Source organism: Micromys minutus (genome assembly GCF_963924665.1).
Source record: "Micromys minutus genome assembly, chromosome: 32".
NCBI classification, from domain to species: Eukaryota; Metazoa; Chordata; class Mammalia; order Rodentia; family Muridae; genus Micromys; species Micromys minutus.
This window is the reverse complement of record NC_137967.1, coordinates 6,205,943-6,275,176: the sequence shown is the minus strand read 5'-3', so window position 1 is coordinate 6,275,176 and position 69,234 is coordinate 6,205,943. Positions and strand designations below refer to the sequence as shown.

Sequence of the window (69,234 nt, the reverse complement as noted above, 5' to 3'; positions counted from 1 at the left end):
TCATTCTGGGTCAGAGGCATGAGGTAGAAGAACCAAGAAAGCTGTGAGAAGAAGCTACTGAGCAGAGCCACCTATCAGGAGAGTCCAGAGATGTGTTCTGTGGTCACAGGTGATGAGCAGGTATCAAGGTGGGGTCTGAGAGTCAGCCAGCCTCGGAGGTTGACAGATGCAGGACACTGGGGTGAGAATGACACTGGTGTCTAACTAAGAGGATCAAGGCAATTTTGCTATTCAAATGTCTAGAAGATGGGTTGAAAGAAACCCTCCGTATTGCCAGTAACTGAAGAGAGAAAGGGAGGTGAGACGGTGGGCACAGTGGGGGCTAAGGATTTGAGAAACCTTGCAGTTAGTCAGAGCTGGGAAATGGGCCAGTGCTCAGAAATCGCCAGCCATTTCTACCACTGCCCATGCTGCATCTCCAGGGCAGGATTCTCCCCCATTGATCATTAAAATACTTCACAGACAAATCTTATGGAGGTACTTTTCTCAACTGGGGCTTCCTCCTCTCTGATGACTCTAGCTTGTATCAAGTTGACACATAAAATCAGCCAATACAATATCCTAGAGATCTGACTTATATCTCTTCTCGAGCCAGCAGATGATACAGGGATATATTCAAAACATGAACCTGGGTAAAGGCTGAACAACTGGTGAGTGGGAGACCTAGGCTGCTGGGGAGCGGAGGGATCTCTGCGGAGTGTACACGGAAAGTGCACCCCCTGCCTTGCCCTGCCCTGCCCTGTCTGATCCAGCGACCAGGAACAGAAATTTGGAAATTCTGTTTCCACCCGGCGGCGACTTCAGGATGCAGAGCAGAGCCTGGCCCATCTGCCACCTGGAACGGCAGCTCGTAAAGGCTGAACAACTGTGACCTGGAACAGAACTTAGGAACTTCGGTTTCCACCCGGAGGCGACTTCAGGACGCAGAGTGGAGCCTGGCCCATCTGCCACCCGGAACGGCTCGTAAAGGCTGAGCAACTGGTGGGTGGGAGACCTGGGCTGCCAGGGAGCAGAGAGATCTCTGTAACTGATACAACCACTCTGGAAATCAGTCTGGCGATACCTCAGAAAATTGGATATAGTACTACCTGAAGACCCAGCTATTCCACTTCTGGGCATATACCCCAGAGACACTTTAATACACAACAAAGACATATGCACCACAATGTTCATAGCAGCTCTATTTATAATAGCCAGAAGCTGGAAAGAACCCAGATGTCCTTCAGAAGATGAATGGATACAAAAGTTGTGGTACATTTACACAATGGAATACTACTCAGCCACCAGAAACAATGACTTAACCAAATTCTTAAGAAAATGGCTGCATCTAGAGAATATCATCCTGAGTGAGATAACCCAGTCACAAAAGAACAGACATAATATGCAGTCACTGATATTGGGATGCTAACCCCAGAGGCTTGTACTCCCCCAGAAACAACTCACAGACTGTATGAAGTCCAAGAAATAAAGAAAACAAAACAAAAAAAATATTTACAAAACAAGAAGACTTTGACTATTTCCATATTGCGTTTTGTTTTGCATGTACTTTACGCTCATTGTAACTATTAGGTTTTCAATGCATACTGTCAAGCCTTTAAAAAAATCAAGTACTGACTAAAAAATATATTCACATAGTTTTATGTAAAAATTATTTTAATATCTGAAAAAACAGTACTGACAAAAATGTATAATTTTAAGCAAAAAATGTTTAAAATCTGTACATTTATCTTTGTTTTGTAAAATAAAGTCGTTTTAAAAAATAATAATAAAAAAAACAAAACATGAACCTGTGAAGAACATTTCACATTTTAACCCTTAGTATCCCTACTCCAGCATGACTAGCATCCTTAAGATAGGTCTCTCTCTCTCTCTCTCTCTCTCTCTCTCTCTCTCTCTCTCACACACACACACACACACACACACACACACACACACACACACACATACACACACACACACACAGTGGGGGGGGAGAACCATGTGTCTTAGTTAGGTAGGGTTTTATTGGTATGAACAGACACCATGACCAAAGCAACTCATAAGGACAACATTTAATTGGGGCTGGCTTACAGGTTCAGAGGTTCAGTCCATTATCACCAAGGCAGGAACATGGCACCTTGTAGGCAGGCACAGTGCAGGAGGAACTGAGAGTTCTACATCTTCATCTGAAGACTACTAGGAGAAAACTGGCTTCCTCAGACAGCTATGTGAAAGCTCTCTCAGAGCCTACTGCAAGAGTGCTACGCTTCTTTCAGCAAGGCCACATCCACTCCAACAAGGCCACTTTGTGCCCTGGGCCCTCCTACATTAATCAGCACTTAAGCAAATGCTCCATAGACATGCCCACAGATCAATCCAATGGAGAGAATTCCTCAGATTTTCACAGGAGTATGGAGTAACAAGTGAAGCTACCAATGACACTGTGGATGGGGATGTGCATGTCTATAATCCCAGCACTCAGGAGGCTGAGGCAGAAGAGCCCTGAGTTCAAGACCAATCTGAGCCAAATAGTATGTTCCCAGCTGGCTCAGGCTACAAACAAGCAACACCAGATAGATAGATAGATAGATAGATAGATAGATAGATAGATAGATAGATAGATAGATAGACAGACAGACAGACAGATAGGTTGGTTGGTAGGTAGGTGGATAGATAGATGATAGATAGATAGATAGATAGATAGATAGATAGATAGATAATAGGTGGATAGGTGGATAAATAGATAGGTGGGTGGGTGGGTGGATGGATAGATGGATGATACCAGACAAATAGTAGAAATTAGATTTAATGCTGGCAACCAGTCTATGTATATCCTCCCATATACTTTAAGCAATTTCTGAGTTATATATTATCCCTGACACAGTGTGAGCTCTACGCATGCTTTAGTATTTGAGGAGTACTGGTCAGGACGAAATCTGCATACTCAGGGCAGACACATTATTTACTTCTAGTCCATTATTGGTTATATCTCTGGAGGAAAACCCCAGAGACCAATGTGTTTTCCTACTATACTTTGCGCAGACTAATCTAGCAGGCCTGAGAATGGAACGCAGTACAAAGATCAAGTCAGTAAAAACTTCAGCCCAACGAGGACTGGGGAAGACCCTAGGGCTCTACCCGTAGTAGAAGAGCTCTTGGCAGCTGATGGCTCCAAAGGGGGAGTCACTAACCTTTGGAAATGCAACAAAGTTGTCTCTGCTCCAGGAAATGGCCTCATGTATACAGGGCAGCACTAACTGGACTCAATGTGGTTTTTTGTTTTTGTTTGTTTGTTTTTTTTTTTTTTTTTGTGGTTTTTTTTTTTTTTTTTTTTACTTACAAAAGATTATCTTAATTTTTTGTCCCTGCTGACTTCTTTTTTAAATTTTTTTTATTAGATACTTTCTGTATTTACATTGGAAACGTTATCCCCTTCACCCAACCCACTCCCATTCCCCCTCCCCCTCTACTTGTCTTCACAAAGGTGCACTAGCTCTCAATCACCCTCTCCACCTCAGTGCCTTGGCTTCCCCTACATTGGAAAAATGTGTCCTTCCTAGACCAAAGGCCTCTTCTCACATTGATGCCAGACACTGCCATTCTCCGCTGCATATGCAACTGGAGCCATGGGCCTCTCAATACGTGCTCAATGGTTGGTGATCTAGTCCATAGGAGCTGTGGGGGATTTGGTTGGTCGACAATGTTGTTCTTCCCATGAGGCCACAGCACCCTTCAGCTCCTTCATCCCCTCCCCCAGCATTCTCACTGGGGTCCTCATGCTCAGTATGATGGTTAGCTACAAGCGTGCTCAGCTGCATGACTCTGACAGAGCCCCCAAGGAGGCACCCCTATCTGGTTTCTGCCAGCAAGCACCTCCCAGCATTAGGGATGGTGCTTGGGCCCGGTGGCTGCACATGGGGTGGATCCTCAAGTGAGGCAGCCCCTAAACGATCCCCTCTTCAATCCCTGCTCTTCCACTTGAGGAAGAGTCTCTTCCCATAAATGTTTTCTTTTCCCTTCTAAGAAGGAGTAAGGCTTCCACATTTTGGCCTTTCTTTTTTTTTTTTTTCTTTTTTTTTTTTTTTTGAGCTTCATAAGGTCTGTGAATTGTTCTTAGGTATTCAGAGCTTTCTGGGGCTAGTATCCAGTTATCAGTGACTGCATATCATGTGTGTTTTTCTTTTAAAATAAGGACTTGAGAAATGTAACATGACACTATTCATATGACATTATATATATATATATATATATAATGTATATATGTAATAAAATATATATATATACCTACACACACACACACACACACACACACACACATATCCCCTTATCCCTTATAGGGAGCCAATGACAGAATCTAGATACCCAGGAGGAAAGACTTACTTGAAGACAGATCCATCACCAAAGCCCACCCTAGCATGTGTGACAACTCACCAAAGTGAAACCTAGAGTAAACTGTACAACTTGGAGGCAGCTCAACAGATTGGAAGTGTCTCTTCCAAGCCGTTCACCTGGTCTCTGCTTTTTCTGGGGGCCTCAGCTGATATGAGCCTCTTCTAGGCTGCCCAGTTTGTCTGAGAGTATCTCAGAAGTCCTTACTGCTTATATATGCTTGGAGAAGAGATCTAATGAATCTGCTCGATTTCAGGGACGTCCTGAAGCTTTTGAGTAGTATTTCCTGAACTTAACATGCTTTTTAGAGTGGAGTGTTTCATCTCTCCGCCCACCACAGGGCTCCCAGGGGCAGGTGTTGGGCTGGGGGAGCCTTGAGGTGGAGAAGGGCAATCTGAGGAGTTCAGACAGCCAGAGCTGGCTGGGAGTGGGGGGGGGGGCAGTCCCTAAGCCTGCGTCTAGGCCCGGGACAGTCTGGTTCCCAGGCTCTTGGACACCCAGGCACCACTGGATGCACTGGAAGATCTGAGAACAGAGTGGGGGCCTGCGGGCTGGATCTCACCCGGAGTGGTGGGGGGAGGGAGGAGCTCTGGCTGGTCCCACAGCGGGAGTCCCACCGTAGGTTTGGATTTAATGGCGGCCGCACCTGGGAACATAGAAAGGCCTTCTACTGGAGGTTAGACCCTGGCTCTATGAGGACTTCTCTTCAGCTCCCAATGGCAGGTTCAGATAGAAAGAGGCGGTCCGCGGTTTTAAGGTGTTTACTGTCATGCCGGAAAGAGGATGAGTAAAACTGTACCACCACCTTCCCTTCTCAGGGTGGGCCTGAGATTAATTACCTTGTGCAGGGAGGAGTGTCTGGGAAGAAAGGCTAATCGGCTAAGCCTCCAGGCCTTTAGGTACCTCCTTATAATGAAGATCTGTCTTGAGCCTACATGTTCCATCTCACCTATGGAGCAGGGACTTGGGGCGTTACCCTCCATGACTGATGGCCACAAATCTATGGAGCGTTGTGTCTAGTGACAGCGGCCTGGTTACCCGGGAATTTTAGGGAAGCACCTACCGTCCCTTCAAGTCTCTAAGTCTTCAACCTCTCTCGGCCAGTGACCAGGGTGCCTTTCACAGTCTAAAACCCCACAGAGGACGGGGAACACCAGTGGGTATTTAGAGATAAGTAGCGGTTGATAGATATGATCAGTACACATTGTATAAACATATGATTTTTCAAATAACCAAAAATTACTTTTTCAAGTAGTTAAAACATTATTTTTTCCAGGAATGCAGGCAGGAACATCTAATGGTCACTTCCTCCAGGGCATCTACTGTGACTTCCTTCTACCCAGAATAAATGACCACTCCTTCCGGTAAGGTCCTGCCTTGAATGCTAACCCTTGCATCCCCAGACTATGAGCTTTTGAATTTTACAAGTTCTTCATTTATCAAGCCAGACAGCCCTGAGGTCAGACACCTTGTGGAATTCACCATTGCACTTCTTTCCCATGAAGCACTGTGTCTGGCCCATGGATGCACAGAGGCTCACGATAAGTGCATGCAGCAACATGACTCAGAGAGTCGTTTGGGGAAGGAAGCTAGAGAGATGGCTCCGTGCTTAGAAGTTCATAGTGTTCTCCCAGAATTTGGTTCCCAGAACCCATCTTAGGCTCCTCACAACTGCCCGTAACTCCAGCTCCAGAGGATCCAACACTTTTGGCTTCCAAGGGCAGCTACTCTTACATGCACACACACACACACACACACACACACACACACACACACACACAAGTAAAAGTAAAAGTAAGACCAGATAAGATGGCAGCATCTTGGAGAAAATGTAGGTTTCTCTTCTTGCTATGAGCAGATCCCTAGCAGTAGAAACTGAAGGAGGGAACATTTGGCCCACTGTGTCAGAAAAGCAGGGTATGGGAACTGACTGGCTCCTTTCTGTGATGAGAGCATGGGGCAGCTGGCCATAACTCAAGGGGTGGGCAGGAGTCAGGCCAGAGCATTAGTCCTCACAGGTCTCCCGGCATCCATACAGTGACCATCCTCCGTTCAGCTTCACTCCCAAACCAAAGTGCCCATCAGCTTGCAAAGAGGCACCACAATGAGTTGAGATTCAAACACAGGAGCCTGTGGGAAATACTTTAAATTTATTACACACACACACACACACACACTCACACACACACACACACTCACAAACATACACACACACTCACACACACTCACATACACACTCACAAACATACACACACACTCACATACACACACACTCACACACACACACTCACAAACATACACACACACTCACATACACAGATACACACACATACACACACACTCACACACACACACACTCACAAACATACACACACACTCACATACACAGATACACACACATAGACACACACTCACACACACACTCACAAACATATACACACACACTCACATACACAGATACACACACATACACACACACACAAACATACACACACACACTCACATACACAGATACACACACACCCACACACACACACCCACACACACTCACATACACACACACACACACACACACACACGTTACATCCTTTAGGTTGCTTGATTCCTAGTACCATCGTCAGCCCCAGATATGGAAAACCTCATCAATGCATAAATTACAAGTGGGAAATTCAGTTCTCTGGCTGAAGAGGAAGGAAAAATGGGGAACTGTGTTGAAGTCTGTGGGCACTTTTACAATTCAAAGTGCCAGGAGCTCATAAGAGCGTTGAGAAGGGGCAGGACTGAGACCGGCCTATATTTATCTGACTTCCCATGAAGCAAAGAAACAAAAAGCAAAGTGAGAAACATCCAGTTACATTTGAACAGCATACAGACCAAACATTTTCTTCTCTTCCTCCTCCTTTTCTTCTGCTTCTTCTCCCCCCCTCCTCTTCCTCCTCCTCTTCTAAGAGTAAATAAGACTCATAAAGTATTTGGGACATTTTCATACCAAGAAATATGGTGATTATCCATTTGTTTTTTTAAATTTGAACATCGATTTATCCAGGAGGTCTTGCTCTCCTGCACCAACCAAAGCTCTTACTTCTGCTTTCTTAATGACCTAGCACCTAAAGAAAAGCCCCAACCTATATGCACCCACAGCAAGGTCCCCAGGCCAAACACAGCTCTGGCTCCTCCCAACCACTAGAGATGGCTGGGAAGAATCAGTTCCCAATGTCCAAGGGCCAAATGCTCCACAAGACATAGAATATGTAGGTGGATATGGGAGAGGGGGGAGTGGGGAGAAAGGGAGATGCGAGGGGCTCAGAAACTTCCCATTAGCAGCTCGTCTTGCACCAATGCTCAGGGTTCAGCTTCCGCCTACATTTCCCCTTCTCTCTCACCCCAATAAAACACAGACCAGCTGGGGGAAGGAGGCCAACTGTTCAAGTCCAAGATCCTCCTAAGGCCACGATGTCACTGCTGCTGTTTCTGCTGTCCTTGCTGTTGGATGGTGAGTGGGCCCGAGGTCAGAGTGACCCGGATTGAGGCTGGGGCTGGGGCTACAGGTTATGCCTCTGTTTCCTACAGGGTCTCAAGGTCAGCCGGAGACATACTTCCTACAGGTGCAGAAAAACGTGAAGGCCCAGGAGGGTTTGTGCATCTTTGTGCCCTGTTCCTTCTTCTCCCCTGAGAAAAGCTGGATAACCAGTTCCCCGGCTTACGGCTACTGGTTTAAGGCCTTCAGAAAACCGTCGCTTGACTTTCCAGTGGCCACAAATAACGAATTTAAAATGTCAGAAAGGGGAACCCAAGGGCGATTCCAGCTCTGGGGGGATGTCCTCCGAAAGGATTGTTCCTTGCTAATCAAAGATGTTCGTCAGGAAGACTCGACAAGCTATTTCTTCCGGATAGAGAAAGGACGTGAGAAATACAGTTTTAAGGAGGGGTTCAAGCTACAGGTGGAAGGTAAGAGTTGTGGACATAGCCGGGAACCCCTGTCTCTCACTGGGGGCTGGGGGGACGTTCAACTGGAAATAGAGTGTGATGCAAAGGAGACTACCTCTGGGAGGGGCAGCTGGAGTCACAGATTGGCATCCTCTCCCTTAGCCCTGACTCAGAAGCCAGACATCTTCATTCCTGAGATTCTAGAGCCTGGGCAGCCAGTCACCATTGTCTGCTTGTTTTCCGGGACCTTCAAGCAATGCCCAGCTCCTTCTTTCTCCTGGATGGGGGCTGCCGTCTCCTTCCAAGAGACCATACCACACCCCTCCAATTACTCTGTGCTGAGCTTTACCCCAGGACTTCAACACCACGAGACTGAGCTCACATGTCGGCTGGACTTCTATAGGAAAAGCACCGAAAGGACTGTCCAACTAAGAGTGGCCTGTGAGTGTTATAGGATGCTTTGGGCTGTGTAGAGTCCTGGTAGTGGGAGGTGGCGAATTCCCCAACTCCATGCTTGTGGAGGTGTGCTGGGAGTGCCATTCGGTTGGTAGAATACTTGCCGAGCATCCGCAAGGCCCTGGGTTCCATCCCCAGCAGTACATTATGAGAGGTGGTGGCTGCCCATCTGTGTTCCAGCACTTAAGATGGGGAGGCAAGAGAATCAGGAGTTCCAGGTTATCCTTGGCTATGTAGCCTATATACATGCTAGAACCCACAAGACCTTGTGTAGAAGGAGACAAAGAGTTGCTGGGGAGATGACTCGGCTGATAAAGAGCTTGACACACAAGTGTGGGGATTGAACCCTCAGAGCATACATAAAAGCCGGTCAGGCATGGGAGCCCCACTGGTAACCTCATGGCTTTGGCAGACAGAGACAAGTGAGTGATCCCTGAGGCAAGTTAGCGAGCTAGACGGGCTACCCAGTTGACAAGCTCTGAATTCAGTGAAAGACCTTTTGCCTCTGTAAACCATGTGGACAGTGGTTTAGGAAGGCACCCTACACCAATACCTGGCTTCCACACACACTTATGTGCACACATGGGCATCCACACACACACATAGCGTGTTCATTCAAAGGTGAAGTGGAGGAGGGCACACCATCCTGGGTGTGCCTGTACTCTGAGAGGCAACGGTCGCTTCATTTCTGGATAGTCACATGCCTTCTCTGGGACGGTGGTGCTTTTCTTTCCCTGAGGGACTTCTCATGAGGAACAAAGCACTCCCCTCTGAAGTTGTTGGCTCACAATCTTCTCCCAGATGCCCCCAGATCCCTTGATATCAGCATTTTCCGTGACAACGTGTCAGGTACGATGGTCTCCTGGGGTTGTGTAAGGAGGTCCATGTCTATCTTTGTCCCTCTGTCTGTCTGTGTGTATGTCTGTCTGTCTTTGTCTCTATCCCTCTATGTCTGTAACCCTCTCTATCTGTCTCTATGCCCATTCTTTCCCTGTTTCTCTCTCTCTCTCTCTCTCTCTCTCTCTCTCTCTCTCTGTGTGTGTGTGTGTGTGTGTGTGTGTGTGTGTGTGTGTCTGCCTCATCCTCTCTTGTCTGCGTGTGTCTCCTTAGTCCCAGAACTGCACCGGAATCCTTCACATCTGGAAGTTCAGCAAGGCCAGTCTCTACGTCTCCTCTGTACTGCTGACAGCCAGCCCCCTGCTACACTGAGCTGGGTCCTTGAGGACCGAGTCCTTTCTTGGTCCAGCCCTGTGGGATCTAGGACCCTGGCACTGGAGCTGCCCTGGGTGAAAGCTGAGGACTCTGGACACTACACCTGCCAAGCAGAGAACAGGCTGGGTTCCCAACAACGTACCCTGGACCTCTCTGTGCTGTGTGAGTCAGATCCACCAAAAGGCTCCTGGTTCTGAGAAGGGAAAGGGAGTAACATCAGGCTATCACAGTCAGACCACTGTGCAGCTTGTGTTGGAAACCCAGTGAGTGACTGACCCACCTACCCACAGCTGCCATCTCTGGGAGGGATGCTCTGCCCCAGGGAGAAGGCCCTGGCCTGCCTGGAGCCAGTTCCCTGTCTTCATTGCAGATCCCCCAGAGGACCTGAGAGTGACTGTTTCACAAGAAAACCAGACAGGTAGAAAGGATGGGCAGAGGAACCTGGGCATCTGGGTGGGGGATGGGAGGCATCCCAGTTGATGGGCCACCCAACCACTCCACCTTTTCTCCTCTCCAGTGATGGAAATCCTCAGGAACGGCACCTCCCTCCCAGTCCTGGAGGGCCAAAGCCTGTGCCTGGTCTGTGTCACCTCTAGCAATCCCCCATCCACTGTGAGCTGGGCTGGGGTCACACAGACCCTGATCCCAGCCCAGTCTTCAGAGCCTGGGGTGCTGAAGCTGCCTCTAGTCCAGAGAAAACATGAAGGAGAATTCACCTGTGCTGCACAGAACTCACTGGGTGCCCAGCGCATCTCTCTGAGGCTCTCTGTGCACTGTGAGTGGAGAAAGGAACACCGGGGATCTGTGATGAGGGCCGAGCTGCTGACCCTTCTCCTCCTTCCCCACAGATCCACCCCAGATGTCCAGACCCTCCTGCTCCTGGGAGGCGGAGGGTCTGCACTGCAGCTGCTCCTCCAGAGCCTGGCCTGCCCCCTCCCTGCGCTGGCGGGTGGGGGAGGGGCTGCTGGAGGGAAACAGCAGCAATGCCTCCTTCACGGTCGCGTCCAGCTCCACAGGACCGTGGGCCAACAGCTCCCTGAGCCTCCTTCAGGAGCTGGGACCCAGCCTCTGGCTCAGCTGTGAGGCCTGGAACACCCACGGGGCCCAGACCACCTCTGTCCTTCTGCTACCTAGTAAGGGCTCTCTGGGACATAGAGTGGCTATGGAGGAGTTCAGGAAGGGTGAGCCTAGGTGTGTGTGAAGGGAAACACAAGGGAAGGCAAGATTCCTGGCCCAGGATGCAGTCATGTTTTCTAGAGGGATATAGGAAGAAGCTTAGGTGTGGTGTGCGGCAGAAAATGAAGTCCAGATTGCTTGGTAGTGTGTAAGACCACACACACACACATGGGGTACGCTCACTCTTTCAGATAAAGACAGCGCCACAGCATTCTCCAAGGGAGCAGCTCTGGGCTTTGGCATTACAGCCCTCCTTGCCCTCTGCCTCCTCGTGGTCATGTGAGTTGGGAGGAGCTAATAAGGTGGCTGGGATGTGGACCTCCCGGGAGAGGGCAGACGGAACAGTTTATAGCAAGCTGGAGATTATTCCCTCAGCATGAAGACCCTACAGAAGAAAGGAACCCAAGAGGAAACCTCAAGGCCCAAGCTCTCACGGGGCAGCACAGTCCTGGATTACATCAACGTGATCCCCAAGACCAGGTCCCTGGTGAGTTGCCAGATGTGCTCTCAAACTAACATCCCCTGCTAATTCCACACACTTCCCTATCCCTGATAATTCCGCACACGTTCCTTCCCTAACCCTCCTACTCCAGTGCTTTAGAGACACGAAGGGGAAAAAAATCTAAGACTAAATCCAAATCCTGGGTCCCTCTAAGTCTTCACATCTTCTGTTTTAAAGTCAGGGGAACCCTCTGGTATTATTGTCACCACCAAGGACATGACATGACTACCTATGCATGACTACTTGATCTGTAGTTCCTGTGCTGGGAATAGAACCCAGAACCATGTGCATGCCCAATACACTTATCCCCTCACTGTGGATTCTAGGCAGGTACTCTACCACTGAGCCACACGTCCAGCCCCTCTTTGGTAGATGCCAGACAAGTGCCGTACCACTGAGCTACATCTTCAGCCCTAAAGAATAATTATTAATGCCCTTCTGAAGCAGTACACCCTACTGATTAAATACAGGACTAAACTCCTCTATGCCTCAACTATAATGTTGGGCTAATAGTGGGATAATGTAATATGTTAAATAATAATACAATATTATATTGTTGTTTAATAATTACATAATAACGTACAATATACTGCATATTTTTATATTGCATCTGTAAAATGTTCAGAGGGGTTTATGGCCCTAGTTGAGAGCTCAGTAAACACTAGTTACAACCATGAGAGCCCATCTATCTGATGATGACTCAAACAAACCTGTCTGCCAGCTTCTTCCTCGCACTCTACACCTTTATCCAACCCTCCAGGCAACATCTACACCCAGACACCAGTGGGCATTTCTTACTCGAGCCTGTTTAGCAACATCTGACCAGCCTGGCCCTTTGTGGTCCCCTTGCTCCCATTGTGCTCTCCGTGCTCCCCATAGTGCTCCCCGTCCATTCATCTCTTTCTCAGCAAACAGTAAAGCCTTCCCCAAGCAAGCTAAAGCCTCAGCAGGATCTTTCGGTCCTGTTTCCCACAATTCTCTTCAAACTACACCCGAATCGCTTCACCCTCGTCTTCCCTCAACTCTGCAGCTTGTGCCCCATTTCTCAGCTGGACATCCCATCTGCTTTCCTTATTACCTCCTCCGATTCTGCTCTTGCCTTTTCCCACTCCCTATCTCCACACGTTAACATCCTGTAGCAACCACACGAGCACACCTTTCCTTTGGAATACTACTCAGTCAGCAAAAGGAACGAAGCCTTGATGCATGCATAGGGCGATTAACTTGAGTCTTAGGGAGACGCAGACGGAAAGTGTTTTTTGAATGTTCCCTACGACGTGATTCCGTTTATTCACTGACCAAGTCACAGAATCACAGAGACAAGGCTGCAAATGTAGCTCGGGTCAGAAGAGTTCTTCTCCAGCATGCACAAACCCCCAGCCCAGAACAAGAGTGAGCATGGTGGTGTACGGCAAGTGCTCGGAAAGTGGAGGCAGGAGGATGTACTTATCCACAGAGGGAGCAACCTTGAGGTCACGCAGATTCCTGCGCATGCCCAGCTCAGGAGTATGACTCCGAGCATGCCCAGTTAAGGCACATGCGCCTGAGTATGTCTAGCTAAGGAGCATGTGACCTGCTCCGTTTAAGGTCACAGGCAAGAAAGGAAACATGGCAGAAATACCTTTGGGAGTTAAATAGGAGTCTTCCTCAGCATCCTTGTGTGAATATTGTATCACAATTAAGGCGTGAACAGTGGGAAATTGGCGTAGAGGCACGGGGACCTTGTACAGGGTACAGAACGCGGTGCTCCTTCTGTGACATTTTATTTTTCAGAGATGCTCTCATGTAGCCCAGGCTGGCCTCAAGTTCTCTTCGTAACTAAGGATTTTCCTGTCTAGCCAAGGACAGCCTTGAATGTCTGATCTTCCTCTTCCCTCCCCCCCCCCCCAGGTGCTGACGTTATTAGAAGCATGTGCCACGGTGCTTGGTTTAGGTGGTGCTGGGCATGGGGTCCAGGGCTTTGTGCACACTAGGCAAGCACTCCGCCCTGGGCTAAATCCTTGACCCTATTCTTGACGGGTTTTGTAACAACGCTCTGATCGTTCCAAAACACAAAGCTGAGGAAAGCGATAGACCAAAGCACCTCAGTCCCCCACTTAACCCCCCGCAGTGATCGCCTCTTTGGATTTCCAGCACCATTTCGGGGACTTCTTAGTGGGTGTGTCCATTTGTCTTAACACGACTAACTGTGTAGCCGCATAGAGCACCCTGGACTTTTCATTTCGAATTTTAATCTTTATTTAGTATTGTCTATCCGTAGCATTATTGGGAGCTGTGCTTGCATGCCACCGTGAGCATTCCGGAGGTCAGACGACATCCTTTCAGGAGTTAAATGTCTTTCGATTTTAGGTGTCAGGGATAAAACTCAAGTCTTCAAGCTCGTACCATAAGCACCTTTACCCACCAAGCCATCTGTCTGGGCCCTATCTTGTTCATTCGTTCACTCATTCATTCATTCATTCATCCTAGTAATTCACTTTACCCCCCACTCCCTGCCCCACTCCTGGTCACCCTTTCCCACAATCCTTCCCTTATGTCAAATTCATCCCCTTCTCTTCTGAGCAGGTGGGGGGGTCTTTCTTAAGCACACAACTCCAGACTTTTTTTTTTTTTTTTTTTTTTTTTTTACATTAGTTATACTCACTGCTTCCTTCCTTGGGAGAGTTTTTCCCTGAAACTGCCTGGCTCCTTGCTTCACCGGATGCTGTCTTGCTAGATAACCACCCCATCATAAACGCCCAGAGTGACCTGTTCATTTGTTGTGCACCTTAGCATTTGTGTATAATAATTGTGCGTATTGATGGGTACTAGGTACCACCCTCCTCACACAGCACACTGATCAAACTGGGGTAATTCACAGATGCTCTCTAGCTCAGAATTCAGTGTTTGGTGAGACCCTTTAATCGATAGCTACGACCTTTCTTTTTATTTTGTTAAAGTTCTGTTGAGACGAGTCTCACTGTGTGCTTTGGCTAGCCTAGAACTCACTACGTAAAACAGGCTGGCCTCAAATTCAGACACACCTGGCCCTGGATGCTGGCATTATTGTGGGTGCAGTTCTTGTAGAGGCCAGAAGAGGGCTCAGGTTCCCCGAAGTTAGGTGGATCAGGATCTGCTGGGAGAGGCTTCTGTGAATGCGGGTCCTCTGGGAGTGCATCAAGCGCTCTGAATTGCTGAGCCACGTCTCCGCCGACTCCTGCTTTGCTTTCTTCACGGCGCTCATCGCTTGCCTTCATTAGATGTTTGCTCATGTGCTGTCTGTTTGTTGATTCCTGTTGACTCTAAAGCGAGAGCCCCAGTTCCCACGCCAGCGGCTGGTACATGCCAGGTGCACAACTGTGTGCTGAGTAAATGATGGAGCATGTTGGCTATCCCCTCAGGCTCGGAATTGGAAAGCGGAACCACACGCCCCTTCTGGGATCTCGCCCCTGGACACTCACCCCCCTAAACCAAAAAAGAAGCAGAAGGACCCACATTTTACAACCCCTGGTTGCCTAGACCCCACAACATCCTCTCAGACCCCTGAAAATAACCCAGAAGAGCTCCACTATGCTACCATCGACTTCTCCCGCCTCAGACTGCAGGACACCCAGAATCCCCAAGACGCCTGTTCCGATTACGCAGAAGTCAGAATCCACTGAGGGTGTCCTGGAAAGAGGACCTCCAAAAGCAAGCAGATTCTCTCCTTAAAAATAGTCTGGGAGTAGGAGGTGTTAAATGTGCTTGCCAGCAAGCTTGGTGAACCCTCAGATCGAGCCCCAGGATCCTCGTGGTGGAAGGAACCTCCCACAAACTGTCCTTTGACGCCCTACGTGTGCATTGTGGTTCACGCCCATGCACACACACACATGTAAGTTAATAAACAGATGAACGAAACAAGTTTTTTTTTAAAGATGGCAGCTCCTGTGTGGGTATGTTTTAAGTGTGTCTCTCAGAGGCTTGTGTGCTGGGGGTGTAGCCCTCTCTGTGGCAGGGGGAGAGGTGATGTGTGCTCTTTCAGGGGCGGAACATGGTAGAAAGCGTTAGGTCTTGGGGCACTGCAAAACCCTTGGAAGGTACTGGTGCTGGTTTCACAGAGTGGACCAGTTCCCAAGCAAGGAGGCTGCAAGTGTGGTTTCCACGCTCTCTTCATCTTTCTATGTCTTATCCGTCTCTCATGCTCTCCCTCCAAGATGCCATTTGTCATGTGGTGGTGGCACACAGCCTTCATCAAAGCCTATGGAAGATTTCAAAGTCCCACTCAACAGTTGCCTTCAGTGAGAAAAAAAGCCCACCCAATCCAGTCTCCAATGAAGAAGAGGCAAACGGTCGGCCATCTTAGATACTGAAGTGACAAATACATTGATCTACTTAGAGCCTCTTTCTTCTTGTCTTGGTGTCTTAGTTGGGGTTCCTGTTGCTGCAAAAAAAAAAAAAAAAAAAAAAACACTAGGACCAAACATCATGTTGTAGAAAAAGGGGTTTATTTGTCTTACCTTTCCATATCTCTGTTCATCATCAAAGGGAATCGGAACAGGAACTCAAAACAACACAGGAACCTGGAGGCAGGAACTGATGTGGAGGCCACGGAAGGGTGCCACTGGCTTGCTTTTCATGGTGTGCCTTGCCTGGTTTCTTATAGAACCCAGGATCACTTGCCCAGGGCTGACCCTCTCCCATCAATAACTACTTAAGAAAATGTTATGTAGCCGAATCCAATGGAGGCATTTTCCCAATTAAGTTATCTGTCCATCCAGATAGCTCTAGTCTGTGTGTCAAGGTGACATAGGTCTAGCAAGCATACTCAGTTTTCCATTGCCGCAACAAGACACCATGACAAAGACAACTTATGAAAGAAAGCATTTAATTTGGAGGCTCGTAGCTCCAGAGAGTTAAGGGCAGGCAGGCATGCTGCTTAAAAATAAATAATAAATAAATAAATAAATGTATGTTGAGAGCTATATCCTGATCTACAAGCACAAAGCAGAGAAAGAGAGCTAACTGGGAATGCTGTGGACCTCTGAAACCTCAAGCCCAACCTCAGCGATACAGTTCCTCCAAGGCCACGTTCAGTGAGCTCTGGCTTTGACTGAGAGACCCTATGTCTTAGTTACTTTTCCATTGCCAAGAAACATGAAGCACAGAGCTTAGTCGGAATGGTGTGCACTTTCAAGCCTGCCCCCCAGTGATATACCTCCTCCAACAGCACCGTCTGCAACAAGACCACATTGCTTAATTCTTCCCAGATAGTTCCATCAACTTGGGACCAAATATTCAAACATATGAGCCTATGTGGACCATTTTTGTTCAAGCCACCACACTGACTCACTAAATAAGGTAGAAGAGTGTTGGAGACTATTCCTGACATCACCTCTTATACACACACACATACACACACACACACACACACACACACACTTGCAAACATACACATAATATGGGTATGGGGAGATCCTAGAGTGGGTAAGCATGACAAGATGTCCCCTAATATTCTGCTTCAACTCTGAACCTGCCCTTGAATGTTTCTTTGGCCTTGGAGCTTATATGTCTGTGTTACTAAAGCCACAGACTTGGGCAGAGGTCAGTTATTTCAAAATACATGTGTTAAGGTCATGACTTCTGCAATAACAGCTTAGGACTTGAAGGAGAGGTGTAATTACCCAGAACTCTCAGGGACCAGCAGTGTGTTAATGGGTGAGAGTGGAGAAGAAAACCAGACTGGGAGTCAGGAGATCCAGCTTGAACTTGAGGGATGGCGCACGTGGTTCCTCTTCAACCAGCCTATCAGGGGCCAATACCTTCAAGACATGTAAGTGCAAGACAGCTTTATTTTGCTATTGGCTGATCCTGGCTTGTGTTAAAACTCTTTCCTGGGCTGACATGGGTTAGAAGGTTAGGATTCTTCCCACCAGGCCCAGAGGCCTGAGTTCAATCCTCAGGACCCACCTGTTGGAAGGACAAAGCTGATCCCAAGTTGTCCTCTGACCTTCGGACACAAAATATAATTTTAAAAAAGACTCTATTTCCATCACCTCTTGTGAAGTCTTTTACTCGGCAGTGCTTTGTGTTGAGTTTCTTTCTGGTGGATTGTTTGTCTCTCTGTGTACAGAGTGCCACCATGCCTGGCTGGTGTTTTGGTGAGAGTGTGTGTACATGCATATAGTCTGGCCTCAAGATACATAAGTAGCAAAAGATATCTGATAACTTATTTTTCTGCCAGTGACTTGAGCCAATTCAAGACAGATTAGATTAGATTAGATTAGATTAGATTAGATTAGATTGGATTGGATTGGATTGGATTGGATTGGATTAGATTAGAATAGATTGGATTAGAATAGATTAGATTAGATTAGATTAGATTAGATTAGATTAGATTAGATTGGATTGGATTGGTTTGGATTGGATTGGATTGGAATAGAATAGAATAGAATAGAATAGAATGGAATAGAATAGAATAGAATAGAATAGAATAGAATGGATTAGATGAGATGAGATGTATATTGGGAACTGCCCTCAGGTGAGTTCACTGGCCCCAAGGACTGAGGCCAGGGACATTCACCACAGGGATGGGAGCAAGAAGAAGAAAGAGAGAGGTGGGGGAGAAGAGAGAGAGGAGAGGAGAGAGAGAGAGAGAAGAAAGAGAAGATAAAGGAGAGAAAGGAGGAGAGAAGAGAGAGGAGAGGGGAGAGGATGAAAGAAGAGTGGAGAGAGGGGAGATGGGTGGGGGGAGAGTGGAGAGAAGAGGGGAGAGGAAGGGAGGGGAGGGAAGGGAAGGGAAGAGAAGAGAAGGAGAAGAAACAGAAGGAGAGTGAGGAGGAAAAAATGTCTGGATTGTATACTGAAGAGCCTCTGGGGAAGGGCAGCCTAGCCCCCTGGCTGGAAAGTTTATGATCAAGGGTAGGGTATACTAGGTAGGGACCGAAGGATGCTGGGAAAACCTAGAGACTAGGTCTGCTTTGGCATGTGAGACATTCACCTCAGTCCCTTGTCCTGGGGGCTCAAGCCAAACATTACTCTGGTCCTCTGGTTCTCCCTCCCAAATGGTGGTTCACAGGCATGTGCCACCACATCTGGTGTACGAGGTGCTTTACTGGCCGAGCCACATCCCAAACCCAGTCAGTTCTGATTTTTTTTAAGACTCAGCCCGGATTTAGGGGCAAAGGCTTCTACTGCCAAGCTGATGGATGACTGGAATTCTATTCCCGGGACCCAAATGAAGGGAGGGAAGAATTAACTGAAATATGATGAAAAGAATAAGTAATAAGGCTTAGCCCACCGGTCCTAAATCAAAAGTTTAAGCCCAACTCAGATTCCGGTTGCTCTCTCCCATCCAGCACTAGTTCACCATGACCCTTGACCCCAGAAGGAGCAGACCAGTTGATTCTGAGAGTACTTTTCATTTATCCCATCCCCATCCTTAGTCTTGTTCTGCAAACTCTTCGGGCTACAATGGCCACTTATGGGACTAGCGATTCTTGATCTAAATGACCACAACTGTAGCCTTTCTTGGGCTTTCCTTGGAGCAAAAGTAGCAAGACATGGTTGGCTACAGCTCAATTTTTTTCAACTTTTCTGTCTTCGGGAGAGCTGTAAATAAAGATTTATTCACTTATTTTGTGGATATGAGTGTTTTGCCTGCATATCTGTAAGTTTGCTATGTGCATGTCTGATGCCTGGGGTAGTCAGAAGAAAGCACCAGATCCCAGAAACTGGAGTTACAAGTGGTTGTGAGCTGCCACGTGGGTGCCAGGAACTGAACCCAGGTTTTCTGGAAGAGCAGCCAGTGCTCTTGAACTTGATCCATCTCATCGGTCCCTCAATAGGGATATTTCAATTTAGGCTAAATCACTAGAATTAAGAGACTCCGAGGGAAAGGTAAAATACCCGAGAGTCTCAAAAGAGGGATTTCGGATTCTTTTGACTCTTGAAGAGAGAATAAGGTCCTCTTGCTAGGCATGGTGGTGCGTGTCTTTAATGCAACACTTGGGAGACAGAGGCAGGTGGCTTTTGGTGAGTATGAGACCAACCCCATCCACATAGTGAATTCCAGGAACCCTGCCCCACAACAGTGGGAGCAAAAGAATAGACTCCCACAACTCGTCCAGTTCTGCCACCGTATGATAGCACATAGCTCGCTGATGTGTGTGGGGAACGTGACTGAGTCAGGAGAATGCTTGCCTAGCATGTGTGCAAACCATGTCACAGAAAGAGACCATTGACGGGCTCACTTGTAAGGATGCCTCAGTCTTTCTTAGAAGGGAGAACAAAACATTCATGGGTGGAAATACAGGGACAAATAGAGGAGCAGGGGTTGCAGAAAAGATCATGCAGAGACTGCCTCACTTGGGGATCCATCCCATATGCACCGAATAAACCTACACACTATTGCTGATGCCAAGTAGTGCTTACAGGCAAGAACGTGATATAAATGCCTCCTCAGAGGCTCTGCCAGTCATACAGAGGAGGATACTTGCAGCTAACCATCGGACTGAACCCAATGACCTCAATGAAGGAGCTAGAGACAGGACTGAAGGAGCTGAAAGGGTCTGAAACCTCATGGGAAGAACAAAATGATCAACTAGCCAAACCCTCCACAGCTCCCAGGGACTGAAACACCAACCAATGAGTTCTCATGGAGAGACCCATGGCTCCAGGTGCATATGCAGCAGAGGATAACATTGTCTGGCATCAGTGGGAGGAGAGGACTTTGGTCCAGCTAAAGCTCGTTTTCTCAGTGTAGGGGAATGCCAAGGTGCTGAGATGGGAGAGGGTTATTGGGAGAGGGAGAACCTTCATGGAAACAATGGGAGGGGAAGTGAGGGATGGGATTGTGGGAAAAGGATAACATCTGAAATGTAAATACAGAGAATAGCCAATAAAAAATGGGAGGGGGGTTGTTTTACTGCATAAGGAGGTGGCAGTCAGCATGAGCTAGTGTGAGGCTCTTAAATAAGAACAAATAGCACCATTAATCCAGGCACCTGGGAGGCTTGAGCCCAGACACTTTTACAGAGAGAGTTCCCAGCATGCTGGGGTTATCATAGTGAGACCCTGTCTCAAAACAAAACAAAAAGACTCCAATCTACAAAGTCAACGAATGAATCCGCCTGAGCCTAGTCTTATATCTTGACTTCAGATTCAGTTCAAATCCTACAACCTCCGCATCCACCTAACACAGGCCCACAGGAGTACCTTGCCATTTGTTGAGCCTTCTAGCACTTTGCAGAACCGTAGGGAACAACCGTCTCTCATTTCTAAGTTACACAGTTTGTGACACCCTCTTTTGGATGTAAAAACAGCCTCTGAAGCAGAAGAAGGTGACAGTGACCCAATTCCTGTCCCATTCTGAAGACAACTGCCCAGAAAAATGGGGACTTGTCCCTCGCCCCCCAGCTCCCCCCACCTGCACCCGTGGCCTCCGCCTCTAGAGGGCAGCACAGCATATGTAGCGGTCATATGCATATGCCGGCAGCAACCCTCTCCTAAAGACAACCCCCAGAGGAACTTTCTCCTGCACTGCTCCCCTACTTCACCATCCCCTCCATGTCCCCAGATACCCTGACACAAAATCCTAGGGGCAACTTTGCCTTGTCTGTATCATTTCCTTTATCAAGAGCTCCTGCTCCAAATTAAAAAAAAAAAAAAAAAAAAAAAAGAGCTCCTGAACATTCTCCATCCTGAATGTCAAAATGTCGGAGAGTGCTAGCTACTTCCTCCCCTGTCCTAGTTAATGTTGATTTGACACCGTTGTCTGAGCTCTCTCTCTCTCTCTCTCTCTCTCTCTTTCTCTCTCTGTCTCTTTCTGCCTCTCTCTGCCTCTCTCTGCCTCTCTCTCTGCCTCTCTGTCTCTCTCTGCCTCTCTCTCTGCCTCTCTCTCTGCCTCTCTCTGTCTCTCTCTGCCTCTCTGTCTCTCTCTGCCTGTCTCTGCCTGTCTCTGCCTCTCTCTGTCTCTCTCTGCCTCTCTCTGTCTCTCTCTGCCTCTCTCTGTCTCTCTCTGCCTCTCTTTGTCTCTCTCTGTCTCTCTCTGCCTCTCTTTGTCTCTTTCTGCCTCTCTCTGCCTCTCTTTGTCTCTTTCTGCCTCTCTCTGCCTCTCTCTCTGCCTCTGTCTCTCTCTGTCTCTCTCTGCCTCTCTCTGTCTCTGCCTCTCTTTGTCTCTTTCTGCTTCTCTCTGCCTCTCTTTGTCTCTTTCTGCCTCTCTCTGTCTCTCTGCCTCTCTTTGTCTCTTTCTGCCTCTCTCTGCCTCTCTCTCTGCCTCTCTGTCTCTCTCTGTCTCTCTCTGCCTCTCTTTGTCTCTTTCTGCCTCTCTGTCTCTCTCTCTCTGTGTCTCTTTCTGCCCCTCTCTCTCTGTGTGTCTCTGCCTCTCTCTCTCTCTCTCTCTCTCTCTCTCTTTCTCTCTCTCGTGTGTGTGTGTGTGTGTGTGTGTGTGTGTGCGTGTGTGTGCTTTAAAACACAGATACTAGGCTGGGGAGGCAGCTCTGTCAGCATCCTGAGTGTGATCTGCAGAACCCAAATTAAAGGATAAGCAAATAAATGACCCTCAAGATGATTCGTGGGTAAGAGCACATCTGGCTGAGCCTCGTGAGCTGAGTTCCATCTCCAGAACCAGTTACCACACGCCGGCCTCTGGTGTACACTCGCCATTACAAATGCCTGTGGTTGTGACCATGTGTGCCTACAGGCACGCACATGGATAAATAAATAAATAAATCATTTAAAAATGTTTAAAAGCCAGGCATGGTGTTATTCCCTTGTAATTCCAGTGCCAGGGAGACTGAGGCAGGTGGATTCCTAAGGGTTAATGGCAATCTGCCCATTTGACTAGTGAGAAACTTGTCTCAAAAAAAAAAAAAAAACAAGTGCTTGAGGAATGAGGAATGATACCCATGACATAAGTGCGTAGACATGCACGGGCAAAGGTTAAAACGACAGACACCCAGGTCCAGAACAGGCAGCAAGCGGCACTCCAAACCTTCTATACTACTGACTTATAATAGGGCAAGGACTTAAAAGCTGAATGTCTTAGTCAGAGTTTCTATTCCTGCACAAACACCATGACCAAGAAGCAAGCTGGGGAGGAAAGGATTTATTCAGCTCACACGTCCACATTGCTGTTCATCACCACAGGAAGTCAGGACTGGAACTCAGGCAGGTCAGGAAGCAGGAGCTGATGCAGAGGCCATGGAGGGATGTCACTTACTGGCTTGCTTCCCCTGGCTTGCTCAGCCTGCTTTCTTATAGAACCCAGGTCTACCAGCGCAGGGATGGCTCCACCCACAATGGGCTGGGCCAGGGATGGCTCCACCCACAATGGGCTGGGCCCTCCCCCCTTGATCACTAGTTGAGAAAATGCCTTACAGCTGGATCTCATGGAGGCATTTCCTGAGGCTCCTTTCTCTGTGATAACTCCAGCTTGTGTCAAGTTGACACAAAACCAGCCAGTACAGCTGGCAAAGTAATTTGGCTCAGGGGTCACGCAGCTCTGCAGAGTGAGTGGAGAGTCTTCAGTTCACCAAGCAGGTTGGAGGTCACACCCACAACAGCAAGTCCCCAGGGCCTCTTTCTCGGCTGATTTCTAAACCGCTAGAACCCTCTCAACGGCTTTTAGATGAACTTTCTAACGCCTTTTGATCAAATGCATTGCCTCTTCTTTCAGGGACAGAGCAAAAAGTCAGAGTTTGCAGCAAACCCAAGCTTAATTACTGGTTTACTTACCCAAGATTAATTGCTTACCCAGATTAGGAACTGGGTATGGCTTACTTCCTGGGTACAAAGAGGTATGGCCTCCACCCACCCAGGGCCAGCCAGAGCCAGAACCAGAGGAAGCTGTCTTTAAAGGGCCAGGTACATAGGTAGCCAAGATGATGAGTGTCCCTTGTTCCAAGTAGAGCCAAACATGAAGGGTAGCAAAAAAGGAATAAGCAAGAAGAAAACCCTTCAGTCTGGGGATGGGTGCTCAAGGACTCTGGGAGCCTGTGTGGCTGCTCAGGGTCAGACAGTCAGTAGCAGAGCAGGGAGCATCACTCAGTGGGAAGTGACCGGCCAGCACGTGCCAGACCCTGTTTTCAACCCGACACTGGGAAGAAGACTAACAAACAACAAAAATGTGTCATCTTAGTTTAGGGGACACCCATTCCCGCAGTCCAATGGCCTGCTTCCCAAATACTTCCCAACTTGGCCCTCAGTTTCCTGGTTCACTGCACATCAAAACCCATTCTCCACAGGCAAGGTCCTTTCTCCAAGCATAAGTCAAATGACGTCACCTATGAGTTTGAGAGCACTCGAACTGTTTGTTATCTGTTATCAAGATAGGGTCTGCCTGTGTGGCCCGGACAGACCTGGAACCTGCTTAGGTCAATCCCAACCCTCTTGTCTCTCTCTACCTGCTTCCCTAGTGCTAGGATTACAAAGCTAGATTCCACCCAATAGTGCAGAAAGAAGGAAAAAGAGAGAGGGGGAAGAGGGGGGAGAGAGGAGGGAGAGAGGGGGAGGGAAGGATGGAGGGAGGGAGAGAAAGAAGAGGGAAAGGGAGAGAGAGAGAGGAAGAAAAGGGAGGGAAGGACTATTTACTGTAATGCCAGCCCTGGAAAGGCAAGAGACAGAAGGATCAGGAGTTCAAGATCATCATCAGCTACACAGCAAATTTGAGGACAGCCTGAGCTACATAAGATTCAGAATAAGAGGAGAAGGGAAGAGGGAGGGGAAGGGAGGAGGGAGGGGAGGGGAGAGCAGGGGAGGAGAAAGGGGAAGGGAGGAGAAAGGGGAAGGGAGGGGAAGGGAGGAGGTTAGGAAAGGAGAGGGACATGGGGAAAGGAGGTAACAGAATGGAGGAGGGTAGCTAGTGGAGAACAGAATGGGGGAGGGTAGCTAGTGGAGAACAGAATGGGGGAGGGTAGCTAGTGGAGAACAGAAGAACACTGGATGAGCACTTACTGAGACTGTAAAGTCTGGAACTAGAGAAATGTCTCAGTGGTTAAGAGAACTTGCTATTCTTGCAGAGGACCTGGGTTCAAGTCCCAGTACCCCATGGCAGCTCACAACAATCATCTGTAACCAAGTTCCAGGGGATCCGATGCCATCTTCTGGCTTTCCCGGGCTCTGCACAAACGTGCGGCACAAATCACGCAGGCGAAGCACCACGAGTGTAAAGTAACCGTGTTTTTAAAGACCCAGGTCTTAGTTTTGTTTCAAGCACCACAAAAAAACGACTTGTTAAAAAAAAAATCAAAGGTTCAAAATCTTAGACTGGGCATGTGGCTAGTAGGTAGCAAGCACAACACCCTGCGTTCAGTCCCCTGAACTACGGAAAACGTAAGTGGCCCTTATCTGTAATTCCAACACTCGGAAAATGGAAGCCGGAGGACCGGAAATTCATCTCCAGTTACATAGGGGGTACGGAACTAGCCTTAGCTACATGAACCACTGCCCCCTCAAAAAATCTTAATTAATTAATTAAGAGCACTGGCTGCTCTCTTCTGGTGTGTCCGGAAACAGCAGAAGTGTACTCATATAAATGTAAATAATTCTTAGGGGGAAAAAAGAAGAAGAAACAGAGTCTTACTTGGCCCAAGTTGGGCTGGAATTCCCTATGTAGCTGAGGGTGACCTTGAACTCCTGATCCTGCTACCATGATAGGAGCATCATGGCCAACTTTTCTTAAGTAAGTTGGTAGAAGGGCCAAGGCTTCTCAACAAACTGCAGTGCAGTAAGGAGATGGAAATGTCTCCAGCTAAGGGGCCGAAGGGAGGGGTCACTTAATAGTTAAGAATGCTTGCTGCTCTTACACGGACCTGAGTTGAGTTTTCCCTGTAACGTCATCTCCATGATTCGACCCCTCTTCAGGCCTCTATAGTTACTGGGCCTACATAAACATCCACGCACAGGGGCATACACATAATTGAAAATAAGAATAAATCCCTAATGGTACTATGGTGGCTAACATTAAGTTGATAAATCACTTTATGTTTAAAAGTTTTTTAAAAGTAGTGTGCTTTTGCTTTGCAGAGAGCTTGTACTGGCTGGTTTTGTGTGTCAACTTGACACAGGCTGGAGCTAATCACAGAGAGAGGAGCCTCCCTTGAGAAAATGCTTCCATGAGATCCAGCTGTAAGGCATTTTTTCAACTAGTGATCAAGGGGGAAGGGCCCAGCCCATTGTGGGTGGTGCCATCCCTGGGCTGGTAGACCTGGGTTCTATAAGAAAGCAAACTGAGCAAGCCAGGGGAAGCAAGCCAGTAAGCAACATCCCTCCATGGCCTCTGCACCAGCTCCTGCTTCCTGACCTGCTTGGGTTCCAGTCTTGACTTCTTTTGGTGATGAACAGCAATGTGGACGTGTAAGCTGAATAAACCCTTTCCTCCCCAACTTGCTTCTTGGTCATGATGATTTGTGCAGAAATAGAAACCCTGACTAAGACAAATTGGTACCAGCATAGTGGGGTATTCCTGTGACAACCTGACCATGTTTTGGGGAGGACTGTGAAAGGACTTTGGAACTTTGAGCTAGAAGAGCCACTGGAATGTTAAGAGCTCTGTGGGATGTTCTATAGGAGCTTGGGAGATAATGTTAAGAACAGTGCAGAAGATGGAGGCCTGGCTTATGAAATTTCAGAGGGAAGATTAAAGACTCTTGTCAGGGCTGTTGCTATTTTGATTATAAAGATTCTGTGTTTTTAGGTATCTGGGGCTGAAGAATAAGCTGTGATTAACAAGATATCAGAACTACTAAAGCAAAACCTTTGCATTACTAGGACTATTGATGCTGGTCAGCTGGAGCTAAGAAATTAGTGGTGATTAAGAAGAGACCAGCATCATTGAGGTAAAATCTTCTGGGAAGTGCTTTCTGAGAGCACAAAGAAGATGTGTTCCAGAGATAGCCAAGGTTGTACCTCATACTGTGGCTGGACTTGGTAATGTGTAAGAGTCACCTAGGTGGTACTGGATTTGAAGGCATGAAGGAGTCATGAAGAGCAGCTGAGGCTTGGCACTGTGAGAGGCCATGGAAGGCCATTGGTGAAAGTGCAGCCTCAGTTGCAATTAGTGCCCCATGACTGAAGGGGTCATGCAAGGGAGTTGAGGCTTGGCACCATGAAGAGAGCCCATGAGAGGCTATTGGTGAAGCCTAGTTGCACTGGAAAACAGAAGTGATTTGGAGATGTCAGTACCATGAGATGACCACCAAGAACAATAAAGAACAGGCAGCTGGAGCCTAGAAAACAAGGTGTGTGCTACAAAGGGCAGAGCTGGAGAAGTGACCTAAGCCCAGAAGTTCATGAGTGGATCCCAGACATTGGATGGTTAGAATTTGATTTTGATTGTGACTGTACCCTGACATTTTTTCCTCTTGAAGGAAGAAGTGGAGTATACAGTTAAGAGACTTTGAATTGTAAAAAGACTGATTTTTAAGAGATTGATATTTTAAAAGGAATAAAATTTTAATATGTAAGATTTTATAAAGACTGTGGGACTCAAAGTTATTTAGATCTTGGGGATGAATAAGGAAGTAAGGGTTGAAGTGTTATATTTGTGTGTCAAGTTGACAAGGGGTCAATTGTACTGGCTGGTTTTGTGTGTCAACTTGAAACAAGCTGGAGTTATCACAGAGAAAGGAGCCTCTGGTGAGGAAATGCCTCCATGAGATCCAGCTGTAAGGGGGGAGGGCCCAGCCCATTGTGGGTGGTGCCATCCCTGGGCTGATAGACCTGGAGTTCCAGTCCTGACTTCCTTTGGTGATGAACAGCGATGTGGAAGTGTAAGCTGAATAAACCCTTTCCTCTCTAACTTGCTTCTTGGCCATGATGTTTGTGCAGGAATAGAAACCCTGACTGAGATGGAGATGAATAGGAAAATTAGACCTCCATCCTCAAGAGCTGTTAAAGGTTGTTCTCATTGTCTGGTTTTTAACAAAACTGATGCTTATGCAAGACAATTGGTTGTAAGGTTAACTGCTGTGTTTGCTTCTGTAAACAAAAGATTGTTTGGCTCCAGATAACCTTCTTCTTGTTGGTCAACAAAATGTAACTTTATGTTCCTTGACTTTATCCCTGACTGATTTGACTGGACTCTGGGGATCCCGAGTCATGGGTGTAAACCTAACACCAGTTACCTCTTCTTGGTTTAAAATGTACTAACTGTCAGACTCCGAATGACCCCAGACGCATAATAGCAGCAAGGACAGCGTTTACACATATGAAGAGTCTCACCAGAACCAGTGACATCCAAAATGGGGAAACTGAACCAAAGAGACTAGGCACACTTAAAATCACAAAGTTAAGTTTAAGGTCACATGTGATAGAATGCCTAAGTTAATCAGGATACCTAGATTCGCCATGACCTAGGGTCCCCAGTCTAAAAGTCACAGCAACTCTTTAAGAACATCCTGAGAGCAACAACAGAAATAGAGAGAGATGCAAGAGTCTAGGCCTTGATCCCTGGGTTTGTGGGAGGAGGATCGAGTCTACATGCTTGGGTCTGATGCAGGAGGCTCAGGTGTACACGCCTGGGTCTGATGGAGGAAGCCGAGTCTGAATCCCTGGATCTAAGTGAGGAAGGTGAGGGCCTGAGGAAGGAAGGCTAGAGCGTTGACTCCTGGATCTGAATAAAGAAGGCTGGGGACTTGACCCCTGAGCCTGAGGTAGAAAGTCTTTGCTCTAGAACCATAGGTCCAAGACAGGAGAGTTGGGGTTGGAGAGCCGCTGAGTCTTGGCCTGTCCTCTGGGTCTAAACGAGTTGCCTCTGTCTTCCATCTAGGTAGGCAGCTACTAGCCACTAGCCACGCCCCAGAACCGCCCCCTTTACTTGTTGGCCCAGTCCTGTTCCTTCTTTTGCCCCTCCCTTTCCTGTTAAAGTTCCGGAAAGATCTGGAAAAGACTTCAGACACTGTTGCGGAGATGGACGAGCTAAAAGAGGGGGCTCCGTTTAATGGGTGAGTGTGGTAAAGACCTTCCAGGAAAGAGGGAGCTTTGCTGGGGGAGGGGGCAGAGAATATTAGAGCGAACAGTGCCTCAAACTGATCCTTTAAAAGCCAGATAGACAGATTCAGGTGTTATGATCCGGAATTCTCTCAAGGATTTTGGTGGCTGACTGCTGAGTAAGATACTTCCAGATATGGGGGCAGAATGGACAGAAGTTCGAGGTCATCCTCAGCTACAGAGCCTGGCTACATGAGACCTCTTCTCCAATAAGTAAAAGAATTACTAAGTTAAGCCTTAAACAGAGCGCTGGGAATTGAAACTCAAGTGTTGGGTCCTGGGATTCACCAGAAGAGGGAGTAAGGCAGTGGGCGGAGGAAGTCACAGGTTAGGTGTCTACTGGAGGCTGTGTAAAGGGTACCAGGCAGTGGATGATGTACTGACTACCCTGTTATCCTCCCAGGGACAACCTGTCTTTGCCGTCAGCTGGGACTGAGCCGAGTCCTGCTTCGGCCATCCCGACCCTGCCACCCTCGCTCCTGAACACCCTAGACCCAACCCACCTGGGGCTCCCAGAGCAACTGGCCTCTGTCACTGTCCCCATCCGCCTAGACACCCTGTCCTACCTCCTACACAGTGCCCTCCTGGGGACCTACAACCTCCAGCAGTCCTTACCACTTTGCTCCTGCTCTGTCCAGCCAAGCCATGTCTGGCCAGAGACAGCCAGGAGGCCACCCAGGAGATCAGGCCAGGCCCGTGGAAGCTGGGAAGTTCGGCGCAGGCCTTCCCGGGGCAGGGGCCGGGCACAGTCACAAAGGGGCTCTGGAAGAGCCGAAGAGCTGGGGAGGGGCATGGCAGGGGGGCCTGGGGCTGGCCCCAATACTGCGCCAGTGATACCACCCTCCCAGGATGAGCAGCAGGAAGCTGGGGGACCGTCTGAAGACTGGGAGACAGACTACTAGGTCCCCAAAGAGCGTCCAGTACCTGGTCACCCAGGGATGTTCCTAGAGCCCAGTGTTCTTAATACTTCAGAGGTACCCTGAGAAATATTCCTACAGTCTCCCCAATCCCCAGACTACAACCCCTGAAGGCTTCCTGCAGATCACCCGATAGAGTCCAAACCAGTCCTAGAAGTAAGAAAACTCCGGTACCCAGACCCACAGCATCCAAACGCAGCATACTGTCAGTGCTCCCAAGGCTGTTCCAACCCCATTTCCAGACCAAATCACCACCCACAAGCCCTTTCCTCTCTCCATTCCACAGTCAGCCCAGCTTCACCAACCCCTCCCCCACACTCACCTCTTGGCCTTGAGTCCAAACCCACTCTCATTCCTAAGTTGTTTGTTTGCTGGTTTCTTTCCCCCCTTCAGTGCTAGCCTCCCCGGTGCCAGTCAGACTCTGAAGTAAATTGCAATCCTCTTTGTATTTTTATCTCGAGGAAGAGTCTCGACAAGTGTCCAAGCTGGCCTTGAACTTGCGATTCTCTTGTCTCAGCTTCCAAATATCTGGGACTGAAGGTCTGGTGTACATGGCCTCCCATCATTCCCAGCTTGTGCTGAGATTAGTGCTGGACTAGCCTGGGCTCATTCCCCACTTCCTGGCTCTCACCTCAGAGTCACCCTCACTTAGCAACAGCCCTCTGCTCAACTCCAACTCCAGCATCTGCTACGTCCCACAAGGAACCCCTTAGCCTGACCTGTGTCCACCCCCACCGTGGCTGCTTCCTGTCCCTCCAGCTGGGAAGCTTGGGTTGAACAATAAAAAAAGATGTCTACTCTTATTGTGTGGGCTGTGCTTTCTGCGGGGATCCCCAGGGTGGGAACTGGGAATGAAGCCTGGGAGGTGAGGAGGGTCACAGACAGGGGTTGGTGGGGCCCCTTGGTCCCCTGCTTCAGCAAATTCCATTGGGGCTCTCTGCTGCCACAGTGTTTCTGCCTGCTCGAAGCTGCTGGGCCGTGCAGCCATTGTGTGGGGAGGCTTAAGGGATTTGGGGGAACCACGAGGCACAGATGCCAGCATCCTGGCTCGGCTCAGTATCCACAGAGGGGCTGTGGCAGAAGGAAGGCGCAGAACAGACTCTGCCACTCAGGTAGGGACCAGCATGAGACCAGCAGCCCCCTGCCCTAGAAGTCTACGCTCCCAGGCCCTTCTCTCCTGGGAACCTGAGTCCCAGATCCAGCCCTCCCTCTCCAAGAGCCAATAGAGGCTTACAGACATCTTCCTGTCAGGAATGAAGACTCCAGATTTCCAGCCCTCCTCCCTCAGACCCGGGAGTCCAGGCACCTTGCCCTCCTCCCTCAGACCCCAGGAGTCTAGGCACCTTGCCCTCCTCCCTCAGACCCAGGGGTCCAGGTACCTGCTCTCCTCCCTCAGACCCAGGCCTGGATCCAGGCAACTGCCCTCCTCCCTCAGACCCAGGGGTCCAGGTACCTGCCCTCCTCCCTCAGACCCAGGGGTCCAGGTACCTGCCCTCCTCCCTCAGACCCAGGCCTGGGTCCAGGTACCTGCCCTCCTCCCTCAGACCCAGGCCTGGGTCCAGGTACCTGCTCTCCTCCCTCAGACCCCAGGAGTCTAGGTACCTTGCCCTCCTCCCTCAGACCCAGGCCTGGGTCCAGGTACCTGCTCTCCTCCCTCAGACCCAGGGGTCCAGGTACCTTGCCCTCCTCCCTCAGACCCAGGCCTGGGTCCAGGTACCTGCTCTCCTCCCTCAGACCCAGGGGTCCAGGTACCTGCCCTCCTCCCTCAGACCCAGGGGTCCAGGTACCTGCCCTCCTCCCTCAGACCCAAGAGTCTGGTCTCCACCCCTACTCTCTTCTTTTAGGCCCATAAGTCTATTCCCCAACCTTCTTTTCACTGAAGGGTCCAGGATACCCATTTACAACCTCAGCTCTCCCCTTTTCACAGATCACCATGTACAGCTTCATGGGTGGCGGCCTCTTCTGTGCCTGGGTGGGGACCATCCTGTTGGTGGTAGCCACAGCGACGGACCACTGGATGCAGTACCGACTGTCGGGGTCCTTCGCACACCAGGGCCTGTGGCGTTACTGCCTGGGCAACAAGTGCTTCCTGCAGACGGAGAGCATTGGTGAGCCTTGAGGCCAGGGTCTGAATGGTGCTCCCCTAGAGCACAGCCTCACACCATCACCCCTGGCATTCTGAGGGAGAGCATGGTGGCTCAGAGAGGCCCAGGTCCTGGCACGAGGATTCTCAGCAGGGGGTTGAATAGACCAGGCTTTGCTTCTCTGGGTTGTTTTCTAGTTGCAGGGACGGGGTGTAAGATTTGTGGTTGGGTTAGTGGGGTGGCAGATGCAGCAGCAACGCTGGGTCACCTCCCTTTTTTTTTTTTTTTTTTAAATAAGCTATGAGCTGGGTGTGGTAGCATATGCCTGTCATCTGAGCACTTTGGATGTGGAGACTTGGGGACTGTGAGTTTCAGGTTACACGGTCCCGGTTTCAAAATACAAATAATTAGATAATAAATAAATAAATACTATGAGCCAATAAATAGTGTTAGGGACAGGGACCAGAGAGGCTGCTAATGGGCTCCATGCCAGATGAAAGGCTCTTTCCTATCTAGTATGTACCAGGCCATGTGATTATAGTTCAGTGGATCCATGGATGGATGGATAGAGTTGACTGAGTCATTGCTGATTGATTGATTGATTGGTTGGTTGATTGATTGACTGATACAGATGGGATAGGAAGATGATGGGTAGATGAGTGAGTGACTAGATAGATGCATAGATACAGACATAAATACATAGATTAAAAAATACATGATAGATTGGATGGATGGATGGATGGATGGATGATAGATAGGATAGAAATATGATGGATAAGATTTATGGATGAATCTTATGAAAAATAGGCTATATGATGAATAGAATAGATGGATAGATAGATAGACAGATAGATAGATACATAGATAGATAGAATGGGGCAAGCTAGATAGATGGTAGATATCATGAAAAGATAGATGAATGGATGGATTGGTAGCTAGAAAGCATCTTACTTTTCTACTTCTGTGGCAAAATACTGTGACCAAGGCAACTTATGAAGAAAGAGTATTGGGGTTGCTTATAGTTCCAAAGTGTTAGAGTCCGTGACCGTCACGGTGGAGAGCAGGCAGCTAGGAGAGGTGCTGCAGCAGTAGCTGAGCAATCACATCTTAATCAACAAATAGGAGGCGAAGAGAGACACTGGGCCTGGCATGGACTTTAGAAACCCCAAAGTCCACCTCTAGTGGCAAACCTCCTCCCAAGAAGTCCACACCTCTGAATCCTTCCCAAACAGTTCCACAAACTGGAGAACAAGCATTCAAATGTACGAGCCTGTGGGGTCTATTCTCATTCAAACCATCAGAGGTAGGTAGGTAGACAGACAAGCAGGCCTGGCAGGCAGGCTAGCCAGCTGGCCGGGAAAGATGGCTTACAGCTGTAATCTCAGAGCCAGGAGGCTGAAGCCTGTCGCCCAAACAAATGTATAAATAAGAAGGTACATACGTTCTAACCCTGAAGCATCAGAGGGAGAAGTAGATCCTTGGGGTTCACTGGTCAGCCAGCTTAGTCTACTTGGTGAGCTCCAGGCCAGTGAGAGACTGTGTTTCGAAGAACAAGGTGGAGAGCTCCTGAGAAAGGAGACTGACCTTGGGCTTCATCATGCACGTATATACATGCACCCTCAGAAACAGGCACAGACACACATGATGGAAAAGGAGCAACATGGAGAAATATGTTACATAGTATATATTAGGTATGAATATATAATATTAATGACTAATATGCTCTACACAGAATCTTCTCCATAACATGGGAAAGTAGTAATAACTAATCTGTTTTGTTTAAGGTACGGTATCATAAGCTAATATACCCCAATCATAATGTTACACTGCACAAGATTTTCTACAATATATTAATTCTAATGACTGGGTTTTATGTCTGAAAGCAACAGTAATAGGCTTAGCCTGCAAAGCACTTTCCATGGGTCATACCCCTTCCATCTCCCAAGAATGCTGGCAGACAGGCAGGGCTGTGTGTAAGGATTGGACAGAGGCAGGCATGGTCGTGCACGCTTATAACTCTAGCACTCAGGAGAATCAGGAGGACCCAGACTTTCAGGAAAACCGAGGCTATGTAGTGAGAGCCTGTCATACAAACAGAGAAAAGCATGGTATCATGGAAGGTGGAGAGTCAAGAATTCAAGGTCATGAGTTTGAGGACAACCTGGGCTACAAGAAACCTAATCTCAAAATGGTTACTAAGTATCTATAGTCAGGGGCTGGGGAATGCAAGAGAGTGAGGAATTCCGCCCTGGTCTTTTCAGACACCTACATATAGTTAAAACAAAAGGCCAGGACTTCAGATACAGGAACATGTAATAAACGGAATAGAAAGGATCCGTAAGGTAGAGATCACTGTCACGAGCATACGGGGAAATACTTCCCGAGGCCTGTGTGTAAGGCAGTCTATGCTGGGGTGTTCGCAGCAAGAGCTAAGGCAGTTCCTGTGTTCAGGGAAAAATCAAGCTACAGGGGGTTGAGTAAAACAGGCAGTTAGAACCCAGAGACGAGGGTGAGGACAGTGGTCACAATCAGAACGACGCTTCCCAGAAGAGATCTCGAGAGCCGGGGCTTCGGAGGACGAGTGTGCCAAAGGAGGGAAGAGGTGAACTAAATCCACGGAAAAGACAAGGTATGATGGTCCCAGAGGTAGCCGCGCATGCGTGACTGTGTTGTGTCCCCACAGCATACTGGAATGCCACCCGGGCTTTCATGATCCTGTCTGCCCTGTGTGCCACCTCGGGCATCATCATGGGTGTCCTAGCCTTTGCGCAGCAGCCCACCTTCACCCGCCTCTCCAGGCCCTTCTCCGCAGGCATCATGTTTTTTGCCTCCAGTGAGTGACCCCCACCCTTCATGTCCCAAGCTTCCCAGTTCCCTAATCTCACTCCAGCGCCCACTTCTGGTCTCTTGTCTTCTTTGCCTGTACCGTGCGTTTTCACTAGAGGCAATCACCTCTTTCCCTCCCTTCTTTCCTGTCTCTCCTTTGTCCTGGTGATGAGAATAAAAGCTCGGGAATTTACATACACTAGAAAGACATTATATCACTGAATCACACTCAGCCTCTTAGGGGGAATTCTAGGCAGGGGCTGTACCACTGAGCCACGCCCCCAGCCCCTCCCTGGGGGATTCTAGACAGGGGCTCTACCACTGACCCACACCCCCAGCCCCTCACTGGGGGATTCTAGGCAGGGGCTCTACCACTGAGCCACGACCCCTTACTGGGGGATTCTAGGCAGGGATTCTAACACTAACACCCCATAGAACTTAAGAAAAATCTACACCTACTGTTACAGGCTCTTAATAGACATTCAGCTCAGTACCAACAAATGTAGAGACCTATAAGGTAAGTCCTGTCAGAATTTCATTACACCGAGGATCAATGGTACATTTCTGGCATTTCTCATTGCTGTGACCAAATACTTAACAAGAAGCAACTTAACAAAGATGTTCACAGTTCAGTTCACAGTTGGAGAGCACAGACCATTCATGATGAAGTCGTGACGGCAGAAGCAGTGGGCAGCTGGTGACATTGCATCCACAGCCAGAAAAGAGATGACAGCTAGTACTCAACTCACTTTTTTTTCCTTTTCTTTTCTTTTCTTTTCTTTTTTTTTTCTTTTGCTGCACATGACCCCAGCCCATGACGTACTCTTGTCCACATTCAGGGTGGATGTTGTACCTGACTTAAAATGCTCTGGAGGGGCTGGTGAGATGGCTCAGTGGCTAAAGACATGTGTCTAGTCCTGAGTTTATGTCCCCAGAACCCAAGTACTGGAAAGAGAAAACAAACTCCTACAGGTTTGTTCTGTGACCTCCTCACAAGTGCTGTGGCGCGCGCGCGCGCGCGCACACACACACACACACACACACACACACACACTGACAGAGACAGAGAGAGGGAGTTCTCTTAGGAGATTCTCTGTCTGGTAGAGCTGACAGGAAAGACTAACCATCACAGGTGGGCTCGCTACCCATAGACTGTGTCTGACCCCCAGCCTCTTCTGTCCCAGAGACAACCCTGCTATCTCAGGCTCAGTATCTTAATAACCTGTCCGTTCTTTGCTGTCTAAGAAACACCATGACCACAACTTGTAAGACAGAAAGCATTTAATCGGGGCTGGCTCTCACAGCACCGAAGGAGCAGCTGAGAGCTACGTACCACACTGGCCAAGAGAGACACAGAGCTTGACATGTTTACTCAAACATCCCCTGGCGGGTTTCTGATGGACACCCCGAGCTACCTGATGGCTCATACAAACTCAGTGTGATCTAGGGAGCTCGTCAGAATTATTAAAATGCACAGTAACTCAGAACATTGCAAGGATGTAGCCTCCCACTAGCATCCAGAGAAAATAAACTTAAATGCTTTTTTGTGCTTCCCAGCCTTGTCCTCACCCACCCCATCCCCACCGAACCCCATATCACCTTCACTCTCACCACTGTCCCCAGCCCCTTATCAACCTCCCCTCTTTCTTATCGCCAATTCTCCTGTCCAACTCCATCCCACCCCATTCTCTCTCCCCAGCTCTTTTTGTCCTGTTGGCCTTGGCCATTTATACTGGAGTCACCGTTAGTTTCCTCGGCCGCCGCTTTGGGGACTGGCGCTTTTCATGGTCTTACATCCTGGGCTGGGTGGCCCTGCTCATGACCTTCTTTGCAGGTACTGAGGCACAGGGGTGGGAAGGTTGCAACCTGGGGCTCAGCAGGCAACCTCGGAGGGTCAGTTGACTCTACACGGCTCTGAAGGCAGACTCTAAGGAGTCTGGTGAGCTTAAGGGAGGGAGGAAATAAGGAATCTTTGGGGGGCTGGAAAGGTAGGTCAAGAGGACTGGGGGTATCAATGGAGATGTCTTTCCACACAGGCATTTTCTACATGTGTGCCTACCGGATGCATGAGTGCCGGCGCCTATCCACCCCGCGCTGAGCCCTGGGGTAAAACTTGCAGCCGGAAGCTACAAAGAGGGCATTGAAGAGGAAGGGGAGGACCCAGAGACCGCAAGTCCTGGTTCCTGAGGGAATGAGGGGGCTCAATCCTCTATTCTAGATTGGGAGCCCCTGATCCCTCTGTCCTGTGTGGGGAGGAAAAGTAGGGTCAAGTGGAAGGGGAGGGAACTGAGAAGACATAAGCCCCCATCTGCCCTGAGGGGTGGTAGAAAACGGAAACTCCTTTAGAGGGACATTTGGGGACCTAATAAAACTGATGTGAAACTATCAAAGTGTGAGTCGTCAAGAGCTGATTTGGAGAAAAGCAGGCTGGTGCGGGGGACATGGTCCGATGTCGTAGCCTCATTCCTCCGTTGTACAGGGATGGGAACAAGATAAATGGGTCCCTACCTAGGAGATAGCCATGGCTTAACGTCTAGAAATGGGTGTGTGGGGTAATAGGATGAACAAAGCTTACCTGCTCCTCACCCACCTATGTCCCAGGCAGTATCTCTCCTCCGGTCTCTCAACAGCCCGGTCACTAGAGACAGCACACATAGCTCTACCCATCTCTGTATTTTATTTTTTGTATTTGCTTTTTTTGGAAACACAGGGTCTCATGTAGCCCAAGCTAGCCTTAAACTCATGACCCTCCAGCCTCAGACCTCTTGGGTGTTGGGGAGGCAGACCTCTGTTGTCACATCAAAAGATGGCAGAACATTTTGTGCTTGCCTGTTGAGAAGGTGTTTCCCACTACTGGGGAAATGAGGCAGGAGGCCCAGAAGTGTCACTCTGTCCTCCGCTTCCCCAGACACCATCGTCTTGCTGCTAAGACGCTTATGCCATAAGGTCCAACGGAGGTGGGGTGACTTCTCACTGTGTCTGAAATGAGGATGTAGGAAAGTCTCCTCGAGCTTTTTGAGATCCTGTCTGTCCTGGGCAGAGGCCTTTGACTAGGAATGTGGACTCTCTGTTCACACCTACTCAAGTCCTTTTTCCTAGAGGGGGCTGGTGTTATGCCCCCCACTGCTCCTTTACTGTTGGAAAGTCTAATGCTAGAGACTAGGAGTGTAAAAACCACAGGAAAGTGTGACACAACTCTTCCCTCAGCCACATGCCCCTTTCAGTTAATTCACACCCTAGTATGATTAGCCCACCTCCCACCTCTGCACCCCCTCAAGTCCCTCCCTAAGATCTTCCAGGAAACCAGTTGTCTTCAACTGTGGAGGACATGTGACAACAGTCTAAACCACTACCGAGACCACGAGGATAGACACCCCCAGAGCAGCCAGCAAGTGAAGACTTCAGCAGGGCCCTCCCCCCACCACACAGGAGGAGAAGAGCCATTCTGACAGGGGAGGGGAAGCCACTCAGGAAGGGAGTGTGAGAAGAACCCAACCAGACACCAGAGCCAACAGTCCAGGTCATCTGTGTCCTCATCCCCTAAGAAGTAGAAACCCAAAGCTGTGTCCATGGAGCCCTGCCGGTCCCTGGCCCTGCTTGCTGGCTCTCTGGGCCTGACTTCTTCTCTGATCGCTCTGAGCACTGACTTCTGGATAGTGGCCATGGGTCCCAAGTTCTCTGCCCACTCTGGCCTCTGGCCAACACACCAAGGGATTCAAGTAGCAGGTAAGGGGGTAATGGGCTCTTTGGTGGTGGGAATGTCTAGTGGGGGGGACAGACACCCAGAAACATCATCTTGCATTAGGTTATATCCACGTGACACAGAGCTTCTGTATCCTGGCCGTCCTGTGGGGCCTGGTGTCCGTGAGCTTCCTGCTTCTCTCTTGCATCCCAGCCCTGTCTGCTCCTGGCCGTGGCCCTCTGGTCTCAACTGTCATGGCGTTTGCTGCAGGTATGAATAGGACCTGGGCTGCACGGGGACACCTTGGGCTGGCGAAGCCTGCGGTGGCCAAGCCAGCTCAGATGTCTCTTGTTCTTGTCCCCAGCTCTCTCCCTAATAGTGGCCATGGCAGTATACACCAGCGAGAGATGGGCCCAGAGTCCATCTCCCCAGGTCCAGACATTCTTCGGCTGGTCCTTCTACCTAGGCTGGGTCTCCTTTATCCTCTTCCTCTGTGCAGGTGACTACTCGACCCACTTCCCTGGGGGAGGGTCATGATGGGGGCTGGGGCAGGGCACTCACGTACTTAATATCCCCCTCCCCACTGTGTCTCCACGCCAGGCTGCCTGAGCCTGGGTGCTCACTGCAGAACCCGACGGGCCGAGTATGAAACCCTGTGAGCGGGAGACAAGGGCGTCAGGGTCAGTAGGATGCTTGGAGCCTTGCCCTCTCAGAAGCCACAAGGAGAATGCAGAATTCTGTTTCTGTCCCTCCCACCTTGCCTTATCCTTCGCTGGTTTCCTCACACGCTCAATTAAAAAAAAAAAAAAAAAAAAAAAAAAGTGCTGAGATCTCACTGTTCCAAGATCAGTGTAGCCAAGACAAAGACCAAGCCAGGCTTCTCATCCCAGTTACCCTGGTGGCAGGAGCAAGGAGCTTCACAACAAGTCTGCCTGGGCAACATAGTGAGTTCAAGGCTGGCCAAGGCAACATAGTGAGACCTGCCTCAAGGCACAACGCTGTAAAGAGGGCCGGGGTTAGAGCTCAGTTATCGAGACTTGCTGAGCATGAATGGGGTCCAAGTTGCATCCCCAGCACCTAAGTCAACCGTATGCAAGCTTATGGTGGGTGACACAGGAACTGTCAGGGAGGGTGAGAGCCTGCCTACCTGCGGCACGTTCTGCAGTGTGCACATAAGCCCTCTGAGCCTCTCCCGTCTTCAGTGTCTTTCTTTCTCATGGTTTCTAGCCTCCTCTTTTCTTTGCCAAATGATCCCTCTTTTACTAGATTCTCTATCTATCTATCTATCTATGTATCTATCTATCTCTCTTTCTGTGGGTCCACTCAGGGGACGGTGACATGCATCATACCCAAGCCCTAACCACCAGCCGGATGACAGCCACAGCCTGAGGATGTGGGAGAAAACCTAAGCCCGGGCATGTCATTTTTACCAGATGTGACATTCAGCAGCTATTGTTTGGGTTAAGCACAGAACGAACTGCAGAGCCTCCTGCCAGCTAAGGCAGACCCTCGACCACCTAGCTACACCCTCACTTCGCAGGACCAGAGCCCTGCCCCTTTGTTTGTCTCGCACTGGGGACACATATACTTTTTGAGACAAGGATTCGATCACTGCCCAGGCAGTCCTTGAGTTCACAGCAATCCTGCTAGGCCAGCATCTCAACAAGTAGGATTGTAAACATTCCTTAGCACAGGAACAGTACTCTCCAGGCAGGGATGCCCGAAGACAGAGATGCAGGAAGGAGATGGGGGAGGGAGGATTTGTGCCTAGAATGTGGAATGTAGGGGTGGTGGGAATTTATGACAGAGAAGCAGAGGAACTGGGACCTTTATTGCCACAACTAACTTTCTCCTAAGGATGGTGGCAAATTGGGCAATAACTGTGAGCAGGGAGAAGTGTCCCCAGTGTGAGACGGGTCTCCCAAAAAGCAGCTAGGAAGGGACAGAGCTTGGAGTCAGAGGCCCAAAGGAAGCAAGGAGAGGCTCTGGTCTGACGAAGGGAGACTGGCAGAGCCATAACAGGTTTGATGGAAGCCCATGATCTTGGTGGCCATGTGGTTGAGTGGCCATGGAGGAGAGCCAGGAGGAGCATCTGAGGTCCCCATCTGGGGATCAGATGAGGAACCTGGGGCTAGAAGTGGCATTTTGGGTGCTTTCTCAGATGGCAGAGTCGCTGTCCTTCCGGAGAGGAAGGCTCTACTGGAAAGAAGCATTGAAGGAGGTCAGCATTTACAGGGGAGAGAAATGACCTCACTTCTCCCGACTTCTTGGGAGAAGCAAGGTCATAGACAGAGAACTGGGAACCAGGAGAGCTTATGAGATGCCTCGATGGTTAAGGGAAGAGAAGCTTCTAGAACGTCTTAGTCATGCTAACAGTAATTGCAGCTTTGGTGCTCCCCCCTTCCTCCTCCTGCTCCTTCGCTGTCCTGAAACTCACATGCAGATGAAGCCGACTCGAAACTGAAGGCAATCCTGCGTCATCCTCCCAGGATGATCCTGCTAGGACTACAGACAAGCAACCAAGCCTCCCTCCCAAACTTGCTTTCTGAGCTGTCATTCTGTTAAGACAGCCTCTGGAGCTAGGCTGTGTTAAGACCTCGGTTCCCAGTACCTACATTAGGGTAGCTCAACGCCAAAGGACTGTCAGTTCCAACATACATACACACACACACACACACACACACACACACACACACACACACACAGCACACACACACACACTCACACACACACACCACACACACACACACACAAATACACACATACACACAACACACACACAGCACACACACACACACTCACACACACACTCAAACACACACTCACACAACACACACACTCTCACACACTGATACACACACACACAACAAACACACACTCTCTCCCTCACACACACACATACACACACACACTCAAACACATCACATAATTAAAAATAATGAAAGTAAATTCTATGGAATAGAGATGATTTGGTGGTTAAGAGCACAGACTGCTCTTTCAGAAGTCCCTGAGTTCAAATCCCAGCAACCACATGGTGGCTCACAACCATCTGTGATGGGATCCAACGCCCCCTTCAGGTGTGCTTGGCTGAAAGAAAGCAACAGTGCACTCACATAAAATAAATTAATTAATTTTAAAAAAATCTAAGGATAAAATTCAAATTTAATTAAAAATAAAATTCTTAAATAAAAATTTTAAAAGAGAAGCTGGGCTCGGGGGTGTACTCTCTGAGAGCCTGAGGCTGGAGGATCACTGTGAGTCTGAGGTTGAGACTCACTGAGAGCCAAACAGAACAGAACACAACAAAAGCTAGGAATGGTGGTGCAAGGCATGAATTCCAGGACCAGAGAGACAGAGACAGAAGAACCAGAGGTTCAGGGGCCACCTGGGCAGCTCAGATTGTTTGATCACACCATTAACAACAAAACAACAATCTTGATGGGTGTAGTGACATCTGTCCTTGATCCCAGCGCTTAGAAGGCAGAGGCAGGCAGGTCTTCGTGAGTTTGGGGACAGAAGAGTCTACAGAGTGAGTTCCGGGACAGCCAGGGCTACATAGTAAGACCTTGCCTCAGAAGCAAACAAACTTTACAGCAGAGTCAGAAAGGGGAGGGTATCCCTTTAAAAGGCTGGTAGGGGAGAGAGTTCTGGAATCTCAGCTGCCTCACAGAGAACCATCCTATCCTCCCTTCCCCTCAACCCTGTGGGCTCTCTGTCCCAGGGAACCAGGCTGTAAGTCATTTTTCTGGTTGGTGTGTGTGTATAGGGGTAGAGTTAGGGAAGGCACTGGGCCAACGAGGCCAACTTCCTCAACTGAGGAAGGAAATGCCTAGAAGTTAGTCACTGAGCTGCTAGGCATGAGGAGGGGGTGGGGGTGGGGACACTGGGAGAACTGAGTTTCTTAGAGGGGTCATACATAAGTTATTAGGCAACGTAGTTGAGGAAGAAGCCAGTAGCATGGGCTGATGGGATATTGGCTTTGAATTCACGACGAAGTGAAAAGTGACCTCAAGCTCCTTTTGTCCCTGTCCCTCAAGTGCTGGGATGACAGGCACACCCCACGGTGTGGCATACCCCACTGTGACTGGTTTACATTATGTTAGGGAATGTGCCCGGGCCTGTGTGCATCCTGGACAATCACTCTACTACTAAGCTCTGCTCCTAGCTCCTGTTTTCTTTTGTATTGTATTGTTATGTTTTGTTTTAATTGAGATAGGCTCCCACACTGTAGTCAACCTGGCCCAGAACTCATTATATGGCCCAGGCCTTGCTTCGGGCTTTTCATCTCTTGCTTCGGCCTCCTTGAGTCTAGGGCTCCAGGCAGCAAGTGGCTGGTTTTGGGGATCTTAAGGTTGCCAGGTAGGAGCGCTTGGGGTGGGAGGGAGGCCTTCTGACGTGGAAGATCTTCCTCCCAACGAGAGGTGTGAGCCGGTCCTACCTGTGATGTCCTTGGCAGCTGCCTCCTTGGCATGGGGGTGAAGAAGAGCCTTCAGACTGGAGGCAATTTGCTTAATCTCCTGAGCAGCATTCTCACAGTAATATCCACTTCCACCAACTACTGGATCCGACAGCAAGGGGAGCACAGTGGTCTGTGGCAGGAGTGTACCCACGGCAACTGCTCCAATATCCCCTGTCAGAGTGAGACCTTCACCTGCCTCTATATCAGACCACACTCCCCCCAGCTCCAGATGGGCCTTCCACCCCAGGCTCAGATCCCCAAGACCCTTTCTCCCCAGACCTGCCCTGCTGCCCCTCCTTGCTTCTAAAATGGAGGCCGATGAGTTCTACATGCCCATGCCATGTGTGTGGCCGGGCAAGGGTGCTCTTTCATGGCAGCAAAGCTTCTAGCTGACGCTACCCTGTCTCCCCAGACACCTTGGCAGTGACTGCGGCGTGCATGGTGCTGACAGTGGCCTTCAGTGTTGTAGCTTTGGGGACAGGGATAAGGATCCAGTGTCAAGAGGCTGAGTCACTCCGTAGCCAGAACACCATTGTCTTACTTTTTCTCAGCGGTGAGGAGGCATTCACCCTCGTGTAGGAGGGGTGGTGGTGGTAATTCTGAAGGAGTTGGGCTGAGAGAGGTTGACTGCATTGTTAGAAATGGGGACAGGATGGGGGGGGAGAGAAAGGGGGAGGACGCCTAATAGAGAGACTAGGAGTGGGGATGTTTCTGACTCTTTGCACCTGCTCTTAGGACTCTTTTCCTCCTACTGGGTTCTCTTGTCTATCCTCAATGGGCTTTTGCTTTGTCTCATCGTATCTTGTTTTGTCCCGTTTGGCTGTCCTCTCTTGGAGACCTGCTCTTTTCTAAAGAGGAGGAGTGGGTCTTGGGAAGAGGGGGAGGAGGTGAGGGAAGCTGGGAAAAGTCGAGGGAGGGGAAACTGTGGTCGGGATATACTGTATAAGGGAAGAATCTATTTTTAAGAAAAAAGAAAAAGGGGGGGGGGGGAAGAAGCCCACGAAGGTGGAGCCAAAGGGAAGCTGGGTGTGGTTTGATGAGTCAGAGATAAGGGCGGTTCTGGGGGGGGCTTGGGTTGCAGCCCCCTACCTGGTCACACTCACCTGACGGGATGGCATGACCCAGGGTTGCTGCTGCTGATTGCATTGGCCGTATACACTTCAAAGAATGCTTGGAAGTCAGAAGCCTTCTTCTCCTGGTCCTACTTTTTCGGATGGTTGGCTTTACCCTTCTCATTTATTGCGGGTAACCAGCAGGAGGGGAAGAGGGTGGAGATTACCCCTCTAGAGGACGACTCCCCTCCCCAGAAACTTCCCAGTCACCTATTCTTCCAGGAAAGCCCACAATGACTGCCAGGGACCTCCCTGTCCCCGCACTACAGCACACCCGGTAGAGAGCCTCCCGTCCCTAGTACCCCAGCAGGACAGGTCATCCGCCCCAAGGCCCACGGTCCTCCCCTGGCTCTGCACTCCCTTCCTGCCAGGCTTCTGCTTTCTGCTTGCCGACATGATCATGCAGAGCACCGAAGCCATCAGCGGGTTCCCAGTGTGCCTGTGAGCGCGGCCTGCCTGGGGCAGAATAAAGGAATGGCTTTTAGCGTCCTCCCTGAGTGCTTTTCTGCGGGACGTGGAGACATAAGTTTGAAGACTACAGGGCTTGTAGGGAGTTAAGGAGGTCAGAAGGAACGTGGGAGGGTAGGAGCGGCGACGTGAACCTTGGAACGAGGTGTGTACCCGGGGATTTGCAGGAGACGCGGAAGCAGGGAGAGGGTGTGGGGAGAAGCCAACACCCGATGGTCCTAGGGGGCAGAGCAGGGGTGCGAGGACGAGCGGACATGGGGAATTCATAGAGGACGCGGACACAGGGAGAGGGTATGGGGCTCGGGAGAGTCATAAAGGACGTGAGGAGGAGGTGGGAGCGAGAGGACACGGGGAAGGAAAGTAGATGCTAGGACAAGGAGGGAATTTGCAGAAAGAATGCGGAGGCAAACAAGCAAAGGCAGCCTTTGGGGGCGAGGCACAGTGTGCGCGTGGGAACACGGACATGGGGACTTGGAGTGCTGAGAAAGGAGGACCCTAGAAGCGAACTGCGGATCTGGGGACGACAGGAGTTGCGGGGAGCAGATTAGGACGAACAAACAAACGCTAAGCAAACTCCACTCCCAGCAATGCCCTTTCCCCTACTTCTCTGCAACGCCCCCTCCACCCGGCGGCCCGCCCTGGATCCCGCCTCTCTCCCCGAATTCCGCTTCCTATTGGCTTTCTCTGAGTTGTGCGGCAGTAGATTGGTCGGCGTTGCAGCGCGCAGGCGCAGAGACAGGTATGGGGCGGAGTGTGCGGATGTCGGGAAAAGGCTCAACCTGACCCGGCCGGAGACTGCTGCTGGAAGATGGCGGAGCTGCGTGCGCTCGTGGCTGTCAAGAGGGTCATCGACTTCGCTGTGAAGGTGACTTTCCCCACCCCCACTAGGTCCCAGCACCCTGAGACCGCAGCTGTGAACGCCCAAGATCAGGAGCGTACCCCACATAAGAGAACCTTTCAAATGTCAATTTCTATTGCCCTTTGACCTCCGCGTTAGTCAGATCTGGAGCAAAAAGCAAGGGCTGTGAGTTTTTGACAGCCAGACCCTTCTGAGGTCACGACCCTCTTTCCCTCTCTCCCAGTCCCTTGATATACTGTGGGCTGGAGGAGTCATAGTCCCTAGTTAGCACGTGGAGAAACTGAGGCACAAAGAAGTCACTTAGCAAGAGAGAAGCAGACGTCTATGTGGGGCCTGCGATTCCATCCCTACAGGCTGCACTGTCTGCTCTACAAGTACAGCCACATGGGGAGCCATCTGGTTCCACGGGACTCAGAAACTGCCTCACCCACATAGCCATGGGATGCTTGAAGAGATTTTTTTTATCTAGAAAGGATAGGAGACCCGTGCTTGTTTGAAAAGCAGTTTCAAAGGTGCTAGCTTGACCAAGACAGCGGAGTGTCTGGCATCTCACTGCCCATGAGCGGTTTGAGGGAAGCACCCCTGAGGACCTGGTTTCTCCCCAAAGAGAAGCCACTGTAGCCAGCATTGAATCACTGGGTTCCCAGGCCAGTCTCTCCATGTTTGGCTCACCTGGACTGAAAAAGATGGTGGCAAGGCATGCGTGTCCGTCTCCATCGTCCTGAACTCCCCCTCTGTGTCCCTCAAATTTCCTAGCGTAAGGAGGATGCACCCAAGAGACCTCCGAGACAGGTTAAAAACTGGCTATAACATTTATTTTAATATGGCCATCCACACACCCCACCTGAGGGAGGAGACGGGAGACAGACTCAGATAACATCCATGACACAGACAGCAGAGACAGAAGTGGTACAAAGCACCAGCAGACACAGTTCCTGTACAGAGATCGATCCCTTTGTACGTCTCCTGTACCCTTAATCAAACAGGCTGGACGAGGAAACAGAGGCCTGTCGAGACCTGTTGCCAGGTTCCCTCCTCTCCCCCTCCCCCAAAGCTGGGTAAGCAGCAAGAGTCGGGAGTCCTGCAAAGTCTGGCTTTCTGCCTGTTCGCTAGAGAAAAAACAGGTTGGCTTGAGGTTGTTTCTAACAGCCTGTAACAGAGATGGTGCTTCCAGACTTATTGGGATAAATGTGGGTTCCTGGGAAACTCAGCCACCATTTATTTATTTATTTATTTATTTATTTATTTATTTATTTATTTATTTATTTATGTGTGTGTTGGTGGGAATCAAACCCATGACCTTCCAAATGCTAGGCCAGGCCAGTACCACTGGGCTACAGCTCCCGTCTTTTTCCATTTTATTTTTAAAATTATTATTTTTGTTATTCTAGACAGTACATTTTTATTTAATTTAAATTTCTAAAATTATTTGCTATGTCTTTTTAATCTTATGTGCCTTGGTGTTTTGCCTGGATGCATGCGTGTCCGAAGGTGTCGAGTACCCTGGAACTGGAGTTTACAGACAGTTGTGAGCCGACATGTCTGTAGCCCAGGTCCTCTGGAAGTTCCCACTGAGCCATCTTTCCAGTTCCCAGTCCTGTCTTTTAATTATGCCTGCGTGTGTGGACATGCACCTAGAAGTATAGGTACCCCTGAAAGCTGGAATGAGCTTCAGAGCCACTGAAGCTACAGTTAGAGGTGATCCTCAGCTGCCTGATGGGTGTGTTGGGAACTGAACCTGGGTCCTTTAAAAGAACACCAAGTGTCCTTAACTACTGAGCTATCTCCCCATCCCCTAGAGATAGTCTCATTTAGTCCAGGTTGACCTGGAACGCACTAGGAGGTCGAAGGTGACCTTGAACCCTGATTCTCCTGCCTCTGCATCTTGAGTGATGGGATTACAAGTGTGTGCTATCGATCCTGGGTCTCTGCATCTTATTCTGAGGTGTTTAAATGCCCGGGCTGGCCTCAGACATCTGGCTTTCATGCTGGGCCTGCACCATCACAGTTTACCACCTTGAATGAGCTCTAATCCCAGCACCTCCTAGTGCAAAGCCTCGCCCGTGGTCATCTAGGCTGTGCTCCCATATGAACCAAGAGTTTAAAGGTAAACACAGCATGGTGTCAACCACTCCCCCTTCCTTGGGGTCAGTGGCATTTCCCTTGCACACTGTGCAGGGTTTCCTGCTTGTCATTCACTGTCTGATACGTCCCTCTTCAAGAAAGGCAGTGAGTCAGACCTTGCTAGCCTGACTCTTGATACCATCTTTTGATCATCTGGTCACTTGGCCAGACTCGGGTACCATCTTTTCTCCTGACACCCAATGTCAGAACCAACTGTCAGTTCTCAGCCCTAATCCTACTAATACACCACTGTTTCCTTTCCAGCCCCAGGCCCTATCCGTTTAACCCCTGTCTCACCTATAACCTAGCTGCAGCCTCCCCTGAGATCTTGGGCTCTCTCTCCAGCACTTTCTCATCCAGCCTTGGGGACTTCGTACAGGAAGGGCTGACCTTGTCTTGGCTCCCCTTCACTCTCCACACAAAGTCCCACCTCCTTAGGCTGGCTTCGGGGACCCTTGGTTATTTGGCACAGCCACCCATGTCCCTCCTGGGACCTTTTCTTCCCACGTCTGCTCCCGGACCTCCCGCCTGTGTTCTGTGTCAACTGATTCCTTTCCTTTGATGTCCTTTCTGCGGTACTCTCCGCGTCTGTTTCCTGTCTTGACAGTTGTAATCAACTGACGCCGACATTGAGTGAACCTCCTCTCTCCTGAGGGACCCCCAATCTTGTCCATAGCATATCGCAGTCCAATGTTTACCCCAATGTGCCACCTACACCCCCATTTCCAGCTCCTTGCAAACTGAACCGGCCGGGTCTCATTCATTCACCTCAGTGTTCCTGGTATCGCCCGGTTCCTCGTGGCTTTTGTTCTAGGATCACCTTTTCTGAGGCCTTCTGTGATCCACTGCGGAACATCCACGGTGCTCAGAGGCCCTACCCTTCCACCCCATCCTCCCACCACATAACCACTGTCACTCTTTCACTGATCTGGGATGTGAGATAGCCTCGCACACCATCAGAATGGCTCATCCCTCCGATAAAATGGCCCTTAATTATGTTTGTTTTGTATGTAGGAGTGTTTGCCTGTAAACTTGCTGTGTGCAGTATTCGCTCGCACTGCTCTTGGAGGCCAGGGGAGGGCATCTGATCTCCTGGCACTGAAGTTACAGATGGTTGGGAACCGCCACGTGAATGATGGGAACCAGACCGCGGTGAATGCTGGGAACCGGACCGCGGTGAATGCTGGGAACCGGACCGCGGTGAATGCTGGGAACTGGACCGCGGTTCGGTGCAAGTGCAGCCAATGCTCTTAGCCTCTGAGCCTCACTCTCTTCCTCTTGACAGTAGTGCTTATGGCAGTGCCTACTTTATGAGGGTCAATAATATTGATTTGTTTATTTATTTATATTTATTTGGGGTGGGCCATGCACCTGCCACAGCACTTCTGTGGAGACCGGAAGCCAACTCAAGGGAGTGGGCTCTCTTCCTCCACTGTGTGAGTCTCAGAGATAAAATTCAGGATAAAAGACTTGGCGGCAAACACCTTTATCTACCAAACCATTTCAGTGGCTCAGAAGTGTAGCCCAGATAGATTTGGAACTCCTACCTGCGCCTCTTCGGCACATTCTGCTAGCAAGTACCGCCATGGTTGATTGTTGGATTTAGGTTACCTAAATCCTTGGAACGGTGCCTGGTTTTTGGTGAGAGCTGTTAATGATTTGGGTGGTGGGTGACGGAAGTCTCTTTAGCAGCTCCCTTAAAACATAACCGGTGCTTGCACAGACAGGGAGAAAGAAGGTATTAATAGGCATTTGGCAGCTCAGTGAGGTGCTTGTTTCTGGCCAGGAATGCATTTTCCATGAGGGCTAGCCCTCTGATTTAAGAAAGGCTGGAGGATAATCTGAGGCCCAGAATAGAACCTTCCAACCCAGGGAGCTTGTGTCCACCTATGATTGGCCACCCCACCCCTTTTGTGCTGAAGGAAACACTGGTTCCCACACCTTCACTACCTCTCTTTTGCTCCCCAGCCTCAGACTTTCGTGTTACTCCCAGGAGACCTATATTTGCTCAGTGCTCTGACCCCACAGTAGCCAGTGTGTGATCTCCCATCAGGCCTCGCTGCTCTGCTTGTTCTGTGCCCTACAGGTGCCCTTTCCCATCAATCTCTGTGAAGAGCGGGGCACAGACCCAAAGGGAAGTCTGTGCACTGTGTCAAGGGTCCAGGAAACTGCATTTAAAAACCCTCTTTAAAAAAAAAATGTGTGTGTGTGTGTGTGTACACATGTATGTACATGTACAAGCAAGCACGAAGGTGTGTGCACATGGACCATGGGCTTAGGTCAGAGGACAGTTTGAAGGAATCATTCCTCTCCTTTCAACATTGAGATTCTGGGGATCAGAGTCAGGGTATCAGGCGTGGCAGCCCGCCACCTTTACCCACTGGGTCTGTTTCCGTAATGTGTTTAGTTATTTTATATCTTTAGTTGGTTTTGTTTTGTTTGAGACAGTGTTTTATATGTGTGTCCTACACTGGCCCTGAACTAATCCTGCCCCTCACTCCCAAATGCTCGGATTATAGGTGTGCACCCCCCGCATTCTGCTAATAGAAACCCCTCGCTCCACGACCCCATCTACCCAGGAAGCCTACTCACGAACACCAAAAGTTCAAGCCCATCCTGGGCTACAGTGAATCCAAAGCCCACACTAAGCAATGCACTAAGACCCCATCTCAAAATTAAACAGGGGAATGCATTGCTGGTGGTGTGGTTCAGTGAATCAACAGGCTCCGAGTCAGACCCCTTAAAAGGAAGAAGGGAGAGTTCATTCAGGCTACACCAGAGAGGCAGGTGCATCGAGAGGAGGGAAGCTTTTCTATTGGCCCACAATGCTACGTGGAAGCGTTCTTAGCCTTTGGGTTGATGGAAGCTAGTGGTCTGCCACGTTAATAGGTTCTAAATGCCTTTATCCGTTAACCATAGACGTTAGTTTAGACACAGAGGAGGGCCAAGACTAAATTAGAACTAGCCCAAGGTGAGGTAGTTAGCCTCTGAACCTACGTGACAATATCTTCACAGTTCTGATATTCTGGGCAAAGCTTCCAAGACAGTCTCCTCTGTTCCCACCTCCCTGGGTGATGGTGGGTTGGCACTTGGTTTCTCTGGGCCTCAGTTGCTTCAACATTGCAATAACCGTGACCGCGCTCCCTGGCTTATAGGACAGACTACAAGAATCCAGGCTTGGATTAGAATTTGATCTTGGGACAGAGCTGCCTGCAGGAACAAAGCTTAAGATGCTGAACAGAGCTCTGCCCCGGGTCTAAAATAGAAGCAAGAGAGGGCTGGAGATGCCACTCAGTGGTGGGGTGCTTGCTGGCACGGCTGGGCTGAAACCTCAGTTCTGCCACAAAGAAAAATAAGACATCACTATGGATGTGCCAGCCATTGCGTTCTGACCCCCCAAGCAGATGAGAACATGTCGGTCCCACTAAGCAGGTGACCTGGCAGATGGATTTCCTTGCCCCCCTTTTTCTAGGGGGCAAGTCCTGAGGTCAGTCCTGGGCCTCCCTCCTCTCAGCAGCACAGGCCTTTTCTGCAGAGGGAGTCTCCTCCCTGTCTTAAAGAGGAAATTCATGTAATGCCTTTTTGTCTGCTTTACAGTAGAATCTGATAGCCCAAGTTGGACTAAAATTTCTTATGTAGCCAAGGATGACCTTAAACTTATGGAATTACAGGTTCATATCACCATGCTTGAATTACCTAATGCTGGGGGCAGGACCCAGAGTTTCTTGCATACCAGGAAAGTACCAACTAGGCAACCTCCTCAGCCCTGCTTGAATTTTATTTTATTTTTAGAGATTTATTTATTTATTTCATCTATGTGGGTACATTGTCGCTGTCTTCAGACACACCAGAAATGGGTATCAGATCCCATTACAGATGGTTGTGAGCCACCATGTGGTTGCTGGGAATTGAACACAGGACCTCTGGAAGAATAGTCAGTGCCCTTAACTGCTGAGCCATTTCTCCAGCCCCTTTATTTTATTTTTAAAGATTTATATATTTATTTGTTTGTTTGTTTGTTTGTTTGTTATGCATGCAGTACACTGTAGCTGTCTTCATACACACCAGAAGAGGGCATCAGATCTCATTACAGATGGTTGTGAGCCACCATGTGGTTGTTGGGAATTGAACTCAGAACCTTTGGAAGAGAAGTCAGTGCTCTTAACCACCGAGCCATCTCTCCAGCCCTATTTTATTTTTTAAGGCAAAGTTTTTTTGTTTTAATTTTCTGTGCTGCTGTGTCTCTGGCATGGGCAGGTGCCCTGGGGCTTTGGCTGTGACCTTATAAGGCAGTTCTCACTGGCCTGTTGAGTATCTGCACAGCTCGTGATATGCAGGGCAGTTCAAAACCATGTCCGTTATCCGTACGCGCTTGACAATCACAACTCTAAGGCTAGCATGGGCCACGGAGTACGTTCAAGGCCAGTAGTGGCAAATTTGTAAGTCCCTGTCTCAAAGTAGAAAAGAGATAACTGTAGTGTAGCTAGCTGGTAGGACATCCATCTGAAACCGTGAGGGGCTGGGGCCGTGCCTCAGTAGGGAAGCTTCTGCTAGAGCCCCCAGTGAGAAGCTGGGAGTGTGGCTCACAGGTAGAGCCCCTGTCTCACGGCAACAGTTCAGTGCTTCTGGCCTTTCTACCATAAAGCCACTTTGCTCTACCCTAGCCACACTGGCTTCCTCTGACTCTGCCCTACCCTCCCAACTCCTTTCCACCTCAGGGTCTTAGCGCCTGCCACGGATCTCCCTGGAATATCACTCCTCACACTTTATCTGCTCAACTCCAGTCCTTGTTCAGATCTTAGCCTACGGGAGCTTATCCAGTTGAGCTCTTCCCTAACAGCTCCGAAACTCCTCGAAATCATCAGATAGTAACATCGGTGGCTGCCGGACTGTGCCACCTTCTGCCAGGCCCTGCAGCTCAAAGCCTGCTTCCTCCCGTGTGCGTGGGAGGTGGTAAGAGCTGGTTCTCTGAGGCTAGATTAGCCATGGTGATAAGTATGGTGGCTCAGAGCAGGACTCCTACCTGGCGACCCTCCATTCATGGTGGGTGACAGTAACGTCTCCGTGTACTTCTTCAGAGCATCGGGAGCAAGGTGCGACTGGTGACACAAACCTGAAGCCCCAGAGGCGTGGATGTGTGGGTCGATCTCCACACACATACCACGGCACACAAAGGCACACACAAGCTCACAATGATACTCTTTAAAGTCTTCTTTAATTATATGTGTCTGTGTCCATGTGAGTACAGAACATGGAACTCCGGGAGAACAGCAAGTCTGAGTCTCAAAAACACACGAGTGTAATAAGCCAGTTCTCCCCTGGGCCTCTGAAGGGGAGCAGCCTGCCCACATCCTGAGTTTGATTTGAGCGTATCTCACTACTTGGCCAGCCATCAAGCTTTCTGAACTTCACACCTCAGCCACCCTAGTGTTAGGTTCCAGATGTGTGCAGCCACACTTGGCTGTTGGATGCACTTGTTTGGATAGGTGTTACTCGGACTGCAGCACACAGGACGTCCTCCCATAAACACGTACACACGCCAAGAGTAGACAGGGTGTCCAAACAACCGTGCCAAGTGTCCCGGCTGCTTAGTAAAACCTGAATGAGAAGTGAGAGGTGGTCTGGCACCACGTGTGACCCTATACAAGAAGGTCTTGGCCCTTGGTGGACCTCTGCGGACGTAGCTGTGTAAGGGTCAGCACTAAGGCCCTGAGGGCCTTAACCCCCTCCCTCATTCCATGCCTTGCCTGTCCACTACACAGATCCGGGTAAAGCCTGACAAGTCTGGAGTGGTGACGGACGGAGTGAAGCACTCCATGAACCCCTTCTGTGAGATCGCAGTGGAAGAGGCTGTACGCCTCAAGGAGAAGAAGCTGGTGAAGGAGATCATTGCTGTCAGCTGTGGCCCCTCACAGTGCCAGGTGCTTAGGGACCCTGAGTGGGAGTGAAGAGTCCGTGTGACTCCCGCAACTCCTGGGTCTGAGGGAGGAGGGCTGGGCCCTGGACCTGAGTCACTAACATGATAAATGTCTAGTTAACTGCTCTGCCCTCTTCAGGAGACCATCCGAACTGCTCTGGCCATGGGTGCAGACCGAGGCATCCACGTGGAGGTGCCAGGGGCACAGGCAGAAAGCTTAGGCCCCCTGCAGGTGGCCCGGGTCCTGGCCAAGTTGGCTGAAAAGGAGAAGGTGGACCTTTTGTTCCTGGGCAAGCAGGTTGGTGTGCCAGGCCTTCTGTTACCCACCCGTCACCCTGCTTAGGACGGGTGTGAGACCACACCGTAGCAGGCTCAGGCCCAGCAATTTCCACAACCCAGGTCAAGTAGCAAGGGACCCCACGTTCTCCACCGACAGAGCATGAGGCGGTAACACAGGCCACTGTGAGTGTCAGAAAGATGCTTTGGGCCAAGTTTGGCGTCCAAGAATCTGTGATTTAGGCTCATGTGGGTGAAACAGGGGCCTGGCCCAAACCAGACTTAGTGCAAGGGCAGTAACAGGTTAAGAACATGTTGAGTCTGGCTTGATAACTGTGTGTTTGGGGTGGGACTGGGGACAACCAGAGGACTCCCTGGTACCAGGTGCCGGCAGCCTGGCATTTAGCAGCTCCGGGAATACCAGGACTTACTCATGTTTCAGCTTGAGTCCTGTGCCCATCCCGGGAACCAACGCATGGAGTCAGGAGGGGAGAGTGGATAGAATGTTCGTACTGGCTTTGCTTCTGTTCCTCTGGGTCTCTGCTGGGCCGGCACGGGTCCTGGCTGCCTTGGACTGTACTCAAGTCAAAAGGGACTCGGCTACGCCATGTCCCTGCACACGTCACTGCTTATTCCCTTGGTCCCAGGGAGGAAATCATTCTAGACCCGGAATCGGCAATCTGTAGCTCCAGGCGACATCTGCTTTGCCAATGAAATTTATTGGTACTCCCATACATGTTCACTTACGTATCACCTGGAGCTTGGGAGCTATGTGACCTGCTTGAACAGCTTGCAAAGCCTAAAGTATTTCCTGTCTGCCTGCTGAGAACTCTTACTGATAAGTAGTCTAAATGGGCTGGCCTAAGTCCAGCCACTATCATAACTCCCTCCCCCTCTCCTCCCCCTCCCTCCCTCTCTCTCTCCCTGCTAGGCTATCGACGATGACTGTAACCAGACAGGTCAGATGACAGCAGGACTTCTGGACTGGCCGCAGGTGAGGCTGGGGTAAGGAGCGCCTGACCTCATCCTCCAAGCTCAGCTCCTCTCTGGGGCCTTTGCACCTGCTGTCTTCACTTCCTGGGGTGTTGTTTCCCCAACTCGCTTCTTGGCTTCTCAAGGCTGTGCTTCAGGTTTCTGCGCAAAGGAACCTTTCTTGCTCATACTGGATAGAGCGCTGATCTGAAGAGACTTGGAAGTTTGCCGGCAGAACTATCACGGTTTTTGTGACAGTTACTGAGACGTCAGGAACCTACAGTAAGCTGTGCACGCTGAAAGTGTGTGATTAGCAATGAGAGACCTTGTCTCAAAAAGTAAGGCAGAAGGCTGGCAAGATGGCTTAGTGGATAAAGGGGCTTGTGGCCAAACCTGATGATCTGAGTCCGATCCCCTGGACCCACATGGTGAGAGCACACTAACTCTCTCAAGGTGTACACACATACACACACACACACACACACTAAAGAAATGAGTAAATACATAAACAAAATTTTAAAATTCGATGGAGCAGGGGCCTGGAGAGGTGACTCAGTAGTTAAGAGCACAGACTGCTCTTCCAGAGGTCCTGAGTTCAAATCCCAGCAACCACATGGTGGCTCACAACCATCTGTGATGGGATCTGGCGCCCTCTTCTGGTGAGTCTGAGGACAGCTCCAGTGTACTCATATATAATCAATACATAAATCTTTAAAAAACAATTAGATGGAGCGTGATTGAGGAAGACACCCACTGTTGTCCTGCAGACGCCACGTGCTCCTGTATGCTCACACATGTACACAAACACAAAGCTCACAGCCTGGCACACTTTAACACAGGGTTTACCCATGAAATCACCAGAGTCACGACAGTGCACCTCAGATGTTTAGATTCAAACTAATTAGGCTATGGCTCAATGGCTCAGCAGGTAAAGGCACCTGCGACCAAGTCTGCCCACCCGAGTTCGATCCCAGAGGTGATTGGTAACTAACTCCTCCTCCTTCCTCCTCTGCCTCTTGAGTGCTGTGGTGACAGACATACACCCAGAGCCCCGCCCTGTTCACGGGGTACCAGGGATGGAGTCCAAGGCTTTGTGTATACCAGACAAGCGTACCGACTGAACATCCTCAGTCTTCAGCTTCCCGATTCTACAACGGGATTGAAACCGTGGTTCAGGTTCTTTAATGTTGAGGGCTGGAAGGATGGCTTGTCAGTTCAGAGCACTGACTGTACTTACAGAGGCCAGAACATGGTTCCACCTCGGACAGCTCACTGCCCGTGACTCCAGATCCAGGGGGTCCAGTCCCCTGTTCTGGGCCACTGTGGGCACTGTACTTACATGTAACACACATATATAAATCACATAAGTAAAATGATAAAAACATTTTTATTTACACACACGTGTGTGTGTGTGTGTGTGTGTGTGTGTGTGTGTGTGTGTGAGAGAGAGAGAGAGAGAGAGAGAGAGAGAGAGAGAGACCTTGGAGGCCAGAAGGTGGCATTGGATTCCCCAGCACTGGACTTAACAGATGGGTGTGAGCCGTTGCGTGGGTGCTGAAAATTGAACTCAGGTCCTCTGGGAAAGTAGTAAGTGCTCTTAACCAGTGAGCCATTTCTCTAGCTCCTAGATTTATTTTACTGTTAATTATGTATATGTGAGGGGTGTGGGGGTTGGAGGGGTTAAGATGGGGGTGGGAGGGGGTTTGTGCGCACATGGGCACGGGTACCTACAGAGGCCAGAAATGGACCTCAGATCCCTGGAGATGGAGCGCGAGTCAAGTGTGAGCCACCTGACACAGTTGCTGGGAACCAAACACAGGACCTCTGCAAGAGCAGCCAAGTGCTTCTAACCTCCAGGCCACCCCTCTAGCCCCCACGCCACATTTGGATGAAGCGAAGAGGAGCTTCCTTGGCTGCGCTGTGGCCACCCCTGGTTTTACACACCGCAGGACTCCTGTCGCTCTCTTTAGTCTCCTCAATTCAGTTCTCTGCGTGTGTGCTCAGCAGTGGCGCCCAAGGCCTGCTGCGTGTGTGCTCAGCAGTGGCGCCCAAGGCCTGCTCGGTGCCCGTTTGAATTTACTCTCCTCTGATGCTGTCCCTTTCAGGGTACATTCGCCTCTCAGGTGACACTGGAGGGGGACAAGGTAAAAGTGGAACGGGAAATCGACGGGGGTCTGGAGACCCTTCGCCTGAAGCTGCCAGCTGTGGTAACTGCTGACCTGAGGCTCAATGAACCTCGCTACGCCACACTGCCCAACATCATGGTGAGTGGTTGGGGGCAAGCCACCGGGACCTACTGTGGGCAGGACGTGGGTGATTGGATGACACAAGACGAGGGCACAGGGATACCTCTGCCAGTGGCAGAAGTTAACGGGCTAGTGGAGTAAGAGGGGTCACAGCTGGTGGGAAGTCTCTACATACAGCCGAAGGGTTTCTTCCTGACTTCCTAGGCAGTGGGGTTCACTAGATTATTCTGGGCAAATAGCAAGACTTCATCCAGTCTTGGCTCATGGTCATATCTGTGAGTTGGAAGTCATTTTTAGGCCACCTTGGAGAGAGCTAAGGTCTCTTGATCAACAAGAAGTTGATCCCAAATCCTCACGGCGAGCGGGATGCATTCTCTCGGTCAGCCTGACCAAGATGGTGTGTTTAGTGGGTTACCTTGGCCAATATGGAAGGTCAAGTGTGTCACCTTGGCTAGTAGGAGGGTTCAGTGGGTCAAGTCAGTCAATGGGAGGATTCAGTTGACCAGCTTAGCCAATGGGAGGATTCAGTTGACCAGCTTAGCCAATGGGAGGATTCAGTTGACCAGCTTAGCCAATGGGAGGATTCAGTTGATCAGCTTAGCCAATGGGAGGATTCAGTTGATCAGCTTAGCCAATGGGAGGATTCAGTTGATCAGTTTAGCCAATGGGAGGATTCAGTTGATCAGCTTAGCCAATGGGAGGATTCAGTTGATCAGCTTAGCCAATGGGAGGATTCAGTGGGTCAAGTCAGCCAGTGTGGAGGCTTCAGTAGGTCGGCTCAGCTGCAGTCTGTGGAGTCACTACAGAAGGGCTCTGTGAGGAGCTTAGGATGGGTCGATGAGGGGGATCGGCTGTAGTAGAGCCTCCTAGGGCATCCTAGCCTGAAGGGATAGACTACATCAGGTTTCGCTATGAGAAATCACGATCCTGGCCTGCAGAGAAGTCCCGAGGGATTCTGGTAACAGATATAGCTTTAAACATGAACCAGTCACCAGGAGGCGGTTGGGTCAGGCAGCGGCCTCACAGCCCCCTGATCCCTGATCCCTGTGTGCAGAAAGCCAAGAAGAAGAAGATTGAAGTGATCAAGGCCGGAGACCTGGGTGTGGACCTGACCTCCAAGGTCTCCGTGGTCAGTGTGGAGGAGCCCCCTCAGCGCTTAGCAGGAGTCAAGGTAGAGACCACAGAAGATCTGGTGGCCAAGCTGAAGGAGGTGGGGCGGATCTGAGACCCTCCCTGATGCTCTGCAATAAAACTGTGCCTTTCCAGTTACTGCCTCTCTTTCCTCATTCTTTGGACGTCCTTGTTTGATTCACTCATCAAATGTCTACCTAAATCCCCCATGGGACAGGCCCTGTGCAGGGTGAGGCTGGGAAGCCTTTGAGTCACAGCCCAGCCATTGACTCTACAGTAAAGGAATGGGTACTGGTGGAAGCAACTGTAGTCCAGGTTGAGGAGGGCTGGATGGGGAGGAGTCAGGTGAGCGTTGGTGGAATATGAGGGAGACACAGCTGCGGAGGGTTTGCCAAAGTCTCCGGGCAAGCTGGTCCCTACTGAGACGTGGCACTCCCAAAAGCATGAGGCTGGAGACTTTTGTCTGTCCAGGGATGGGTAGACCAGCAAGACATTGAAAACTCGTGGGCTGGGGATGTCATTCAGCGACAGAGCGCTTGCCTAGCACGCAAGAGACCCTGTATTCCACCCAGCAACAGGACAATCAGACTCTAAGTCAACCATGGTGGCCTTTGACTAAAATTCCAATGCTTGGGAGGCCAAGATAGGAGTGCGATGAACTTGAGGCCAATGTGGGCCTCGTAGTGCAAAACCAAAAGCATGCAAAAGATGTTCTCAGGTGACATGAAGAAGCCAGAGCCCTATAGTCAATACACAGACTGGGTCCTCACGCCCGTCAAGCTGTCCCTGACACATGGGGATGGCATGGTGTCATAGTTAAGTCAACCGGTTCTACATCTCGAGTCCTAGAGTTCAGATCCCACCTCTGGCTGGTTTCTGACTCCAGGGCTCTGAGGCAGATGTTCTTGGAGCCAAAGTTCCAGCTCATCAGGTAGGATTAGAATAACAGTATCTATAAATACAGGTTGCCGTTTTTGTGACATGACCAGTCACCCCAATGTTTCATGGCTTAAAACAGCATCAGGCTGTTTGCTCATCAATCCGCAGTTTGGGCATGCGCTGCGGCCATCTTTTGTCTGTGGAAACCACCAAGCCGCCAGAGCTGCCTCAAAGCTTTTTAATTTTTTTTTAAAGATGACATTATTTTATTGTAACTATGTATAGATGTAATAGGAGGGTGTGTGTGTGCACAACTACAGGTACCAGAGGCAAAGATCCGCTGGGGTTTGAGTCAGGTGGCTGTGAACCACAGGTTCTGGGAAGAGAACTCTTGCAGAGCCTCCAGCCAGGGCAAGAAGCAACCATTCAGCCTGAGCCTTCTCTTAAGCATGATGGTGCAGGTATTATCCCAGCACTGGGAGCAAGAGGCAGAGGGCAGGCAGGTCTCTGTGAGTTACCAGGTGTGTGTTACCAGGTCAGCTCCATATGCCTGTCCCGGTTTAATTCTGGGGCTTGAACCCAGAGACTTATACTTGTCAGGAATAGCTGTGGGAGACTGTAGGTAGTGGCTCTACTACTGAGCCACACCCCCAGCTCCTCACTAGGGAATTCTAGGCAGAGGTTCTACCTCAGAACCGCACTCCGGCCCCTCACTGTGGGATTCTAGGTAGTGCATGCTGGGCCAGCACGTATCGCCAAGCCACATGCAGCCCTCTCTTCCAACCGTTGTACTAAATTACCCATCTTGGCCTTGAACTCACTGTAGACAGGGAGGCTTTGAACCCTGAACTTCGAACAGGCTGGCCTCTTGTCTCTGCCTCTCAAGTGCTGGATGGAGTGGCCGCTATGAGACCTGCTCCCCATGGGATTCCAGAAGGTCAAGTGGGAAGCGCGTCGCTAAAGCTCAGAAGCTAGCATCCACTTATGCCAGAAAGCAGGCAATCAATGCTTGTCTGGGTTGCCTCATTCAGGGTGATTGTTTCTAGCTCCATTCTTTTACCCTCAAATTCCATGATTTTGTTTTTCCCGGGCAGCTGAACTGTCTTCCACTGTGTAAATGTATTTTCCGTATCCATTTATTCAAATGGAATGTGGAGAACGTCCCCTCCCCTCAGATGCTCAGTGATCTATTCAGAAGAGGGGGCGTGAGGACCGGAAGTGGTGGATGCCCCGAGTGACAACAGGACAGATGCACAGATGAACTTACAAGGGACTCTGAACAGTAGGCAGAAGAGCTGTCCTAGCCCAACTTGGAAAATAGGAAATGAACACAAAGTCCCATCCCGAGTCAAGAAGATGTTTGGAACTGATAACTACCCAGGGAGGGGAAACCAGTTTTCTTCAATGGAGCGACACCAGGTACAGCAGCCATACCCTAGGGCAGACCCCATGGCCAAGTGTAGTCAACCAACACAAAATGGACTCTGCGTTTTATTTATTTTATTTTACTTTATATTATGAGAGAGAAAGAACATGAAGAGAGGTGAATAGGGAAGTTGGGAAAGATCTGGAAGGAGTTAGGGGACAGGAAAAGATATGATCAAAATATGTTAAATTCTCAAAGAATAAATTTTACTATTACTATTATTAATAATAATAATTTGTATTTTTTTTAAGAAAGAATCTCCCTACTGTCCTGGCTGTCCTGGAACTCCCTATGTAGACCAGGATGGCCTTGAACTCAGAGATCCTTCTGCCTCTGCCTCCCTAGTGCTGGGATCAAAGGTGTGCAGCACCATGCCCAGCAAAACATTTTCTTCAAAGGTTTTCCTGACATAGCCCTTCTGGTCTATATGTGATATATGGAGCATGCTCAGAGCATTCTGACCATGCCTCCCACCAGCACTGTAAGCACCAGGTCTCAGAGGTTCCGAGCTGAGCAGAGACCTAAAGCCTAGCAGGGGTGATAAAACCTTCTGAAGGACAGAAGCAGTCTGGCCAGCCTTGACCTAAGTCCTGCCTCTCCTGCCGGCTCCTCACCCTCTCGCGGGAAATTTGGCTTTTCTGCATCCTCATCTCTTGGTCTGTGAAGCGAGGGCCAAACATTCTGCTCAGAGGACACTTAGGAAAAGAAACCAGCCTGATGATCGTGGTAAAATTTAAGCATAGTTCCTGCCATTATTATGGCTGTTAATGAGATGAGACTTGAAGGACCAGTTTTGCGGTGACCAGACTGGAGAGGGAAAACACATTCCAGGTAAAGGAAAGAATGCTGGCAAAGGCTGGAAGGTAAGATGGCATCAGAGCAGCGTGTTCTGGAGGGTAAGGCACAGCGCAGGGAAGTGGGCGGGGCCAGTAAAGATGTCTGCAGAGGATGCTGTGAAGTCAGGCAGGGCTGGAACATGGAGGAAAGGGTCTGCTGGCCAGAGAGGGGGCTTAACCAGCATCTGGGGTTACAGAAAGTAAGTGGAGGGTTCATGAAGAGGTCTGAGCAGTGGGCACCAAGAGGAGAAAGTGGGGAGAGAGATCTAGGTAGTATTCAGAGATTGGTAGCAGTAATAGGGGGAAACACGGTGAGAAGCTGTCTTTGCATAGGCGATCCTCAAAATATTGGTCGGAGGGAGATGCCGAGTTGAGCAGGTATTGGACAATGGGACATGAGTTTTGGTATCATGGTAGAGAGCTTCAGTAGAGACAGCAACTGAAGACTTGGTTCTGAGGACCATAGGGAGTCACAGAAGGATCTGGGGAAGAGGGCAAGGCCAGAGAAGAGGCTACAGGTCAGACAGAGTGGATACCGGAAGGCTGGGAAGCAGGACACCTGAGCCAGGTAGGGTGTACACACAGGAGGGGTTCTGGTTTCACAGCCACGCCCGAAGGAAGTCTTCCTGCAAGGTCCCCACAGGCTTACTGCCTGGTTCCCACTGGGAGTTCACCTTCCCCTGGGGGTGAGGAGTGGAGGTTCAGCCTGGGCTTCTCCATACAGCCTCTGATGAAGACAAGAAGGGTGGGGTGGGCCACTCGGCCACCATATCATGCCAGGGGACCCTGGCACCTCCCACAGATCTGTCTCCTTTCTCCACCCAGGAAGCTAAGCAACCATTCCTGCTGGACTTGTCAGACCTGGGACAATGCAAGCTGTGGCTCTCTGTGTAGTATCCTTTCTGGAGTGTGACCATCACCATGGGCCTCTCAAGGGCTCTGCTGTCCTTCCTACTCCTGGGTAAGTTCCTGTGCCCCTCTCCTCCCCAGCAGCCCACTCCCCGGTAGTCTCAGTGTTCTCCCCTCCCTCCTCTCCTCTGCAGCCCCGGTAGTCTCAATGTTCCCCCCTCCCTCCTCTCCTCTGCAGCCTTTAGAGGTAGGCTCCTCGCCCTCCAGCCAGCTTCTGGACCCCAGCAACCTTCTGCGGCTTCCTCACACCCCGTGGGCTTTGTGTCAAACGTCTCCTCCGACCAGCCTCCCAACTGGAACTTTTCAGATCAGCCTCCGGGTTCAGAAGCCGCTGCTGGAATCCCTGATTCCAACTGGTTTCCTCCTCGGGAGCTGAATTCAAGCCATGTGCCTGGATTAATCCGGACCAACGTCTCTGCCGAGGAACAGCATCTCAGCCTTGATGGCGCCTCCTCTAAAACCCCTCCTTCCAGATTGTCTCTTGCTGGTTCAGATTACCAAGATCCTGGCAAAGACTCTGGACCTTCCTTCTCTGCCAAGACTCCAGCTTCACATAGTTCAGTTCAGGCACCAGACACCAAAGTACCCACCAAGGCCGCAAGTTCAAAGCCATCCCTGGAGGACCACAATCTTGAACTTTCTGTCCAGAACGCTGGATCCAAATTTTCTTCGGAGATTCACCAGCCTGCAAGCTTCCCTCAGCAAGTGGGGGGACCCTTGGCTGTGCTAGTGGGGACCACCATCAGGCTCCCCTTGACTCCAGTCCCCAGCCCCAGTCCCCCTGCTCCTTTGGTGGTCTGGCGCCGGGGTTCCAAGGTATTAGCAGCTGGGGGTCTGGGGTCACAGGCTCCAGTCATCAGTCTGGATCCCATGCACCAAGCCCGCCTGAGATTTGACCAGATTCGAGGGGGTCTGGAACTCACCTCTGCCCAGCTGGATGACGCAGGGGTGTACACGGTTGAGGTCATCAGGGGAGGAGTCTCCCAGCAGATTCGGGAGTTCGTGGTGGGGGTGTATGGTAAGTGGGCTCTGAGGCCCGGACCGCTGCGTGTGCCTGCCTGTGCTGTGTGATAATGCTTCCTTCCCCGAGGAGAGAGCCTAGGGTTGGGGATAAGAGCAAAGACAGGAACCAGACCCCACCTTATCCGAAGGAAGAGGTCTAAGTCTAGACTCTTAGGTCTGAGAGAGGACTGGACCTCACTCAGGTGTAAGGGAGAATCTGAACCCGTGGGACTAAGGGAATTAAGACTGGGGTTTGAACTCAGGTCTGAAGGAAAAAGATTGGAGTCTGAACCTCTGGGTTCGAGGGAAGAGGGGTGGGGGCCTGGACCGCAGAGTCTTAAGGAAGACTGGAGTCTGGAGTCCTGGGACTGGTGAAATGAGATTGGAATTTGGATACCTAAGTTTGAGGGCTAAATTATGTACCTCTGGGTCTAAGGGAGGAGGCTTGGAGTCTGTATCCCTGGATCTGAGGGAGGAGAACCGAGAGCTCAGATTCCAGGTGCAGTAAGAGGAGAGAGGAAAGACTAAGGAGGCAGAGACTTGTGGCCCAGGGAGGGAGTTCTGGTGTTTGGGCTCTCCAACTCATCAGACTGTTCCGGATCCCCAGAGCCCTTACCCCGGTTGTCAGTACAGCCCAGGGCGCCAGAGACAGAAGAAGGGGCAACCGAGCTGCGGCTAAGCTGCGTGGGGTGGAACCCAGGTAGCGGGGAACTGAGCTGGAGTAGAGACGGACGTGCCCTGGAGACCCCAGACCCTGAAGGCACAGAGCCATCTCGCATCCGCGTGGAACGGGACCAGCTGCTCATCTCACGTCCCGTACGCAGCGACCACGCCCGGTACACTTGCCATGTCCGAAGCCCCTTTGGTCACACCGAAGCTGCAGCTGACGTCAGTGTTTTCTGTGAGTAGGGGAATGCCACCCGAGGATTCGAGTCTTGAGTCCCGAGGGGAGAAGTGGGCCCAATGTCTGTGAGTCCTTTACAGTCCAACCCCCTTGTTTTGACCCCTACACCCCACCCAAGACGGCCCGGACGCTCCTATCATCAGGGTCTCCTCGGACCGCGACGCCAGTCCTGCAGTCTACGTCACTGCGGGCAGCAATGTGACCTTGTATTGCTCGGCCCCCTCGCGGCCGCCTGCGGACATCGCGTGGAGTTTGGCGGACCCCACTGAGGCCGCAGTGCCTGCGGGGCCTCGCCTCCTGCTGCCCGCCGTGGGGCCAGGCCACGCCGGCGCTTACGCCTGCATCGCCGCGAACCCCCGCACTGGCCGCCGCCGGCGTTCAGTCTTCAACCTCACCGTGGCCGGTAAGAGCTGTAGGGCGGTCCAGCAGAAAGAGGGGAAGAGGGGGCGTGCCCTTCAGGGAGGGAGGAGCCAATAAGGGGAGCCGGTGGGCGTGGCTTCTAGAAAAGGGAGGAGCTAGCAAGCAGTTTCTGAGCGAACCTCACGAAAGCAAGGCCAACAGGGAAAGAGGAAGTTAGCAAGGAAGGTACAGGGACATTCACAGGTAAGGTGGGTCTTCATCAGGGCTCAGCAGAAACGGGCGGGACAAGGGGCGAGTCTAGTCTGGAGGAGGGAGCACAGTCTAGGTGGGCGTTGACTGTAGGAGGAGAGACAGCTGAGGGTAGACCACTCCCCAGTTGCTAATGGGCGGGGCAAGCAAAGTCCTGTGCTTAGGGCGGGGCCGATGGGTTTGCAGTTTACCTGGTGCAGGGGTGAAGGTGTCAAGAATAAGGGGGAGAGCCAGCAGGTGGCGAGGGTGGGCGGTCCTGGGAAAGAAGGATTCTCAACCCAGTGAGCAGCAGAGTTAAAGGGCAGACCGAATTTTGAAAGAGAAAGGACTAGCCAGCCTCCTAGGCTGGCAAAGAGGATCAGTGGGAGTGGAAGGGAGGGAGTCACAAAGAGGGCAGTCCACGCGGGAGGGTGGAGCTATCTAGGAAACGATGCGGAGAGAAACCTGGAGAAGGAGGAGTGGAGGGAGCATCCCCGCGTGCGAGGCAAGATAGGAGAAGATGGAAGGGCTAAGACTGGCTTTCTCGTCCGTGGCAGATCTGCCCCCCGGAGCCCCACAATGCTCAGTGGAAGGGGGTCCCGTGGACCGCAGCCTCCGCTTTCGCTGCTCCTGGCCTGGCGGGGTCCCTGCTGCCTCCCTGCAGTTTCAGGGTCTCCCCGATGGCGTCCGTGCGGGACCGGTGTCATCTGCTCTCCTTGTAACTGTCCCTGCCCGCCCAGAGCTCAGCGGCGTCGCCGTCACCTGCCTGGCCCGCCACCTGGTGGCCACACGAACCTGCACGATCATCCCGGGTGAGGGGCTGGGTCTCCTTACAGTCTGTAAGGGAAGTTGGTGACTTTTTCTTTGGTTCTTTGCGGTTTAAGGAACAAACCAGAGAGAACTTTGCTCATTTTAGGAAAGCCAAACGTAGGCGCTGGCTCTCATCTCCCATCATGCATGTCTGGGGGATTGAACTCAGGTCGTCAGGCTTGGTGGCAATTTTCTTTATCGGCTGAGCTACCTCCGGAAACCTCAGACTTCACTTCCTTTGAACCTAGAGCAGAAACAAGGTTTTGTCCTATATGTCTGGGTGGGAAGCCTGCAAGAACAGGGCGTTTCCTTCCAAACCCCTGGTCTCAAAAAGAGGACTGTCATCTTCCACGTAGCCCGAGGGGAGGGCCATGGGATAAGGACTAGCTAATGATCATGAGCTTCCCAGGCTGAAGTCCTATGATGTGTTGGAAAACTGTGTACTGGGGAAGTCAGAGAAGGAATGAATGGGGTGAGTGAGATGCTCAGTGGAGAAAGGTACTCACCTAGGCTGATGACCTAGGTTTGGTTCCCCAGAACCCTGGTAGTGAAACTCCCAGCAACTCCCAGCAACCAACTCCTGTGTCCTCTGGTCACTGCACACTTTTTGCAGCAGATACACGCAAAATAAATAAATTTTTTAAAACCGTCAAGAAAAATGAATGAATGAATGAATGAATAGACAGATCTTCATCTGGTCACAGAAAAGGGGGGGCAGTTACTACCTTTTGCTTTAACAAAGGACTCAGGACTTGGCTATTCACATTCAATAAGGTCTTGCTTCTCTTGACTTCTCCCATCAACAGAAGCCCCCCAGGAAGTGCTGCTTCAGCCAATAGTAGAGGAGACGCAGCCAGGGGATGTGGTGGTGGCACTGGAGGTCACTGGCTGTCCCCCACCCTCAAGAGCATCCTGGGCCCGGCAAGGACGGCCCCTGGCTCCAGGTGGTGGGGGTCGACTGCGGCTTAGCCAGGATGGCCGGAAGCTCCTCATCAGCGACTTCAGCCTGGACTGGGACCTGGGGAATTATTCTGTGCTATGCAGCAGTGCACTGGGCGCTGGAGGCAACCAGATCACCCTTACCGGTAAGTTCCACCCAAACCAAGTACGCAGATGGTCAGAAAACAGCCCCTTTCCCTCAGCCCCAGGTGTCCAGGCTCCAACCACCCTTTGTGGGGACCAGGGGTTCGGATCCAGGCTCCTTTCCTCAGATCCGGGTATTCAAGCATCCTTCCCCAGCCCTGGGGGTCCAGATCAACAACCTTCCTCCTTCAGACCCCGTCTCTCGTCAGACCCTCAGCGTCTACCATCTTTCCTTCCCAGGGCCCTCCATTTCCTCCTGGAGGCTGCAGAGAGCCCAGGAAGCTGCAGTGCTCACCTGGGATGTAGAGCGAGGCACCCTTGTCACTGGCTTTCACATCCAGGCATGGACAGATAGCTCTGACCTGGACAGAGTCACCATGAGTAGAGACTGGGTCTCCCTGCTCATTCTGGGTCCCCAGGAACGATCAGCCATAGTGCCACTCCCTCCTCAGAACCCTGGGACCTGGGCCTTTCGCATCTTGCCCATCTTGGGGTCTCTGCCAGGGACTCCGTCCCAAAGCCGAGTCTACCAGGCAGGTAAGTTGGACTGTGGTCCCTTCTCCTGCATTTCTCATTCTAACCAGTCCTTCTTAGTCTTTTGCATCAAACCCTTTTCCTCTGTTAGTCTGGTGGGGGCTTCCGTGACAGCGTCCCAGCACCTGTTGTCTTGAAACAAGTATCTATTCTCCTCGTGTCTCTTTTCAATTTTTATCTAGTTGATTATTAGTTTATTTACATGTGGATACTGTAAGGAAAAGATGACGGGGCACCAATGAAAGGAAAGGTCACTGAAAGGAAGAGTCACAGGGCACCAATGTTGTGAAAGGATGACGATCCGAGTCACGGCACCAATGTTAGGGGAAGGATGAAGAGAGTGGGGGGCATATGGCCCATGGAGGTGCAGCGAGGCCTGGGGGCAAGGGAGATGCCTCTGGGGGGGGGTCCATGTTGGGAATCCCTTCCCTGAGGGACCAGCCACACACGGTATAGTACGGAATAGAGTTTATTCAGGTCATGGGAGAGTTAAGAGGGTGGTAGAGGCAGAGAGAGAGAGAGAGAAGTAGAGGAGTAGAGGCCGGCCATGAGCACGTGGGACAGAGGGGGGGAAGGGAAAGGGGAGAGCAAGGCTGCAAGAGCACAAGGGCAAGAGAGGCCAAGAGAGAGAGGAGGGGTCAAGCAGCTCCTTTTATAGTGTCAGGTCACTGGGGCGGAGCATACCTGGCCACTGCTGGGTAATTGAGGGGTGGGGTATACCTGGCTGTTGCTAAGTAACTGAGGGGTGGGGTTTACAGAATCCCAACAGATACACATGGGTCATGATGTGTGTATGTGGAGTTCAGAGAAAAACTCGAGGGAGTTAGTTCTTCCTCAGGCTTAATGAGTCTTCTCAGGAAGGATGGATGTAAGTGCATCCCTGGGTCCTGTTCCCTGCCTCCCTTTGGTGTGTGTCTTCCAGACTCTGCCCTGAGTCCAGGGGCCATCGCTGGCATTGTCCTTGGCTCCCTGTTGGGCTTGGCGCTGCTGGCTGGCCTTCTCCTCCTGTGCATCTGCTGCCTGAGGCGTTTCCCAGGTGAGTGAGGGACCTGGGAAGAGGCAGCTGGAGCCAGCTGGGAGCTTCCCGAGGCAAAAGCTGAGGAGCCGGCCACGCCTGGCCACGCCCATCATTAAATAACAGTCCCACCTCCCTGTGACCCTCTGAGACCAACTTCTCTTCCTACTGACCAATCCTGTGTTTCTGGTCCTTCTCTTCTAGGAAGGGCTTCTGTGAAAAAACAGCACTCCCTGACCTTGGCTCCTGTGCTCACTCCATCAGCCAAGAAGATACAGAGTTTGACCTCAGTGCAAACCCCACGGCCCCTTCCCATCAAAACCCAGATGCACCCAACCAAGGCCCAACAAGTGAGTGTGGGTACGGTTGCCTCCCACCATGGGGGACAAGTAGCTTCTTGGGAAATAGAAGTATTGTAATGTTTTCTAACGTCTTTCTTTCCCTTAGTTCTTCTTCATGAGTTACAAAGTGTCCTAATTAGGGTCACTATTGCTGTGATGAGCTATCATAACCGGAGCAACTTGGAGAGAGGAAAGGGTTGTTTGGCTTACACTTTCATATCACCGCTCTTCCTTAAAGAAGTCAGGACAGGAATTCAAACAGGGCAGGAGCTGAAGCCATGGAGGGGGTACTGCTTACTGGCTTGCTCAGCCTGCTTTCTTTCTTTCTTTAAAAAAAGATTTATTTATTTATTTAAAGTACACTGTAGCTGTCTTCAGACACACCAGAAGAGGGCATCAGATCCCATTACAGATGGTTGTGAGCCACCATGTGGTTGCTGGGATTTGAACTCCAGACCTCTGGAAGAGCCGTCAGTGCTCCTAACCACTGAGCCATCTCCCCGGCCCCTCAGCCTGCTTTCTTATAGAGCCCAGGACCACCAGCCTAGAGGTAGTCCTACCCATAGTGGACTGGGCCCTCCCATCTCAAGTACTAATTAAGAAACTGCCCTATAGGTATGCCTGCAGCCCTCGCTCTGCAAAGATTTTCTCAGTTGAGCTGCCCATCTCTCAGAAGACTAGCCGGTGTCAAGTTTACATCAAACTAGCCAGCACACACAGGTCAATGAAACTTACTTGGCAACTATGTATCACAGACTGTATGACTAGGAGTCCTTCTGCCAATACCTCTTCTGTGCAGTGGCCATCACACTGAGCTTATGTGCATCTGAGGATGGGACCAGGGACCTGTAGATTCTAGGCAGGTGCTCTGCCAACTGAGCAGCAGCCCTATTCCCTTGTGTTTTGAATGCCAGGCATTGGACTTCTTACCCAGCGCTTATCGTATTAAAATAGTAGTAACATTCCAATTTATCTTCCCAAGGAGAGTGAGATATGACTTCTGTTTTCTATAGAAAAAAAAATTAGTTCAGAGTTTCATTTTAAAGACTCTGAGGTGGAGGTATGGGATGTGGAACTGTCGGACGGTTGGATTGGGAGGGGAATAAAATCTGGAGTGTGAAAAGAAAAAGATTAAATAAAAGAAGGGGGGGGGATCTCTGAAGTGGATGAGATTTCCTTGTTATACCATAAAAGTCGAGCTGTTGGATGCCTTAGCTCCCAGGGCTGGCTGAACAGTGCTTTACTGGTA

The 69,234-nt window shown here is 50.3% G+C and overlaps 7 protein-coding genes across 9 annotated transcripts in view; all 7 read left to right on the top strand.

The window, feature by feature from the left end:
* Nucleotides 1-7,821: 7,821 nt before the first annotated feature.
* Nucleotides 7,822-15,282, top strand: SIGLEC10 (sialic acid binding Ig like lectin 10; the record flags this gene model as incomplete). Of its 2 annotated transcripts, XM_080908353.1 has the most annotated exons (11): nt 7,822-7,861; nt 7,939-8,316; nt 8,458-8,736; nt 9,553-9,600; nt 9,862-10,125; nt 10,334-10,381; nt 10,481-10,738; nt 10,812-11,096; nt 11,331-11,418; nt 11,515-11,626; nt 15,022-15,282. In XM_080908353.1, 11 exons carry the CDS (start codon nt 7,822-7,824, stop codon nt 15,280-15,282), a joined length of 2,061 nt encoding a protein of 686 aa, XP_080764479.1. The 2 variants fall into 2 exon arrangements, with proteins under 2 accessions (XP_080764479.1, XP_080764480.1); XM_080908354.1 differs by lacking the exon at nt 10,334-10,381.
* A 13,222-nt stretch (nt 15,283-28,504) lies between these two features.
* On the top strand, nt 28,505-29,487 carry LOC308414107 (piRNA-mediated silencing protein C19orf84 homolog; the record flags this gene model as incomplete). The annotated part of the gene is made up of 2 exons (XM_080909283.1): nt 28,505-28,539; nt 28,989-29,487. 2 exons carry the CDS (start codon nt 28,505-28,507, stop codon nt 29,485-29,487), a joined length of 534 nt encoding a protein of 177 aa, XP_080765409.1.
* Nucleotides 29,488-31,435: 1,948 nt separating this feature from the next.
* LIM2 (lens intrinsic membrane protein 2) lies at nt 31,436-36,510 on the top strand (the record flags this gene model as incomplete). Its single annotated transcript, XM_080908812.1, has 4 exons — nt 31,436-31,610; nt 34,270-34,419; nt 36,112-36,246; nt 36,449-36,510. 4 exons carry the CDS (start codon nt 31,436-31,438, stop codon nt 36,508-36,510), a joined length of 522 nt encoding a protein of 173 aa, XP_080764938.1.
* A 1,471-nt stretch (nt 36,511-37,981) lies between these two features.
* NKG7 (natural killer cell granule protein 7) lies at nt 37,982-38,820 on the top strand (the record flags this gene model as incomplete). The annotated part of the gene is made up of 4 exons (XM_080908619.1): nt 37,982-38,138; nt 38,218-38,364; nt 38,459-38,593; nt 38,695-38,820. 4 exons carry the CDS (start codon nt 37,982-37,984, stop codon nt 38,751-38,753), a joined length of 498 nt encoding a protein of 165 aa, XP_080764745.1. The 3' UTR covers nt 38,754-38,820.
* Nucleotides 38,821-42,563: 3,743 nt separating this feature from the next.
* On the top strand, nt 42,564-44,110 carry CLDND2 (claudin domain containing 2; the record flags this gene model as incomplete). Its single annotated transcript, XM_080909033.1, has 4 exons — nt 42,564-42,732; nt 42,966-43,106; nt 43,679-43,798; nt 44,037-44,110. The coding sequence occupies 4 exons, from the start codon at nt 42,564-42,566 to the stop codon at nt 44,108-44,110; spliced, it is 504 nt and encodes a 167-aa protein (XP_080765159.1).
* A 772-nt stretch (nt 44,111-44,882) lies between these two features.
* ETFB (electron transfer flavoprotein subunit beta) lies at nt 44,883-57,796 on the top strand. The gene is made up of 6 exons (XM_080909067.1): nt 44,883-44,998; nt 52,879-53,037; nt 53,173-53,331; nt 54,241-54,303; nt 56,387-56,545; nt 57,582-57,796. Exons 1-6 carry the CDS (start codon nt 44,942-44,944, stop codon nt 57,750-57,752), a joined length of 768 nt encoding a protein of 255 aa, XP_080765193.1. The 5' UTR covers nt 44,883-44,941; the 3' UTR covers nt 57,753-57,796.
* A 3,924-nt stretch (nt 57,797-61,720) lies between these two features.
* Nucleotides 61,721-69,234, top strand: part of VSIG10L (V-set and immunoglobulin domain containing 10 like) — a gene marked incomplete at both ends in the record, with an annotated part of 8,113 nt that continues 599 nt past the window's right edge. Inside the window, 9 exons of one of the 2 annotated variants that reach the window (XM_080908956.1) lie at nt 61,721-61,760; nt 62,202-62,726; nt 63,318-63,611; nt 63,733-64,017; nt 64,760-65,014; nt 65,819-66,097; nt 66,336-66,632; nt 67,552-67,665; nt 67,849-67,994. In XM_080908956.1, the coding sequence (XP_080765082.1) occupies nt 61,721-61,760; nt 62,202-62,726; nt 63,318-63,611; nt 63,733-64,017; nt 64,760-65,014; nt 65,819-66,097; nt 66,336-66,632; nt 67,552-67,665; nt 67,849-67,994 (2,235 nt within the window). Of the gene's footprint in view, nt 61,761-61,886; nt 62,727-63,317; nt 63,612-63,732; nt 64,018-64,759; nt 65,015-65,818; nt 66,098-66,335; nt 66,633-67,551; nt 67,666-67,848; nt 67,995-69,234 lie in introns of both variants that reach the window. The other variant, XM_080908955.1, reaches the window with a different exon arrangement.

Bases quoted from the DNA above. Each gene is read 5' to 3' on its own strand.
- ETFB (XM_080909067.1), top strand. From the start codon at position 44,942: ATGGCGGAGCTGCGTGCGCTCGTGGCTGTCAAGAGGGTCATCGACTTC. The intron at 54,304-56,386 runs GTGAGGCTGGGG...TGTCCCTTTCAG, and splicing joins GACTTCTGGACTGGCCGCAG to GGTACATTCGCCTCTCAGGT. The intron at 56,546-57,581 runs GTGAGTGGTTGG...CCCTGTGTGCAG, and splicing joins CCACACTGCCCAACATCATG to AAAGCCAAGAAGAAGAAGAT.